Raw genomic sequence first — 72,089 nt, forward strand, 5'->3', positions numbered from 1 at the left:
CCGGCCAAGCTAGCTTGGGAACCAAGCTAGGGCCGGCCTAGGTATGAGATTGGGTGGCCGGCCCTAGCTTGAACCCAAGCTAGTAGGGCCGGCCAAAATAAATTAAAAAAGAAATTTAATTTTAAATTTTATTATTATGTGGAATATATATTTTAAAGAGAATTAAAATTAAAATATCTCTCTTGTAAAAGATCTACAAAGATTAAAAAGAGATTAGATCTCTTTCCTTATTTGTAGATTGGAGAGATGTTTTATTTTTCTTTAAAATTATTCACATGTTGATAAAATTAAAATTATAGAAATTTCCTTTATCAACCATGAAGAGATTTTAAAGAGAAATTTTATTTTTTAAATTTCCGAAAACAAATTAGGAAGTTTTAATTGTTGATTAAAACTTGTCCTCTTTGTTTTCCAATAATGTGGCCGACCACTTGAAATTAATTGGGAAATTTTATTTTATTTCTCTCAATTAAATCATGTCAAGGAAATTAAGGAAAATTTATTGTAATTAAATTTCCTAATTTGCCTAGGCCAAGGAATATAAAAGAAGGGGTGAGGTGCCTTCAAGAGAGACAACATCTATTATTCCTCTCCTCTTTTGTTCCTTGGTGTGGCCGGCCAACCTCTTCCTCTCTTCCTCTTGTGGTGGCCGAACCCTACCCTTCTATTGGAGCTCTTGTGGTGGCAGATACTACTCGGAGAAGAAGAAGAAGAAGGAGAAAGCTAGCATCTCTTGGAGCTTGGTTAGTATTTTGTTTTTCTTCCTTGGTGAAGCTTCCTCTTTGTTGGCCGAACCTAGCTAGGAGGAGAAGAAGGTGATTGGTGGTTTCTCATCTCGGAAGATCGTTGCCCACACAACGTCCGAGGTTAGAAGAGGAATACGATAGAAGATCAAGAGGTTTTTCTACAAGGTATAACTAGTAAATTTTATTTCCGCATCATGCTAGTTATTTATGGAAATAATACCAAATACAAGAGGCTTACGTTCTAGAATTTCGAATATGTTTTTTCGAAGTTGTGTTCTTTTGTTTCTTTCTTTTCCTTGTGATTTGATTGTTCTCTTTGGTTAACCTAAAGTTATTTTAGGAAATTAAATATTAGCTTTCTATTAAAGGTTTTGTCTAGTCGGTGGTGGTTGCTCTCATATCCAAGAAGGTCATGTGCCTCGCCACGTCAGTACTGGGAACCTTTTATGGAAATTAATATTTAATGGAATTAATAACTTAAGGAGACTTGGGTCGAACGTGTTAAGTTCCGCAGGAGATCCAAGTCAAAACCTAAAAGAACAAATAGATTAAGTTTTGGATCAAACGTGTTAAGTTCCGCAGGCGATCCAAAATTTAATTTAAAAGAACACATGGTAGCTAGGAAAAGGTTCAGACCTTTGTACAAAATTTTTGTACAGTGGAACCTATAGGTTTTCCGAGTAGCAACCAACAGGTAATCCCTATTTTAAAGTTTAATCCAAATTCAGACTCCTACATGCTTGTTAGCGAAAATGACAATTATGTACTCATGCATAATTATAGATTTAGGTATACTGATAGGAATAGGGTTAACACGGTAGATAATCGTAGGAAATCATGTACTAAGGTTAGACCTAATAAGACCCAAACCACTTTCCCTAAGGGAAGGAAAGTGGGTGAAAATCTAGGCATTAATTCCAAGAAAGGGAGACACGTGCCTAGGAAAGGTAGGTCTAGGAATGTCCATGATGGGCATGGTGATTCTAGGGTTAAAACCTAGAATTGAAAAAATCAAGTTTTAAGGGAAAAGCTTGATAGGTTAGAGAAAGTCCTAGATAGGTTCATTATTAGACCTAAAGGACTTGACATGTATTTGGGTGATCAAAAATCCAAAAAAGTCAAATTAGGTTCCTCCAAGGCCAAGAAGAAATCATATACTAGGGTAGCAAATGATATTGGCAAGGGAGAGTCATCCAAGACCAATAAGAAGGAATATGCTAGGGTGACATATAATTATGACAAGGATGAGGTGTCCAAGGTTAAGGACATGAAGAAATTAACCAAAGACAAGGTGTCTAAGGTTAAAAAGGTAAAATGTATAGGTCAAGCGTCACCCAAGGTGCACCGACGTGGCCTAGCCATAGTGGATGAATCACCTAGGGAGGTGGCTAAGGCTAAGAGATCTAGGGGAGCTCAAAGAGTCTTTGGGACATATGGTAAATGGATCTCAAGTGGGTATTACTTTGGAGTATAGAAGAGTCATGGAATGTGTCAAAAGATTTTGGAGACGGACTTAAATCTCAAACTTAGGGAATTAGCACAATTAGGTTGAATTTCATGCATGAAAATATGATTTGGGTTAATATTACATGAAAATTAGTTTTTAATGTATAGATGTCATATAAACTAATGCTAGGGATACATTATGGTTTAGTATGGACAGATACATCAATAGGAAGTCAAAACTAAGACTTTAGGTTAAGGTTCAATTGAATCATTTAGCTAATTTTAGATTTTTTTTGTCAATCTTGGGATAAGTGATAAATATATATTTTCATATATTTTTTCCAAGTAGAAAAGGGTAAGATAGACCTCTCCACAAAATTTGAAAATTTTTGGAAGTCTGTGAAATTTCTAGTACATTTTTGAAGTTAGGTCAGAAAGATTGATTTTTGCTAAAATAGAGTATCAGTCTACTGGTGCAGATATCAGTCGACTGGTAGCAGTATTTTCAAGTACAGAATGTCTTTGTAAGTTTGTTTTGATGAGGGCAGACAACTGGGGTCAATGGCAGTCGACTAATGCAGGCTAGAAGTGTAATACCCCGATTCTGAGATTCTGGTTAAGTATGGCTTAAAAGGTTAGATGGTACCATCCATATCACCAAGGTGCACCTTCCTTTTCGGAAGCTCAAACTTAAGAACTCCAAAGTTAAGCGTTCTTGGCTTGGAGAAATCTAAGGATGGGTGACCTCTTGGGAAGTTTTCTAGGGTGTGTGCGAGTGAGGACAAAACACGCTGAAAGGACCTCCGGTGGTTTGTCGAGCTAGTCGTCAACCCGATGGACAATTCTGGTAGCGTTCCCGATTCGGTCCGGGTGGGGCCCGCCCGGGCCGGGGCGTTACAGATGGTATCAGAGCTACCTTGCGACCGTGAGTGCGCCAATGGCAGGAGCACCCAGGGCACCACCTAGCGAGGGAGATTTTGGGATTTGTCTGTGGTATGATTTCTGGTTACACAACGAAGGCGTTGTATCTTTAAGTGGGGGTGATTGTAATACCCCGATTCTGAGATTCTTGTTAAGTATGGCTTTAAAGGTTAGATGGTACCATCCATATCACCAAGGTGCACCTTCCTTTTCGGAAGCCCAAACTTAAGAATTCCAAAGTTAAGCGTGCTTGGTTTGGAGAAATCTTAGGATGGGTAACCTCCTCGGAAGTTTTCCAGGGTGTGTGCGAGTGAGGACAAAGCAGGCTGAAAGGACCTCCGGTGGTCTGTGGAGCTAGTCGTCAACCCGATGGGCAATTCTGGTGGTGTTCCCGGTTCGGTCCGGGTGGGGCCCGCCCGGGCCGGGGCGTTATAGGAAGTGTTTTCCAGCCATAGAAAATGATCGAAAGGATGGTGAACATGTATGTAATCTTATGAGAGATTAATACATGATGTTTATGGTCATTAGAGGTTAAAGAGTCTAATAATTGAGATATTATTGGAGCTCTTTTTGATGTATGACAAGGAGGAGAAGTTTAGGTAAATGGGAAACTTACACACCTTTGCAACAAATCCTAACTCAATAGAGAGCTTAGGTGAAGGGGGAGCGATTGGTTATTTATTGGCAAAGGGGGAGAAGTTTACCTTGCAAGAAATCCTAGCTAAGAGGAAGCTTAATTGAAGGAAGAGCATAGGGTTAAGTTCCATGACTTATGCATGTGCAGTTTGCATGTTTATTTGCATTGTTATTATATTTATATTTCCTTAACTTAAACGGGTTGCCAAACATCAAAAAGGGAGAGATTATTGGAGCAATCTATGTGACCCTAGGTTTTGATGTTTAGGCAAAGGTTTAAGTTAGGTTTATTATTGTATTTTATATGCATTATGAGTGTGCAGGATACAGGTACAACAAGGAGAGTCTAAGTGTAATCTTGGCAAAGGAGGAAAGTCCAAGGGTGAGTCTTGGCGGTGTAAGTTCAAGCATGTAGCCTTGGTAACGTAAGTTCAAGTGTGATTTGGAAATGGATGAAGTCCCGGATGTGTGACCTCTTGGCAAACGAAGACCCGACAATAAGGACAAGGCCGAAGGAAGCTCCAGAAGGTAAGACGTGAAGGATGGGGAGACATCCGAGGGACGCGAGGCTAATGGAGGAGGCTAGAAGACTAGGTTTAGGTTGGTCGAGCGAGGACGAGTGCTGAGTGAATGCACTCGGGGGTTAAATCTTAAGGTTAGGATTTGACCAGTTGATTGGAGTAGGGCACAGAATATTTCTATGCCCAACGGCTGTGAAAACAGGTGAGTGGTATTGTAGCAGTCAACAGGCACTGTAGCAATCAATCAGTACTGTAGCAATTAACCAATTATTGTAGCAGTTACTGTAGTAGTCGACTGGTGCACTGTAGTAGTCGACTGGTGCACTGTAGCAGTCGACTGGTATCGAATCGTTGGCCTGTAACAGTCAAATTCTACTTAAGACCAGTCGACTGGTGCTTTTACCAGTCTACTGGTGGTGGTAAAATAGCTTGGTGTTTTCCTCCTGAGCTCTATTTAATAGAGTTCGGGGTGCTTGGGCAAGGTTGACGAAATAGAAATGGTTAACCCTTATTAGAAGTCTACCAAAGCCCTCTTGTGTGTTCAAGTGTACTTAAGTAAAGTTGTGGTGAGGTTTCTCCACCCACAAAGGAAGTCATCCACCGACGGATCGGAATCGTCCACCTTATGGATAGTTATGGAGTAGGAGTAAGTGATCTCCAAACTACATTACATAAACGTGTTAGGTTTGTTTGTATTTCTTGTCTTCTAGGGTCTAGCTTTTTCTTGTTAGTTTTGTTTTATATTTCCGCTACGTACTAATAAGTGTAGGAAGCGATGATTTGGATGACAAGCTATTCACCCCTCCCTCCTTCTAGTGGACGTCAAGGTCTTAACAGATTACCTATAGAAGCAATCAAAAATCATGAAGAGTAGTAATTAATTGGACTATAAATCAAATAAAATTGATTATGTTTTAATCTTTACTTTTTATTCTACTACTAATATACTTTGATTCAATTCTACGAACATAACAAAAGAAGTTTTCAAATGAACGCATATTCACAACCCCCTCTATAGTGTTTTTGGGTCCTACATCTATCACTTGAAATAATTTATATTTATTTGATTACAAATCTAATTAACCTTACTAAATAAGACTAGATAAACATTGAACCATATGAGTGATCAGCGTATTTAGATCATTAACAACATCAAACTTAGAATCAAGGTCTCTAGCCTACACCTACCAATAATTTTTTTATCCCAATCCATTTGGGGAATGAATGAACAAAAATGTAATCTAGTTGAACGAACTGTATTTAATTTATATAATTATGCATTAAATCTATTCATCTATTCAAAATTTTATCAAGTTTAATTTAAATTTTTTTATCAAGCTTAATAATGATAATATTGTCTTTATAAATTAATTAAATAGCATATCTAATAAAACAAATATATATTGTTTTTTCAATTTTAAAATATAATATATAATAAAAATATATAAAATGACTTTGACTGGCCGTTCGGATACTAGCTTACCGAGTATCTTGCCTCAGTGCTCCGATACCGGATCCCGAACACCCTAATTCAATTCTCGAACACTAATGTTCTCTGAGCATTAGGCTTAGTGCTCAAATATTGGCTCCCCCGAGTACCTAGCTTAGTGCTCAGATATTAGCTTCTCCGATCATCCTAACTTAGTGCTCAGATATCCCTGACTTAGTACTCAGATATTGACTTCTCGAGCATCATAGCTTCTTACTCAGAGATTGACATTCCCAAGCATCAATGCAATCGAGTTTTGGGCTTCGACTCCAGGTAACCTATATAGAGATTCCAGTTGTTGGATCTGGTTCCCTGGTGCCTTCAAAGGAATATGTGGTGTTTTATTGATGAAGAAGTAGCTAATGATTGTCGGATCTAATTCCTTGATCGCTTTTAGAGGAACACATGACAACTTGTGATTGGAGAAGTCTCTAATAATTATCAGATCCGGTTCCCTTACTGGCCTTTAAGAGGAGGGTGAAGGAGTGCACGACGTCTAACGTGATGCTCTTCGGCCGATTATATAAGCTCCATCGAAGGTCAGGTAAATGTATGATTTTTTTCTTGCACATGGAGATGACTCTTCTCCTAAAAGTTCTTCTCCTTTTCGATTTCTTCTTCTAGTTTTGCATCTTTGATACGAGCATGAGAGAGGTCGCACTAACCAAATTAGCCAACGCCTAACCAGTGTTACTTTTTTGTCACCAGATCTCATGAGTTTGAGAGGCAATCTAGTTTTAGTTTTATAGAGAGGAAGAACCAAGCAAGTAAAAAACATACATCATCCTAAAATATTATATCTATTTTATATTTAAATAAAAATAAAATTTAATATAAATTTAGATAGGTTGTAAATAATATTATATATAAATGTGAACGAGTAAAAACTTTATTCAAGAATGTTTATCTTATTTATTTATATATTTTATATCATTAAAGAAATATAAATAAGATTAATCAAATTGAATGCCAAATTTATTGGCCAATGTATATCCACTAGTCCACGTTGGAGAGACAAAATGATATGTCAATAAATATCCACTAGTTCATGTCCAAAGCTAAGAAATTTCTCCAATGAAATAATAATAATAAAATCCTATTTCACAAATTTTGTTTGCTCAAAATAAAATTATTCCCGGACTTGGAGCTCAAAAATTATAGTAATGCAAAGATAAATAAGAAATTACCTTATTTATTTATTTTTATGTTCATTACTCAGCTAATCTTCATACGTCATGGAGAAAGAACAAGTTTACCAAATCTTGAAAATTGATGTGTTATGTGTAGAATTGACTTTAAAATTAGATAATGAGACCACCGTCACACTGATTCTCTAGTGAAGCATAACCAACTATATCATTTTATTTTATTTTATTTTATTTTAAAAAAACATATATTTAGAAAGACTAAAGAAACAATTTAGCGGTTCAACATTAATTTAATCGCTAATTTAGAGATGAAATTTAAATTTCATTGCTAATAAATTTCATTTCTAATTCGATCATTAATAGACATTTTTTTTAGTGTGTATAATTAGTTTGTTGAATTTGGTTTGATAGGTACAAAATAGACGAGTTGATGCATTGCACCTTTGATGTTAATGGTTTTGAGTTGTCTATTCCATATAATAAAGAGCTTGTGGCTCTCATCTACATCCATTCGATGAGGAAAAAAAGATAAGTTTTCCTACGTAATAGAGACCAATCCAAGCTACCACATTTAAGTACAAGATAACTATCCTCATTTTTAATAATAAATTTATAATATTTTAATTTGATTTTATTGTTTCAAAATGTTCTTTATCAACCTCAATGTGTGTCAACTAGTAGTGTAAATAAATCCTAGGATCACTCGTGCCTGGTTCGATTTAGTCTAATTCAATCTTATTTGAATTATGTTTAACATTGTTCACAAGCCGAGTTGAACAAAGATAACTCAACACATACACAATTCCAGTCAGGCACAACATAGACCTTGAGCATGACTTAATTACATGTCGAACCCAATCTAGGTAATGAGCCTAACCGTGACTTAAAAATATATTTTTTTAAAATAACAAAAATTAGAAATTTTAAAATGAAATAAAATTATAAAATTAACAAATATATATTGCTTTTAATCATTTTTAAAACTATATTATTTTTTGAAGAGACAAAAGAGTTATTTAGTTACAACTTAAATGGTTATTAATTCAAGACAAAAGAAAACATTAAAAATCTCCTTCGTTGAAGGCGGGGAAGTCTCTTATACTCTTTGAACATTCAGGAATAAGGTAGGAAATGAATACTTAAGTTGTTGATTATTTCCTAGGTCCAAGGGTCTTTTTATAGTCCTTGGAAAATTTTATCCGAGACTAGAAGGCGCCACCAACAAGGTAGAAGGCGCCTCCAACAAGACAAGCGAAGATAAGATTTTATCTTTGCTATCGGTTAATTTTGCCTAATCTAAGGCGCCTTCAAAGGATTGAAGGCGCCTTCCACCAGAAAGGCGTGAGGGCGCCTTCAACAACTGCTGCAGAGTTCCACACTTTTTCATTGGCTCTTTTGCTACTCCGCTCACTTTGGTGATTTCAACCATTCGGAATTGAGCTCACATGGGCCCATCTTCCGGCCTTCTCCTCGAGGAAGCTTCTACTCCAACTTCTCATCCTTCAAAAATGTGGCGCGCTCCCTTCTCGTCCGCCAACGTACTCTTCTGTAGCAGCACATCCTTCGGACGCACCGAGCCCATCGACTCTCTCTCATGTCGTCCTTCTCGCTAGTTATGTTTTTCGCTCAACTTCTATGCTCCTAGGTTCCTGCACACTTAGACACGGGATATCAAAATATAACAGGATCTAACATGACTTCATTAATCACATCAAAACAACCACGAAGTACTTACAATAGATACAACTATGATTTTTTTAGAATAATCGATAAAATATAGATGAATTGATATGATTATATCGATATGCAAAAGAGCAAAAATAAATGGATTGATGTGTTATGATATAAAAAGGATAAAAAAGAGAAAATTATAGTAAAAATTGAAGAGAGAGAAGAGGAGAGAACGATGAAGAACAGAATTGAGGTGACTAGAAAAATGATACAGATAGTAGAAATTAGATTATAAATAATAAGAAGTTGAAATTACTAATAAAGTTAAAATTATTTTTAGTATGAACATCATTAAATCAATTGAAAGTGGGTTATACTAAGTAAACAAGGTAACATTATATCACCCGAGTCATTTTCGTACCTGATTTAGATGACTGAGATGAATCAGTATCTCCAAAAATAATTCAGATGTCCGGAGTCACTTTGGAATGCCTCAATTTAGCTCAGTCATGGAAATAAATCAGAGATATATATATATATATAAACAAATAAAAAAGATAAAGATGAAAAACAGATGACCATATCTAAATTAATTTAGACGCCCGAATATATATAAGAGTCGCAGAACGCCGTATCATTACTCTATAAAATTTTATACATAAAGAAACAAAAAAGATAAAGATAAAAAAAAAGGCGACCTTTTTGTCTTAATCCAATGTATCTCTCTTAATATGGGGTCCACTGTATTAAATTCTCAGCTAAATTTTCTCCCACATTTTCACCGTGTCTCCATCTCGAGCGGGCCCCTTTCAACACAATTCCAACCAATGAACTGTCTCGTCTTTTATTTATACCTTCCCCCTCCTATCAAACGCTGCATACCCACCCGCACACGGACGAATCAGTGGATCCTCGAACTTTATAGGATCGAGATCAAGATCTTTGATCCATTCCAAGAATCTGATGAATCAAGGAAACAATTGTGCAGCTTGTGCTCGTGAACTCGCGGGTAGAAGAGAAGATAGCCGTGAAAAGAATCAAAACCCGAGGTAAACAAGTCGGAACCATTCACTTCGCTGTTCTTGCTATCTTTGGTTCACAAGAAGAGATCGAATGAAGAGGCTCAGAAGCTCCGATTCGTTTGAAGGTCTGTAATCCCCTAAAGATTGATTTTTTTTATTTTTATTTTGGGGGTTAGTGGCTTCAAATTTAGGGATTATTAATTTGATCACAACTGCTTCAGCGGAAGAAAGGGGCAAGTTTGAGGAGTGCGAGGAGGATCTTGCCGGCATCAATGAGGCGGAACCGGCGTTGGGGGAGAAGAAACGGCGGCTTAGCGCTGAGCAGGTGAAGGCCCTGGAGAAGAACTTCGAGGTGGAGAACAAGCTGGAGCCGGACAGGAAGGAAAGGCTAGCGCAGGACCTAGGCCTGCAACCGCGCCAGGTGGGCGTGTGGTTTCAGAACCGCCGCGCGCGGTGGAAGACGAAGCAGATGGAGCGCGACTACGCCGCCCTCAGCGCCCGCCACGACGCCCTCAAGCTCGACTGCAACGCCCTCCACCGCGTCAAGGAGGCGCTCCTCGCAGAGGTGAGCAAGCATGCAGACGAGTTATTCGATAGATTGTCGTAACGAGTTCCGCTACGCGTCTCATGACTCATCCCTGTTTTAATGGGTTGGACTCAGATAAGAGAGCTCAAAGGCAAGATTGCGGAACGCTCTGAGATGAAAGCAGTGGAGGAAGAAGGAATGCCTGCTTTGATCTACACCAAGGACGGGGCCTCCGACAGCGACACGAGCGCGGTGTTGAACGATGAAGCAGGCCCATATGCTGTCGCCGTGGTGTTGGACGACCAACAGCGACACTGTTTGATGGAATTCAAGTCTCAGAACACTTCTTCAATGCGCTTGGGGAATGAGGAGGAGAATAACTGCTGCTACTTGGAGGAGGAATTCATGGGGGAGGAGCTCTGCAGCAGCTTCTTCTCCGAGGAGCCAGCTGCGAGCCTCCCCTGGTATTGCTCCCAAGGATGGGAGTAATTAAGAAGTCTGACTTCAAGTCGTCGTCTTTTGTAAAGGTGATAAATATTAGCTTCCTGCTTTGGTTGCGGAGACGATTTGGGCAAAGGGAAACTTGATCGCTAGCAATTGCATGATGGAAGGCTACATAAAGCGTCTTGTAATCAATGTTTAATATATTCTTCAAAATTTATAGGCTTAAATAAGAGGCAGGCTTCTTATGAGTATGATAGGTTGTGTTTGGGGAAAAGTTTAAGATAATTAGTTGTGAGAAGAAACAAAATGGCAAAAATTAAAATAGCAAATAGCATTTTTTTTTTTAACTTTTTGTTTAGGGTCATCTTTTGATTTATCTTTTTTAAAGAAAAACAATTGAATTATCCAATCTCTTCTGGACCTTTATCCCCTACCATAGGCTTGGATCCCTATCCTTCCTCTTTAATATATGATTATCATCTTGCATAGAAATGATCGTCTAGATCTATAAAAATTTATTATCGACCATGAAAGTAAATCCTGAAATATAAACAATTTATGGTTCTACAACTAAGGGGATCTCCAATGATTAAATCCCTAAATGAGATTTTTTATAACCCCAATGTGTCGTATAAATGTCATATCAATAATAAAAAATTTACTATTTTTTCTATAATAAAAAAATCTCCCTATAACATTTTTATCGGGCATTCCAGATTAGAAACCCTATTGTATTTTTGGATTATTAATTCTGGTGCAGCTAATCATAAGGCTAGCTCATCAAATATTTGTTAGATATCTATCCCATGTTTAGGTAGAGATAAAGAATGAATAGCTGATGGTTCTTTTTATTTTGTGCCTGGTAAAGCATATGTGATCGCTATTTGCGACAATATAGTTTGCATTACAAGTTTCAATGAAATTGCAACGGTGTGGTTCATTTGTCATAGAAAATCATCCATGAAAATTAGCTATAACAATTTGTAATGGCTTTGAGATAAATCATCAACTCATCATAATTGGTTAGGGCATTTGTGACAACCTAAGTTACTATCACAAATGTTGAAGGTTTTCATGTGATAATTTTAGCATTTGTAGAGTCTATTGTGACAAAATTGCTTTATATTGATTTAAACTCTTGCATATTGGTAGAAAATCCTCCAAATCTAAGACAGGTTCTTTGATGCAAGTAGGTAGTAGAAGTGAAGTGTAAATTGAGAAAGACAGGGAAGGTCACAAGTTGAAATTCCACCGTTTACTTTGCATTAAATTACTTGCAGACGTCAGTTAAATCAATCAAGTAAAACTGCGTTCTAATGCAGAGATAATAGCCACCGTTTGAACCTCGAACTACAACAAAATCAGAATGCAACAAGAAGGTTGAACAAATTAGTCATCCTATCAATCTGAGATAGTTTCCGTGTATTAGAGTATAGATCCAGAAAAACCATACAAAGATGTGTGCACATTCCCAAGTGTCTATCAACAGGCTTATCAGCACCGTTTGATTTCGAAATCAACGAAAGGAAGTACCAAACGATCGAAGAAAGAAAGGAACACAAGAAGCTAGCTCGTGAAACACAGAAGACTCGAGAAAGAGAAGAAAGTTTTCTTACCGTATCTTTTGCCACTTGACTCAATTCCATTCAAGGGAAACAAGAACCCACAGAAGGAGAGAGAGCAAAAACAACAACAGGACGAGGAAACCTAGCTCTATTTTTTCAAGGAAATCCGATTTCCTGCTCCGATGCTCCCTGGATCTCCGCAAGTTCACAGGTACCTAGATGAGCTCGAGATGATGCAAAGAATAGATATTGAAAAAGCAAATCGAGGCCAGAGCGTGAAAGAAATGATCACCAGGAAATCGACAGCATTATCGTGCTGAGGAGGTACGGAGGAGATCGGGTAGAGTGGACGCGGCGGCGATCGGAGGGAGGAGAGCAAGAGGGCGGCCCGAGCGCATGCGATGGCGGCGGCCTGCGATTTGAGCGAGGCCATTTCGTTCCTCGGCAATCCCTTTTTCTGTCCTTCCCTTTGTGAGTGACACGCCCGCCCAAATTTAATGGGTCACTTCAATGGACCAAGCGTATCAAACATTCAAGAAAGCAAGGCCTACTACTATCAGCCCAGGAGAGTAAATCCTTAATTGTTTTCGTTAAATTTAAAATGATTTTAACACGTTCTAATTAATTGACGCATGCTTCGTCTTCTAAACGGCTAGGTATAATCTTCTCTCCCATGCTTGCTTTTAGAACACTACCACCTGCACACATCTGCATAACGTTGATGCTCTTAGGGCTGGATTAACTATGTGTTATGTGGAACATTATGGATTAACTATGATTTAATGTAAGGTTCACATATAAATTTATTTAGAACAAAAGTTGGCATGATAGCACATAATCAACTTATTTAACAACGGTACTCGAAGTTTGGCCATGGATTATGATTAAATCAAAACCTTCAACCCATGTTAAAAAATTGCTTCTTCCATCTCCCTCTACTTTTCAAGATTTTACCCTTTTTCCCCTCATCATTCAGTTCCTCGAAGGAAAATTGTTGCATTAGGGCTGTTTAAATATAGATATTGGAATTTGATGATGAACTATCGACCAATTTTGTAGAAGTTAAGATCAAAATCGAAATAAAACAAAAAATAATAAATTTATATCTGAAACACACCTTATAATTTGCACTGTAGTTAGATATTAATCCAAGGAAATGATCTTACCATCTAGCAAATATAGAAGTTCACAATGGAATTGATTAGTTCCTGTGCATGATTCTGCAACAAAATGAGCATTCCATGTCAAATTCTGGTACATGTAACTTGATTGCAAGTAGGGTAAGTCTATACTGCAACACGAGATTATGCTACAAATAAATATTATAAGTAAGAAAAACGAAATTACAGATTGATCAAATAGCAACTTTCCTGTCATTTCTTTAAAAGAACAGAAAGTGCTATTTCGATCGCTTCAGTAATCAGGATGTCATTACCTCTTATCAGCTCGACCAACAAGAAATTTCAATTGCAACTTCCAAGAAGTATTGAAGCACGCACAAGGCTTCATCTCACCTAAGGATTTTCTATCGTTTCTTTACGAGAACATAAAGTGCTACTCGATCACTACGGTAATCAGGATGCCATTGTGTCTTATCAACTCGACCAATGAGAAACTCTTTCATTGCAACCTCAAAGAAGTACTCGAGCACAGCATCTGCCAATTAGAGATATAAGCAATCTGTTGTTGCATGTTTTAGAGAGCTTAGAGCTAACAGTTGCTACCATTTCGGAGTTCCCCGGCCAAAAAAACTGTTGTCTGAAACCCACAAATTTGTTTTAGTGTCAACAATAGATCTTCAACTGCTCCTTCACTGTACACAACATCTGATCCGAGAACTGAAATAAAAATTATTACTGATAAGATTTTGCTTCAGTAAAAGATCAACTTTCTAGAAGCTAGAGCTTGCCAAGGCTCTATATGATGAGAGATGGAACATTGAGCATCAAGTTCACTCTATAACTTACGTTGAGATGAGATTGGATACATGGATGTCATTTTGCCATGGAACTTATATAGCTAAGGTTAATGACCATAAGATTTTTAATATTCTTTTAGCCTGAAAGTTGATACCTATGAAATGCACATAACATGTCAAATAAGAACATGATATAAGTACTCTTAGTTTCACACCTGGGGCCTTGATTTAAAAAAAAAAAATGTAGATCTGCTACATTAGCAACCCCCCTAGTGTCGGCTCCACGGATATGGAGGGAGGTACATGCAGGTACATAGGCGTCAAGCGCATGGAGGAGTAAACCAGGTCGTTAGCTCCTGAGAATCGACCCCTGACCATTACGCCAGAGATGTCATGCGCTCACCGTCTGTGCTACGCCCTGGGGGCAGGTGCCTTAATTTTAAAACTCTAATTATAAGTTGCTTTGACAATATCTTAATCTATGCTCCTCAAACTGGGGTACAAGCATCCAACACAAGTGTAGATCCATGTTCCTTGATCAATAAGGGTAGCATTTGTATCTTATGGATGATGCGTAGGGAAAAGTGCATCAACTTTAGCGACGTCCACAAACCTTGCCTCTATTCGTATCCACGTCGAGTTCTTCAAGACAACTCCGGTGAGCAACAAGGTTCGCCTCCGATTGGTACTAACCAAGCATGGAGGCGATGTGATCCAAGAGAAGGAAGAAGAAGAGAAAGCTTGAGGGAAAAAAACTTCTTCCTTGGCTTTTGGTGGGCAACCGCGGAGAGAGGAGAGAGAGGGAGGCTAGGTTTCCAAAAACCTAAATTCACGAATAATGAATTGGTTGTTAATTTTCTCCCTTCTACATCAATATATAGGTTCTCTTAATGAGTTGGATTAAAAAGTCTAAACTCGGCCCAATTTCTTAACCAAAATTTGGCCCAATAACCTCTTGATTTGGTTCACAAACAAACCAACTTGGTTTAAATCAAACCAATTTGGTTTATTACTAAACCAAACAGGATCTAACTCTTCCATAAGAGATGTAGCTCATCCACGCTTTCGTTCTTACAAAATATCTTCCATATTTGCCCTACATCTGATCTAACCAAACATCTTATCTCTTGATCTGAAAATTGAATTCTCAAACTTGTTTTATGTCTTTTAGATACTCGTAGTGTGTGTGACTCAATAGGCTTCCGATTTATTTTGGTCGTCCATAATTAACTATTTAATTGTGGATCGATCATGAGTGACACCTAGTAGTACATCATGATCCCCAATTAACCAAAAAATCATAGTTGATTCCAGAACTAGTTCTGAACCCTTCAGCGGCTACAGTGAGTCGTGCCTTGTTCCTTTCACTCATCTTATACTCACTTGATTCAAGACATGGTCTATGTGTCCGTCTTCACTAAACTGATTACGTCACACCTAGCCCAAGTAATATTAACTCGTCCTGTGGATTCAAATTACTCTTACATGTGTCTAAGAGTCTCATACTCTTAGCATGTGATGCTTTGCAAAGACTTTGAGTAACAATCCTGACAAGTGGTCATAGGATATATGTTTCCTCGCAAGGAGTGTTGAATCCTCTATGGGTTATCCAAACACTTTAAGGCACTTCGACTTATATCCAATCATCTCGAATTCACATCTTCAAGGAGATGGTTTGCTTAAGATGTCAAAGTATAAGCCTCCATGACCAAGGTGACTTGAATACCTCAAGTGGAAACTTACACTAGAGCTGCGGTAAGAACTTCACAGGCATATCCATATATGTAGAGAATCATATGAACTCTTACAGCAGATCACTCCAATGAACTAGTTACCATAACTAACATCCACATTTAACTCTCGACAACCCAATGTCTCCAGCTAGTGAGTAACAGTTACTTAGCTAGACAAAGGAGTATAACCCGTGCTAGTCTCACAAAATTGATGATATCCGAATATATCAATTCATTAACTAGGGAATATTTCAATACTTTCATAATTAGACATGTAGAGATGCTCAATAGTTGTAATCCAATTACAAGTTCTCTTATGCTATGAATCATATTACAGACATTCAGTAAATGAGTTTAAGATCATTCAAATGGACTCAAATAATGAATCTTTATTTATCGAAATAAATAGTACAAACCTTAAGGTGATTGCCTTACGACATCTCTTAAACATAATATACAGGATCCGGAGAAAGAGTCAGACAACAAAGATCTATTGTACGCAGCCTTACACTGCATTGCAAGAGACTGTTTCTATGACTCGAATCCATGACCACAACTTTACCATTGTGTCCAACATAAAACATAAAATACATAGCATATAACAATCTATATGACTAACATTGTCAAACATGTCATATTGAAGCTGCAAAGATTGAACACATGCAAAACAAATGTTTAAATCAACACCTATAAGATACCAAACCAAGAACATATATTCTGAAAGTGTTCCAAGAACAGTCCAATGAGTGAAAAAGTGACAAGACCAGTTTAACTTTGCATGTCTTAGAAATGATAAAATTAAATGATTCAAGTTGTCATGTTCTCTCATTTCCTTTTTTTCCTCTCCTTTTAAGTAGACCAAACAAAATAAATATTTCCCCTCTCTCTTTCTTTCCATTTTCCCTCACCCAATACTCTTCCTTTCTTTTTCATCTTCCTCCCTTCAAAAAGACATAGCGTCTTTGAAACTGTTAAGCAACATGTAATGGGATACTGTGAAGCAAGCAAGAGCTGTTTCATGGCTTTAAATTGAAAAAAAAAATACAATGGTTATCATCTCAATGTCTTTCAATCAATTTTGTGCAACATTGCAAAGCGCCTCATAAGATTTAAATTGATAATTTGGGATTTCTTGCTTATGGACTATTGGTGAGACATTTTATTACTTGGTTAAAAGTTACAAAGGTTATAATGAAAAGAAAGGATGAGCTCTAGAAAAAATCGATTGAGTTAATCAACGCAGGACAGCAACAAGAAAAGGAAGACAGATAAAATGAGCAGGGTATTGAGGCTACTGAGGAAGACCAATAAGAGGATGAACAGAAAAATCAAATTGTGGCTTATTTTTCATATTTTTAGTAACTGATTTCATACTATAGACACTGCATCTTTTTTTTTTGAGCAAACTATAGGTTTTTGTACTCAATTATGATTTAGACATCCACATCAGTTTCTCTATAATATCTCTAAAATTTGAGGCAAATCATCCACTTATTAAATTTAGACAATCATTTTTAACTACACACTACATCAACTATCATAAAATTTCCATTATCTTTATTTTTTATTGTTTTCTTCTCTCTCTTCCACATTTTTTATTATTTTTTCTCTCTCCCTATGTAATATCTACTTTTCATTACCCAATTCATTCCATTTATTTTTTCTCTCTCCCAAATTAAATGATATTTTAATGTTTAGGGAATGAATTTCATTCCCTAAATCTAGAAAAGTATTATTCATGAAATCTAAATTTAGAGAATAGATAGGATAGCCGATACAAAGATTTTTTTTTATATAACATGTAAAATTTAAGATAAATTCTATGTGTAGGGAAGCTGATATGGATGCTCTTTTACATGAATGCTCAAGTGTGTTTATTTTGTTTTTATATCTTCCCTTTCCATTTGAAATTACATATTCTAATTTGATTTGACTTTTGTGATATTTTTCTCTATCAATTATCAGTAAGAATCTTAGCACATAGAGAATCTTAAGATGGAAGGTTCTTCACACTATGCATAATCCCTAGAGACGTTGTTGACTCCTTAGATGGACGAATCATTGAGGACATCATTAACTATGTCTATGAAGAGTTCCTCCACTCTAATAACTTATTTGTCTATTTTAATATAAAAGGAAATTTTTATTAAATTGATAGGAGATTATATAAATATTTAATGTTAAATTGTAAATGATTAATGTTTAATGCAATTATAATGTCTTTGTATAGATTATTAAAGATAAATTGTTAACTTGTCTATGTCTATAGGATTATTGGGAACAAATTGTTAATTTAACTCTAATAACCTATATTGACAATCGCGGGATGCCTCCACGGTGCTGGAAGTGTCGCAGGATGCCTCCACCGAGGTCGAAAGCATTGCGAGACACCTCCACAAGCACTAGAAGTGTCGCGCGACACCTCCTCCGACGCCGAAAGCGTCGCGCGAAGCCTCCGTTGGCACCGGAAGCGTTGTGCGACGCCTCCGCCAACGCTGAAGCTGTCGTGAAACTCCTCCACAGGCACTGGAAGCATTGCGCGACGCCTCTGGCGCCGCCTCGCGTCGATCGCACGTTGTACAGAAAAAGAAAAAACATATTTAATTAATTTAAATAATTCCAAGCGAGATGTGATATTTCGAATAGACTTTCATAAATCCAATTAAATTATCCCTATAAAATATATAAAAAATATATTTAAAATTAAATAAAAAATTATTAATTGATATTATAAAAATTCTTTTTTTACTGTTTTAAATTTTATTTAAAATTCTAAAAAAAATTTAAAAAAAAACTAAAAAATTCTAATAAATCATATTTATATTCTGATAATTTATTATTATTATTTTGTATTTTTTTTACTGTTTAATTGATATTTTGATTTTTTTACTATTTTAAATATATATCATTTCAACTAACAATTAATTAAATGAATAAACAATTAATTTATATAATTATAATGTATCAATTTTAATTTGAGTTATTAATATATTTTTAAAGAAAACTATATCTAATTATTTTTTCTAACCACATTAAGTTGTTCAAATAACTTATATAAAATCAATATACAACTTATTTTTAAATTATACACAATAAATATATTTATCTAATAATTACTATATATAAATAAAAAAAATACCGAAACTGTATCGGCACGGCACAATACCAAAACCGTATCGTTTCGGTCTGAGACCAAAACTTCGGCACGGGTTGATATTTTACACCATGCCCCTAACGCTTTTAGGGAGACTAGCTTTTAGGGATTTTTTTTTAAAAAAAAAATATGTCCAAATATGTTTTAGAGGAAAATTATTTAGGGCAAATAAGTATGACGCTAAATCTAATTTTTGTTGCGGTGACAAAAAAATATGATGGCTTCCATTTGATTTGGTTCAATCCAGTTTGGATTGAACCACATTCGATTTCCACATATAGAGGATTGTGTATGTTAGATGCAATGCGATATGCTACTGAATGCCTAAGTAGTCACTTATGGAGCCACTTTGCTGCTCTTTTAAAGCATGTACCTTGCAACTTTGGTTTGAACCATAATAAATTTCTACATATAGAGGATTGTGTATGTTATATACAATGTGATATGCTACTGAAAAATCCTAAGTGGTCACATATGCAGCAGCTTCAGCTGCTGTTTTAAAGCATGTATCTTACACCTTTGCTAATTGTTTCAATAACTTTTTTTCCCTATTTTTTTATTTTTTTACCAAACGGCATCCAGCATCAGAAAAGCAACTTAAAGAAAACATTTATAAGGGAAAAAGAGAAACTAATTTAAGATTCATATTTAAGCATTTAGTAAAGAAAAGCAAGCTAGAAGTTCATCTCTTTGTGAAGAATCAAAGAGGAACAATAACCACACTAGATGTTTATGCCAATTTCCTTACAAGGAGTGCAAACTAGTACCTAGGGCCTTATCCTTGTATATTAGATCCTTCATATTTATATATGACTGTAGTATAGAGTAAATTCTTCCATTTTTGTTCCAATTTAAGACATGGTAGATCTGGAAATTGACCGTGAAAAAGGAAACATAATTTGGTTTCAACGAAAGAGCAAGGCATAGTTTCTTTAGCACATAAAGTAGACTCCCTGCTCTCTATTTTCAAGTCATGTAAGCATCAGCAATAATTACTTTGCCTGATTGAATGAACGAAAATTAAAAAACCCAAAGGAAACCATCCGTACTCCTCAAAAACCATTGGTTCAAGGAAGATTGTTATCCTATTCCACAAATAGGCATAGCCTCTTAGGGTTTTAGAGGCGTCCTACCATATCCATGATTCCACATATACCAAAATTATGTGCAAATGCATCTCACAAATTGTATTGAAGCTATTGCTATATAATTCATTACGGTAAATAAAATAGAAAATTAATCATTCAAACCAGTAGATGAGGAAACGAATGCACACATATCTTACCAATATCAGGCAAGGGATCAAGCAGCTCCTGATCCAGATCATCACCCCATACAAGCTCAGTGACTAGCGTTGAACCACGCCTATTTCCTTTCTCCACATTCTGATCTACATTTTTCTTCAAAAGCTTCAGCCGATCAGGTAAGTCAGTCAGAACGGCATCTGCGCCCAAGAGAGCTGCTATACAGCTAAAGAGCACACGAAAGAGCATTGGATAAGCTTCAACAATATGCTTTCATAAAGCGACCATATTAACTCAGATGCAGGTATTAAATTCAATGCATAGGTTTAGAAAGATAAGTGAATCAAAGTTACCCAACTAAGCCGCAGCCAGCACCGAGTTCAATGATTCTTTTTCCATGGAGACGTAGGGTTCCCGAATCCACAGAATGCTCCAAGAACTTGCCGAGAACAATTCCGCTGTCCCACATCACGGCCCCGGTAACTCCAGGCATGCTCTGGAAATATAAGAAATGGTTTTGCGCATGAGAACTAAGGACTTCGAGCAAAAAGAAATTTAAAGGATTTCACTTTACCATGGAGGAAGGGGACTGGTGGATGGTAAGGTGTTGGCCGCAGGCGTCGATTGCGAGGGTTTGCGACGAGTGTCTAACGAAGAGATTCTGCCGCCGCGACGCCGGTTGCTGCAACGCCCACAGAAGTAGTATCTCCTCCGTCGCCGTCTCAACCAACTCCACGGCGTTTTCATACGCTCCTAAACGCGACATGGGCATGGTCGCGGCCGCCGCCGCCGCTGCGTTTTGCTCCGTCGATGCATCTTCCATGGCTGTGTGGTCCGAGAAGGTTTCCCTTTGAGGAATTTATTTATATAACTAGTTCTTCTATAATAGAAAATAATTTGTCTATAGAAAAATATTATTTTGAAAATTTTAAAATTATTTTTTATTATTTATATAAAATTAATACCTTTCAAAAATATTTTCCAATATTTAATATATAAATAAATAAATAAATAATCTTTTGTCAATAACATGGGTTATATTATTAGTCGGCAAAAATGGATATAATAATGTGTAATTGACATTAAAAATTGATTATTTTTTTTCCTTGACTTTCAACCTTATCAATCTTGTTAACAAATACAATTATCTTAATAAATGCATCAATTGATTTCTCATTTATCTTAAAAAAAATTTTACAATCATGATATAACAAACTTTTAATTAAAATACATATTAGTTAATAAATGATTATGCTACTATTCAGTCATTTATCTTTCTTCACCTAATCTTTAGACATGAGAAGTATCTGGAGTGAGCAAAATCAAATTTTACTAAATAAATTAGATTATTTTTTATTGATATGCAATTAAATGTTTGTATTTGACCCAATTGATAAATTAATTTAATTTTTATTCTCATCAATATTCTTCAATTTTAATTTATCATTTAATATAAAATATAGTATGTTGACAAATATATTATAAAAATATTCAATTAAAATATTTAAATAGGATGTTGGAATTCCATCTCAATTTTGTAGACACTTCTCTACATTCAATCAATTCGTAGCATATATGTGTTGGATCAATGATGCCGCTAAAGGGATGAATAGACATTCATAATTTTTCTTGCTTTTGTTCTTGCTTATTTTTACAATTTGTTAATATGTAACAAAAACAAATAAAGTAACAAATATAAAAATATAAGATACAAACAAATCAATTTAGTAGTTTGGAACCCCTCATTATTCCATAATTTATGTTTCATTAATAGATCACTCTTAAAATCACAGTTATCTTTTTTTTTCTCTTCATACTATGAAAGGTAGAGAAACTTTTTATATTTTTTGTTTTTTTAGTAAATATAAATAATACACAAATATAAGTAACTAACAAAATAGTATAACAAATAAAGATACATAAAAAAAAAACTTTATTTTGCTAATTGTTGTTGATTCTATCTGAAGTCATGAAGTTGGAAAGTTGAGGATGTGACAGTCTCACTGATTGAATGAAGACTTCACTCCTATCTACAAAACAAAACCAAACTACGGAAGGAGTCCCTGGCGTTGGTCTTCCAACGTTAGAAGTAGAAGAAGGAAAAATAAGAGTATTAGGGACAGAGGTGAATCTTATCTTTCTTCATACCTGACATACTCTTTTATACCTTTCTTAGTGACCCTTCATCTTTCCTTGTTTTAATGATATTAATTACCGATAGAAAATATCTTTATCTTGACTTCTTTTCATTAATGATAGATAGAGTGTTCTCTTTTCTTCTTTTTTTCTTTCCCTTATTAATTATTCATCTTTTCCTCTTTTATTATTTTATCGGTGCATTATATGTACAATGCCAACGCCATACCTCGAGACGGACGAGTGACTTGTTTCAGCTCGATCTCCTAGCCCGCTCAGCTTGCTCTTCTGTCGACTGGGTTGACCAGACACTGGTTTCCCAGATGATCGACCGGACAATGATCCCTCCGATCGATCGATGAGTCGCTTCCCGCTCGGGTGCGACTGAGCCTTGCTTAAGCTCTGGCGTTGATCGCCTTGACTTTGACGTATGTCGTAGCAATTAGCTCGTGCCAGGTAGGCTCCTCCTTATCGCCGCAGCACAAGCCTCCCCTTCAAGTCTAGTCGAAGGAGGCTGCAAGTCCGACTGACTGGACAAGATGTGTCTTCGGTGACTCTGAGGCCTATTCGGCCCAAATGCTACAGTGTCCGATCGAACTGTGCTCAGTCTGTAATCATTGATCAACCCATAAACCAACGCCGCTTAGCTTCATTTTATCGTTGTCAGGTTCAGCCTTGTGACCCGTTCTTTGCGTCGATCGGGACGCTAAGCAGCAACACTTGACACATGTTTTCCTTTTCCTTACGCGTCCTCAGGCGAGTTCGGTCTTGGCTGACGTCATCCAGATTTCTTAAAGACTGTGTAAATCCCTGATAGTTATGGCTGAACACACGACCATATCTTTTTAATTAAGTTCATTAAATGCTATCCGATGGCTGAAGGACACGTGTCCCTCACTGCCGCCGCACGCTCGATGTGACAGGAGGATATTCTCTTGCAATGAGGTGTGCACCTTTTCAAAATCAATGATGGGATCTTCTTCTAGGTTTTCGTAACTTTAGATCGGATGACTGAGGTCAACCGACCGCGAGATTTATAAACCTCGCATGCGTCGTCATCTTCCTCATTCTGCGCCTCCGTGTTTAAACTTTCTAGCGACCAATTTACCACGAGTCTGCAGTTCCCGATCAACCCTTTCTTCTCTATCGTTTGTAAATATTTTCGTATTTCTCTCCATCAACTAGTACCAAACTCCTTTCGGCTACTGTTGTGGGCCATCGTTTTGTTTCGCCTGCACGACATTCCCCTTACTCCTCGGCTCTTTCACTATTTCTATTATCCTAAATTGTTCGAGCCAGGGGACTTTTCTCTTCCAAGCCTGAGTGGGTCTAGTCTTCTTTGACAAGATGTTGTCCTCCAACAAGCATTAGAAGGACTACTACTTTTTTGTTCTCTTTCTTGAGCGGCCGAACTTCCCAACCAGGTGGCAATTAGAGGTGTCGAATCCTCTAGAGCTCAAGAAATACAAGAGCCGCCAGAACTACCTTCATGTAGCTTCCAGCTTGGCCGGTCAGAAATACCATATACACAAGTTGTTGCTGGAGGGTGTCCTCTACGTGTTCGGCCTGAGCTCGATCTGCACAAGGCTTCCGCCCAGTCTAGGTATGCTCCTTCTTAGTCTAACTTGTTAATCTAACTGATTTCTCTTTTTCTTTTGCGGCTCAAGTCATGTTACGCGCATGTCTGGCCGACAAAGCCAATCAGGCTGCACAATTGGCTCGGCTTGATAAACAGGTCAGCTCCTTCAAGTCCAAGCTCAATTTGGCCAACACCAAGAAGCTCTGGGCCATCGAGAACTTGGAGATCAAAAATAAGAAGTTTCGGGTGTTGACCCAAAACCTAAAGGAGGCTGAGGCCACATTGAAGGCCGAGCGGGATGGACAATCGGTTGAGCAGATCGTCGTGAAGACCCAACTCAACGCCAAAGATGAAGAGTTGGCCAAGTTGAAGGAAGAGTTGAAGGCATCCCGAGCCACCTTAGAGACTTATCAGGGAGCTGAGTCAAGCAAGTTTAATCTCATGAAAGCAGACCTACATCCGCTCAGACGTTTTTAATGACAAGGTCGCCGATCGGGCACTCCGTCTATTCGATCTTGCTATCGACGTGACTCTTAATTAATTGAAGGAAGATGGCTATCTCCCCACCACTCTGACAAGCAAGATTATTAGCCGAGACAAGCTGACTGAATTGCTGCCCGATGATGTTTTTGATTATCTTGAGTGAGCTTGCTCGTGCGAGTTTTGCTTCTATAATTTTTTGAAGTATCAATGAATGATCGTTCGTCTGGCGAACCATTTTTTCTTTGTCCCTTTCTTGCCATTTGGCATTTTCGGTTTCAACTTGTATTCAGTTCACACGCGGCCACGCAAACTAGAGCGAAACTGAGTTGTTTATGCTCCCAAGTGTGGTTTCGTCATCTTCTGATCGGTAACGGGTTATCTGATTTTATAAACGATCTGATTTTGGGTCCTTCAGTTTTCTCCTTACTGCAGCCAACAACGTGGATCTTCTGATCGGCTCGGTTGGAATCTTTGCTGGTCGGACCACCTGCGATCATACCTATCTCCCCCTCGAGCGGCATTACTCTGGTTCTCTTCTTCCCGTGCTGACGGTTCATTCCACTCGGCGAAGCATCGGGCGGGACTTGGATTGTTCCCACACTGAGACCGATGGTGGTGTGGTTCGGGCGTTGTCCTCTCTCCTTCCCTTCGGACGGTTGATCAACGCCTTTGTTGCTGATCAAGTGATGGTGATCGACGGTGGTATCCCCGCGAGGTCGTCTTACTTGCTGCCAGGTCGTAGCAGTCCCAAATGTTGTGCGTTGCCGACTGGTGGAAGGAGCAGAACATCGGCGTCCACCTTTTTTCCTTTTGCGGCCTTTGGACGAACGACAACCACATGCTGCACGGTATGTGTCTTGGGCTCATGTGGCAGGCTCCTCCTGAGCGAGGCCCCTTGGGAGGTTGATGGTTGCTTGGCTGCCGCCGTTCAAATACTCCTGTGGGCTCGGCATGAGTCTACTTGTTCCTTGTCGTCTGGGCTTCTTTCACGTTGATGTATTCGTTGGCCTTCTTTTGTAGGTGGCCAAACTCCCTTGGCGGCCTCTAGATGAGCGACCGGAAGAATTCTCCTTCAGTGAGCCCTTGAGTGAAGGCGTTCACTAACACATCTGAGGAGAATGCCGGGATATCCATCGCCACTTGATTGAAGCATTGAATATAGACCCTTAATGCTTCTCGGGACCCCTACTTCAGTGAGAATAGATTGACACTCATCTTCTGATGGTGGTGACTGCTAGCGAAGTGATGTAAGAAGGTCGTTCGGAAGTCTTTGAAGCTATGGATCGAGCTACTCGGCAACCATTTGAACCAACCTTACGCCGATCCGGATAGCGTGGTGAGGAAGATTCAGCATTTCACCCCATCAGTGTACTAGTGAAGTGTGGCCGCGTTCAAACTTGGCCAAGTGGTCATCGGGGTCGGTCGCCCCATTATATTCCCCGATCGTTAGTGGAGCGTAATGCTTCGACGGAGGGTCATTTAGAATCCCTTCCGAAAACTGTCGATTGACCAGCTCGGGCGAATCATCCTCTCTGGGTGCCCTCCTTTTCCTTATGTCTCGAGCCGGTGCCTCATCTGAGGAAGATCCCTAGTCTCTATCCGCTCGACCTCTTTCTTCTACCAGGGTCCAAAACATCGTTCGGTGTAGGGGCCGACGCATAAGGTGCTTCTCCATAGGTGTCGATCGGCCTTTTGTTTGGGTCCCGACTAGAAAGATGTTCCATTCAGTCCCCTCGCTCAGCTTGGCGACCTGTCGTGGAAGTTGCAGGCTCCCGCGCTTGCCGATCGGCCAGCGCCATGTTGTTGCTATTGCTCCAATATCTTCATCACTCAAACCTGTATTAATGCATCTAGATCCTCTTGCATTAGCGACACTATTGTGAGTCGTCCAGAGTCTTCCATCTTCTTGTTCGGATGCAGGCTATGTTCCCACAGACAACCCCAAAATGATCTTGTCTGAAGTCGTGAAGCTGGAAAGCTGGAGATGTGGCAGTCTCGCTGACTGGATGAAGACTTCGCTCCTATCTGCAAAACAAAATCAAACCAGGGAAAGAGTCCCTGCCATTGGCCCTCCGATGCTCAAGTTAGAAGCAGGAGAAGAAAAGGTGAGAGTACTAGGGACAGAGGTCAATCTTACCTTTCTTCATACCTGACATACTCTTTTATACCTTTCTTAGTGCCCCTCCATCTTCCCCTGTTTTAATGATATTAATTACCAATAGAAAGTATCTTTGTCTTGACTTCTTCTCATTTAATGATAGATGGAGTGCTCTCTTTTGTGTTTCTCTTTCTCTTATTAATTATCCGTCTTTTCCTCTTTTATTTTTTTATCGGTTCATTATGTATACAATGCCAACGTCATATCTCGAGCCGGACGGGTGACTTGTTCGGCTCGGGCTCCTGGCCCGCTCAGCTTGCTCTCATGTTGATTAGATTGACCAGACACTGATTTACTCAGATGACGGACCAGACAATGATTTCTCTGATCGGTCGATGAGCCGCTTCCCACTCGAGTGCGGATGAGTCTTGCTTAAGCCGTGGTATTGACCGCCTTGACTTTGACCTATACCGTGACAATTGACTCGTGTTATGTAGACTCTTCCTTATCGCCACATCATTTGTTGTTCTGGATTACTTGCCAAAAAAAACAATCATAAATGTTTCTAAAATCTCATAGTCTTGCTTATTTTATAACTGTTTGTTATTTTCTAAAATGTGCTCTATGATCAATTATTTCTTACAAACATTTCTGTCTAAGTTAACTATGACTAATATAATTTTAACCTGTTAAATTTTTATCTCATCAATCTTATCTACTTCGAGTATCATCTCTAACGTATTTATTTTGCACACTATAAGGTTTGAACTCCTAATCACAAAGTAAGAGTTTTTCATTCAAATCAGATGTGTTATTCAATCGTGATTAAATCTTTGTGATCATGTCTTCAAACCTTATTGCGAACAAAGGGTTTCTGAGTTGGTTGAGGCAGTTAACTATTTTAAATATCAATCAACTGATGAAGAGTATTAATCAAGAGATTTAAAGTTCGAATCTTAGCTATAGTGAGAAGCGGGCCTAAGAATACTGGTATTAATCGATGATGTTCCTGTTCGAAAGTGGAGAAGATGACAAGCTTAGGATGTGATTGGAAGTTTGACGGGGCTGAGACTCCACATGATCATATAACACAAAAGTGTCAAGGCCGGGAAGGGATTCTTGACGTTGGTTCTTCGACACTCAAGTCAGTTTCCCGTGATGTAGAGAATAGCAAAAAAGTTATAGCAAAGAGAGTGTAGAATAATAAAGTTGTGTATGCCTTTACCTGTAGATGAGAACCCCCTTTTATAGTATCACTGTAGCGTATGTACACACATCTCAGAATGTGCACATATTTTTCCAAATGTCTTCTGAAAAAATAAGTCAAAAAGTGTTTCTGACACCTTTCTTTAAGTGAGCATGCATATCTCTGATGCGACAAGCTAGAAACTTCTAAAGTACGATTTGTCTGGGGAACATGCTTTGTTGTCAGTGGCACAAACCTCCAAAACAGTTCAAGGAGACAAAAGGGTGGGTCCCGTTGTAGGCCGACCGAAGTCCGCTCGGCTGGGACACCTCCGCTCGGTCGTGTTGAACATCACAATCTTCCTTCACTTATCTTTTTCGTGGTCGGAGGGCTACATCTCTCCCGAACGGACATGTCGTCAGGTCGGCCAGGACGAAGTCCGGGGATGTAGTATTCGTCTATCTCTTAACTTTATGTTGTTCGCTTAGCCTTGCTTGCCCATTCGGACATGCCGTCCGCCCAGCCATAACTGACTCATTCGATCGATCTGTGGCCAGTGTCTCTTTTCCTTCATTGACTTTAACTTATCGTGGGACTCTTTTTCATCACTGTATCAGGAGGATACTTGGATTAAAAAAAACATAAATACAAAATAAATTGAAATCCATAGTCATCGTCCCCAAATGATCCAACATTTCAAACCCCCAATATTAAAGGATTTAGGGTTAGTACTAGTATCATGATTTTTTTTTTTTAAAAAAATAATGTGTTGTTAAATTTTTAAAGTTAAAATTTCACCAACGTAAAGAGTTGTATTATCGGAGTGGTAGTATGCTTATGACATTAATGATGATCCTGAAAAATTATAAGGATTAAAATGAGATGATTATAAAAATAATAATTAAATATTATATCTTAAAAATTAAAAGTTAAGAGAATAGTAAAAACATGAAAGAGAATATGAGTTAAGAGAGATTAAGAGAATAGCACATAAAATATAAGATGATAGAATATGAAAAGGAAAATTAATCAGATTAGATAATATTGAATTTAAGACGATGAATTTGATGTTATACAATTTTTTTTATTAATTATTAAGATAAATTAGAAAGTATTCAGAAACTCAATATCTCTTGGTTGCAAATTCTATTTGAAAGAAAAATCTCTATAAATATACTGAAATTTGAAATCAAACTATAAATATCTGGATGATAATTAAACGCCATTCTAATGTACTATAGCCCCGGACACCAGGTGAGAGAATATGAGTTGCTTAGACATGTGATGAAGGGTGGGATTAGGGCAGGTTATTACAAAAAATTTAACTTGATAATTTTAGACCAAAATACCTCCAAACTTGTGACATTTCTTTTTTTTTTATTAAAAAAAAAAATCAAGGAACATTGTGGTCAAACTGCGTGAAATTAACAATTGGGACCGATGAAAGCTTGTATTTGGTCCAACACATGGGTCTTGCTCGACTTAGGTTTGCATCATGCTTGTCCCACCCTGAGCCTAATGTGCTCGGCCTGAACTCCTACCGAACACTCCGACCAAATCTCTTGTTCGGGTGTACAATTCACATTGTGCTAAGCCGCGATCTGACCCGCCTGACAACACTACGATGCCTAAATTAATTCAGCCGGAGTCATTTCTATAATAGATCATGTTTGTTTAATTTAAATTATCAATTCTAGCTATTTGCCTATTATATTAATTATCATGTGATTATAATTAAAACAAATATGTAATGACATTATCAATGATATGCTTATCGTGGGACATAGTGTTCATCTAATCGATTAATTTGTATCATTCTATTGGTATCATTCAAGTAGTAGCGTCATTTCTTAGGGGCTGACGCATAATACCACGCCTTAAGCCCAATATAATAATCATTACATAATAAATGTTTTTTTTTAAATAATGTAATTATCTTGGGTAAATAAAGTTCAATTTTGGACTAAATTGAAAAGTATCCTTATTAAGTGCCGTAGCGACAAGTCGAACTTGACTTTTATTTAACCATAATAACAGAAACAGTCTCTATCTGCGAATCATCACCCAGATCTTCACCAGAGTGGCTCCCGCTTTCGGATTCAATATTTTTTGGGTGCTGGAACGGGTCACGATTATCCGTGGGATGCATAAACAACATCATTAATGCGCAATCGTTTGGTCGCTTACGCTGCTTCCGCTTTCGGACGGGAAACCATGCGGGGTGGTAAGCGCATGAGAAAGCCTCCCACTCACAGTTGCCGGGATCAGGTACAAGACCCCGTAGCTTTCGTTTGCGTCAACCGCTCACATTTAATGATTTGATAGAATCAAATGAACGGTTGAGATGAGAATGAGAGATATGTACGGATGGATGGTATTCCTTTAGGTTCATTTTTAGATCGTCCATTGTACAGATTAGCGCCGACGGGTGTCGAGATCCGCTGATCTCTCGTCAATAAAAGCAGGCGATTTCCTCTTCCCTCCTTCGTTTAAAACAACTAACAAGAAGTACGACGCGGTCTCTGGAATTTGGGCGGCGGCGTTAGGATTGAAGCAGAATCCCAAGTCGACAGCATTACGAGCAAGGGATTCGATTGCGGTCAGGTGATACCTCTTTGCGATTGTTTGCTTCTCCTGTTTATTGATGTTTTTTTTTTTATGGAGAGATTTCATCGGGTTTAAGGTGGAATTATTATGCTCCAATCATCCCCCATAGGGGCTCGATTTGATATTTCAATTTGAGGTTGTTTTGAGCCCAAAAATCAAGTTTGGAGCTTTTATGACAGAATACGTTGGTTTTTGCGGTGTCAGCAATTTGAATTCCAAAATTGGAGTTTTCTTTTTCCCCTCTTAATATCAGGTGGTGGATGGTAGGTCTTCTCTGCTATTTAAGCGAGCGCTGAAGGTTTAACTTATTTGCGTGCACAGTACTTGGGGGTTGCTATTATCTGTTAGTTAGTTTCTGCTAGTTGATAAAATGAATTAAGAAATTAATTGCCATAAATAAAGAACTGATGCTTTGTTATTATTTCCTGGGGGAAAGAACACGTTTTATTGTTATTACCATATTTTACTATAAATAACTGGCAAATATTGGTGAAACAGGGGCTTGCTATGAGTTTGATACTATGCCATATATATGCGTTTCAAATATGGATGTTGCCCAGAAGCTCCTTATTTTTGTTTTCAAGACATTTCATGGATGTGCAATTCATCTCACTTATGTAGATGCTTAGAGATCGAGTTCCCTGGACAGCAGTTATATTCTTATCCATGCGTCGAGTGCCCTTTCTCTATTTGATATTTTTTTTGTGTTCGCAAGCTAGTGGTTTAGATTATATTTGATCTAAAGATAGAGAATGAGAGTTGTAAAGAAGCATCTATTAAACATAGTACAAATTGCAGGAGAAACTTTTATTGGCTATAATGTAAAATTCGTTTTCCATCGTGCATGTTTTAGTTTGATATTTCAAGTTATAAGTTACATGCATTTTTGTCCAGAGATAACTTATTTTACATGATTACGGTTCAAAGGAATATGCTTTATTTGTCAATGTATTGTTACACAAGGTATCAAAGATAAAATTGCTGGCATTGTTGCATAAGTTACTAGAAAATACAAAATAAATGCTAATATATGGGATTAATATGTGTATCTCCAACAGATTCAATGGAAACATAAGAGAAGGCTATGATGACATGGACATGTTCAAAGTTTTCTAGTTAGACAAGTAATCAATTAGAGTTGAAGGCATGATGAACAAGAGGAATCAAATAAAATTCTGTTTGATTTTAATAAAAATGATTTAAATTTTTTGGATTTATTAGTGATTGATATTGGATGGAAAAGCATTGAGGCTTGTTAAAATACATCTTAAGGTGATCAAGAAGTGAGGAGAGGATAGAACAAGCATGCTTAAATATCAAGGATCTCCTACCTAAGTGGGTTAACATTATGGGCTGAATTGGATTGAGAATCGGACTAATACATGATATCAAAGCTAGTCCATCAGCTCTAGCGATGTTAGGCTTTAGGGGGCACACCAAACTACATGCTAAAGGGAGTACAGAATAAGAAGGAAAGATGCAACTTCACACTTTATTCCCAAATTTCTTAGTGAAGGTTTCTTCAGAATTCTTAAAAATCAAGACTCAAGGGGTTTCCTGCTTGAGTGCCTTTTCATTCAGGGTTGGATTGCTCTTCTTCTTAGACTTTCGCAAGACTCATGGCTTGTTGCTTTGTAGTTAAGCTCCATGTTGATTTCCCTTTTTGAACTTTGTCTTGCAGATTATTATTTCTCAACTTGAATCCTTGAAGTTGCTCAGCTACTTCTGACACAGTATGACTAGCGTTTCATCATCCAATAACATTGCTTTGGTTGCTTTAAAAAAGCAGAGCAGACATTTCAAATTGCAACTGCCATCGTTCAGATTTAATCATTTAAAAAGTAGGAGATTTGAAGGAACACTGAAACATGCATCCTACGTGAAGGATGTCAGTGCTATCTTAACCAAATCTGAAATTGATTTTAAAGATCCAAATTGGAAGCAACGGATACAAGAGGATTTTTCTAAACAATTCAGTTTGCCACATTTGAATGATATTTTGGATTTGAAGCCAAGACCGACTACATTCACCCCCAAGAGCAGGTACTTTTGCCATAATCCCCGATATCATCATATTTCAATTTTTTCTACTTACTGTTAACTGGATAATATCAAGCACAGACTTCTACAATGGAGATACTATTTCTCCACGATATGTATCTTAAAATATGGACGATCCCTTTCATTGTCATCTTTTTCTTCTAAGAGTTCAGAGCTAAAATATAATTACCATGTTCAAATTTGGGTTGCTGACCGTGTGCAAGCTTAAACTGCAACAAAAAAAATTCCAACTTCACTAGTTTTAGGGGCCAATAATTTTTTCCAATTTTTGAGGAAAATTTTAGGTTGAGATTTTTTTTCTCCCTAAAAAGTAAAAGTAAATAAATAACTGTAGAAAGACAATAAGTCTCATCTTTACTAAGGATTGGTTGACATAAAATAAGCCAAATTGATGATGGTAATGAGCATGTTAAACTGTTCAATTTATACTTATTTTGTGACCCTCTACTGTAGATTTTCATATAAATCGGCTTTATTTTAATTTGACAGAGGTCCTCTAGACGTGGGTAATGGTGAATTGAAGGATAAGAGTGACGGCTATGTGCATGATGATGATAGAGCACTTTTGAAGGTTTTACTTCTAGCAGTTCTAGATACTTTACATTCCTATAACTTGTGTTTCATGTTTTTCCTCCATCTAATGTTTCCTTTCCTGACCAAAGTAACTTCATTACTTCATAAGAAAGTATTTTGTAAAATTATGCTCATCAATTTAAAACACAAAATCATTGCTAAAAGAGAAAGTAGTTTTCTGCTTTATAAACTTTCTTATAATTGAAAGTAAGTCAGAAGTATTTATTCCTATAAGATGATATTTTTTTTAACTTTGCCTATGCTTTTATATTTTAGGTTCTGAAGTTTGCTTCACCAAGCTCTGCAGGTGCTGAGTGCATTGATCCTGATTGTAGCTGGGTGGAGCAATGGTATTGTCTCAGATGATATATTTTTTTTTGTACTACCTTGAATAATTGATGTTTCTCTGATAACACATTGTGTAATAGTAGATTTATATGTTTATCTTCACACTATATTGATTATGTGTACAATAGTATTCCACTATTTGCATTGAAATTGATATTTCTACTTGACGTACGAGGCCTAAAAAGGGAAATCAACAATTACATCAAGGCCATAGTTCCATTCTGTAATGTCTTGGTGGTTTTCTTCATATGCTCCATTTTTAAACTTCTTATTTTAATTTAGGGTGCAGCGAGCTGGGCCTAGGAAAGAGATATATTATGAACCTGTAGAGGTAAAAGCTGCAATTGTCACTTGTGGAGGACTTTGTCCAGGTCTTAATGATGTCATTAGACAGGTAAGCCATCTTACTCATTCTAGTTCCTAGGTTGGTAGATTCTGCATATGCTCAATATCATAATTGACTTTTAGATGCCTTTTATTTCTAATGTTTTTTCTTTTGGTTTCCATTGCATTTTGTTTGATTGTCCTGCTAGGAATTTTGTGGGCATAGATCATCTAACAGAAAAAAAATCAAAAAAAAAAAAAACAGAAATCATATATTGAAAAGTTATCCAAATGGATGTGATGGAAAAATTTTAAATGAAAAATTTTCCTACTCTTGAAGATTGAAATAGTAAAATGCCATTTACCAAATTGTGAAGTTACATGCGGGGGAATTATTCTAACGCCGACAACTCTAGGAAGCCTCCTACTATCTGTATATAGATAGTTTTAAAAGTATAATTAAAATCACACCACTATGGAGTGTATATTTACATATGGATCCTTAATACTCCCCTCAAACTGACTTAAATATATCTAGAAACTCTTCTTGGTACAATGTATTCACCACTAGGTTTCCTATATATCTTGGTTAGAAAATTTGTTAACTGATCAATAGAATTGATAAATCATTGCGCTTTCTCCCTAAAGAAGTGACAACCAATCTCTATATTTCATTGTGCAAAGTATATTAGCACAATGAAATATACAAAGTACATGTAAACCTCCTTAATAGATTCACCCCTACTCTATTTCGGTCCACAAGAACAGCTTAAGAAGTTAAGAAATCTGGGAAGACAATATGTTAATTACCTCAACTTCATCTTCTATATCTCACAATGCTACTTCTCCTGACTTGTCTAGATTTATGAAAGTTACTACAAAAATTTAATGGATAGTATTATCCTTCTAAAGCCACCTCGATTTATGTATGATTCATGAATTAAGGCTAGATTGGGCACCTCACTACCCACACTGTCAAGATTTCTAAGTCATCTATGGTTATATGGGAGCAAATTGATGCTCAGTTACTTTCTCTCGTATCTATTGCAGTCTATTGATCTCATCCTTATAACTATCTTTTGTTTCTATTCTTACTACAAGACTTAGACGAGGGCTCCTCATATAAGAGACATTTTCGGAGCTTGACATGATTGGTAGTCTGTATTCTATACCAATTACATCAAGGTGACACTGAAATGACCACTCGCATAGATCGTTTTCATGCTCGCCCTATTGATTTTAGAATATATTCTCTATTAGTTTAGATGTTCGAGACTTGTAGGATCTATTTAATAAGCTATTTACTATCTTCTCTATGCAATCTAACCTAAGTTAAGAGCTAGAGAAGTCTCAAATTCTAGGTTGTTCTTCTATTCCTCCTCTATTCAATGTGTAATGTGTATGCTAAGAGCAAGCTAGTTAAGACCAAGAACCTACCGTGAAACAGGGAAGGGTCAGTAGTAGGAACTAAAATTCTATATGAGAAATATGGGTTACAATTTTTCATGTATTTATTTCCGTTCCTTTTTGTATACTTTTGTATTTTTTCAGTCTATTAAAACTATCTACATAACTAACATCAAAATAGCACATCATACATTATATAATTTAGTAGCTTTATTGCTCAAAAAATATTATAACACAATGAGACATGTCTATTAAAAATTAAGTATTCAATTTTAAATAATTCTAATTTATTAAATAAAACATCCAATGAAGTTCAATCTAATAAGCATAATCATGTATCAAAACAATGACAATTAAGATTATCAATATACTGATTGTTGCTACTTTTCACTTCCTCTTGTTCATTTGATCCATTGCCTTCTCTTTAATTCCAAAGCATTGTTCAGTTGCTTTATCTCTTTCATTCAATACCTTTTGAGTAAGTGATATGCTATCTTCATCTTCATTATTGTCAAGTACACCAAGCCAATTTATTTTGTCGATCTCTTCATTTTCCCATTCATCATCCAAGGTTTTTTCCTTGAAAGTAACATCATTGTATGTCTATCCCTTAATTTGTCTGCCTTTTTATTTTTTGTAGTGACCAACTTAGAACTAACAGATTAACACCGCTCTAGACAGCCTTTCTTATTGGCATTCAAATTCAAGAGCTTGAAAAATACTTGAGTTTGCTGCACCATGTTTGCAACCAGTTGATTGTCATTTGAACTAATAGATTCTAGATCTTGGGATACTCGGATGGCTGGATGAGATACTGCATGTATATTTGGTTATTATGTTTGTTAAAGATATTTGTGTGTGATAATAGGATAGTTTCTTTTAGCCTTGCAGATTCCGTATTACAAGATGTCTTTGGTAGTCCAAATCTTTGCTATTATTATGAAACACAGTACTTTTCTACTTGGAACAAAGATTTTTCTGATTTGATCAAGAAGCAAAAAATACTGTAAATTTTTGCACCTGCCACTGTTCTGTTATCTTCTTGCTATTGATGGCTGTAGATGCAAATTAGCTCTCATGCATTTTATAACTTCAATTGAGGCAACTCCATTTTTCTTTTCCTTGCAGATAGTGCTCACCCTTGAAAAATATGGGGTCAAAAACATTGTTGGAATCCAGTATGGATTTCGTGGATTTTGTGATCAGAGTTTACGAGAATTACCAGTAGGAATACCTTTTCTGACTTCCAAATTAAGTATACTTGCTTTATTAGCTAAGTGTTAATAAAGTGCTTTTCACAGCTTTCCCATCAAGTGGTTCAAAACATTAATCTTGCTGGTGGAAGTCTGCTAGGAGTATCTCGTGGAGGGCCTAGTGTAAGCGCCATTGTAGATAGCATCAAGGTATAATTTGTTAATTACTCTATTACTTAGCTAACATGCTGCACAATAGATGATTTTTTATGTCTTTATTATTTTTTATTTTATAAATTAAAATTATTTGTGTCAACTGATCACTTTAGGCTAAGGCAATTGATATGGTTTTTGTGCTGGGCGGAAATGGAACACATGCAGGGGCATATGCAATACATAATGAGGTATTTGGCTACCTCTTCAAGTGATCTAATTGCATGTAATGTTTATAGGTCACGAATTATGATATGGTAGTTATCTTCTCTGCAATTCTATGGGCATTGTGCCAAGCATTTCTCAGAATTTTCTAGTTCACAATTTTTTTCTTGTTTATTGGCTGTACGTTTGATTTGCTGCTCTCTTTTACTAGTGCCGCAAGAGAAAAATGAAAGTGACAATAATTGGTGTCCCCAAAACCATTGATAATGACATTCAGCTTATGGACAAGACATTTGGTTTTGATACTGCTGTAGAAGAAGCTCAAAGAGCAATTAACTCTGCATACATTGAGGTCAGTAACTTATGTGCTGTGTCTATTTTCTCATGACTCATATACCAAGAAATTATATTTTCTAATTTTGTTGCTGTTTTCATTGTAATGTTTAGGCTCACAGCGCATACCATGGCATTGGGATAGTAAAACTGATGGGAAGAAGCTGCGGGTTCATAGCCATGCATGCATCACTTTCCAGTGGTCAAATAGATATTTGCTTAATTCCTGAGGTACACAAAATTCATTTAATATGTCTTACTAATTTCTTCATCAAGTTCTTGAAGTATTGTGTATGCATGAAGGTACCTTTTAAACTTGAGGGACCAAATGGAGTACTACAACACCTCGAGCATTTAATAAGAACAAATGGAAGTGCTGTAATTTGCGTCGCTGAAGGAGCAGGGCAAGTAAGATCATGCCACCAATTACTTTTCATTTCATGTGTTTTCCTCAAGATAAACACTGTTAAGTAGTAACTTTCAATATTCTGTACAGATCTCTTAGTAGTTCTTTAGGTTTTTGAGAAGGTACATTGCACGTTTAGAGTAATCACTAACAAATTCACCTGTTCTGGTTGATACTGATATAATTAAGAAACTCACAATTTTAGATTATATGTGCAGCAAGTGATGATGTCAAAATGGTATCCTAGTTAAGCCATCGGAAAAAGTGTGGCTACAACTGCTTCGCGAATATTGTCTACATTTTTGTGTCTCTAGTTGTTTGAATAAGCCGTGTAGATATGTAGAGAATTGCAACATTGATGATAAACAAAGATTAATAAAAACATAAGCTGTTTCTGTATGATTTACTAGTACTTAATTTTTTGCTCCAGGAATTTTTAAGCAAATCAAATGCAACAGATGCATCAGGAAATGCAATGCTTGGAGATATTGGAGTTTACATGCAACAACAGGTTCATATCTTATTTACAGTATATTTTTTGTTCAAACTAATCTCACTAGTATATGACTCAATCTTGTTCGTGATTTAGGATCATAGCACATAAGCATACTCACAATAGTGGATATAAAAACATGAATTTCTGAAATTAGTTCATAGCATATTAGTAAACTAAACTATGCCTATAATTAAAGCAGTGGTGGAATTTAGCACTTTTTATTCTCCATGTTATTATCTATCTACTAAGCATTCAATTTTCTCTTCTATTATAGTCATTCCAGAGGACCCAAGAAATTTCTGCTTCTCCACCTTTCTCCTCCTCTTATAGAAGGAAAAGCACTGTCACATTGTTGCTCATCAAACATTTTGGCAAAAAAAAATTAAAAAAATAACATATGTTGTGTGTTTTTGTTTTTAACATAGTTCTACCATAAGTTGTACCTTTTCATTTCCTTATTGTTGATCTCTCTCCATCATATAAGACTTTCCTTGTGATAGTATCATTTACCTTGAAACTGCACCATGTATTTCTGTTAATTATACCATCAACTCTTGTTAGTTCCATATCTAAATTTTTCATTGGGATATTGAAATTGTAAGATGTATAATTATTTTAGTGCGTACTTACCTATCCCATACTAACTATCCTATTACACATATATGATTTTTTCAGATAAAAATGCATTTCAAGAATATAGGTCTTCCAGCAGATATTAAGTACATAGACCCAACATATATGGTACGTGCATGCCGTGCTAATGCATCTGATGCTATCCTATGCACTCTGCTAGGTCAAAACGCTGTAAGTAACACTTTATAAAGTTGTCATATCAATATTTAAATGTACAATACATCTTATCTGAATGCATATTTTGAGGTATATCATAGTTTATGTAATTTCAAAGAAAGTAAAACATTATAAGCATGATTGCATGATGCCCTCTATGGATGCTAATTTTGGCTTACAACTAAAAAAAGAATTTCAGTTTTATTGTAAAATTTTTAATATAGGATTAAGGTGGACCTCAAAGTTCAGTAAAAACATGGTTGGAAAACTTTTCACCTTATCTTTATCAATTTATCTGCAAAGCTACCTGAATTGGACATAACATAAAAATATATTGAACCATAACCCTATGAATGAATCTGTCTCTCGGCTAAAGAAACACAATACTAGCTTGTTGTTAATCCGTACACATGTACAACCATAGTAATCTATAAATTATTTGGTGTCATATACATAAAATCTACCTTTTAACTTGTATGATAGTACTATCTCTTTTCACATAGATTATGTTGAAATTTTCTTTCATCTACTTCTCCACACGTTTAATCAAATTTGTTAGAACTAATAGTTTTGTCCTACATAATTCAATTAATAGCCATTACGTGGGTGCCCTATATATCATATGAGTATAATAGTTTTTCCAATCAAAATAATAGTCTTTTCCTTTCAACTTGATATAAGAGCATATTCTCTCCTATGATATAATTCCACTTTTTCAATCACCTAAGAAGAGGTTTATGTATAAGAGCGACAATTCATATCATGCCATGTCAATCTTTCAAAATATTATCACTTTATCAATCTACATCTTGATATTTTCTTCTTTTGTATGTTTCAAAAATAAATGGAGTTCTAACTCTCTATATTTTGCAATTATTCAGTATTTATCTCTCCTCATTCACAAGTCTAAAACTATAATATTTTAGTTTGAGAGTAATCAAGGATCAAAAGTACAACTCATGAATATTTATATTATATAAAGATAATATCAACTCATACCTTTGTTAGTGTTTTTTAGACCTTTTTCTATTTGATGTAAAAATTTTGATACCAAACACCATGGAGTATTAAAGCTAACAGTTATACTCTCTGATATTTGGACTCGTTTTTCACCGTTCCATACTTCTGTTGCATACAAACACTCAAAACATTAGCACCACAAGTGAACACCCAATACCCCTATTGATCCCATGTATTTTTTTTTTTAGAAACAATCATGTCATGGTTTTAAAAAGCTTGTGAAAGTGGTATTTAGCTGATCGGTCATTATTAAATGCCAAAAATATTTTTATTAATAAAAATTGACAAATATGTAATAATTGTGTGTGTACACACATAAAGTAAACGTTATTACTTGCAAAATAAGTGTATAAGTTAATACTTACAAGCTCTCTAACTTAGAATTTTAAGTCAATTTAGTTCATTAAATTTGGTTGAAATGAACCAAATAAAATCTTATTCTGCACATGCAGTCCACGTATGTTAATCGGGTGCATATGCAACTCAAGCATAGGCTTTTAAGACCATCAGTCATGTAGATTTACATCCATGCCAGATATTTGTACTAGATTTTGAGTAACATAGGATATTTTTATTTGTGGACATTAGTAGAGTTAATGATTTAATCTGTAAATTGGTTATGCAATCATTTTTGGTTATTTTTAAGTTCTGCTGAGAAAAATAATACAATTTTATTGCCCTTTTTAAACCTCTAATTTATTTTTGGTTATCTTTAATCATATATCCACATCCATGCATTCTTTGAATTAACTTATTATGTCTTATTCATCACCTGGTCCATATATAATTGTCTGCTTTTGCTTAAATGTGGCTGATTTCTGATTAGCCTATCTTAATAACTTGTTTTTAGGTTCATGGAGCTTTTGCTGGATTCAGTGGCATCACAACCGGCGTATGCAACACACATCATGTCTACCTTCCCATTCCAGAAGTAATAAGATTTCCTAAGAGTGTTAATCCCAACAGCAGAATGTGGCATCGATGCCTGACATCAACTGGTCAACCTGATTTCCAGTGAAAGTGACTGGGAGTATCATCGGCTTATTTAGATGCCCCTCCAAACCTCATTTTTCTTCTTACAGACACCAGAGTTAACCGCCATGCGGTTAGAAGATTGAAGACTCAACATAGTCATCTCAATTGATCATGTGAAATTATTGATTTTGTGTTAATAAGAATGGAAGAAAACAAACTTAGTTGAGTTCTTAAAGATCTATAGAGAGTGTTGATGTAATTAAAAAGGCCTGATGAATTCATTGTAACTACAATTTCCTTTCTACTAAATTCAAATTTTCTTTATAGGAAGAAGTTACCATCAATTTTGGCTGAGTTGTATTGTTGTAATGAGCAATCATATCCATAATGAATGAACCACACTTAGTTTTCCTGTACCCTTTTTGCTTTGGTTAAAGCAAGTCATGTTTGCCTCAATTCGAATTGACAGTGGTTTTGTCGGGCCATGAACATTCCAGCATCTTTCTTCACGATACCCCAACTTTCCTTTTTCTTGAAAGTGAACAAGATATCACCCAATTCCATTCTCTTTTGCCCTTTAAACAAAGGAGGGCTATCGTGGATGAGAAGTTTTGCCACAAAAGAAGTGAAATTTAATGTGTGAATTACAGATCACATTTCAATGTTTGCTTTAACACTTTGAATGGTATTATGCTTGAAGCGAATGAAAGGAATAAGAACGTTTCTTTCCTTCCAAGATACATTGTTCGTCAGTATCTTTTCTTTATTATCCTCTTCTTCTTCACCTGTTGATCTGTTGATTCATACCTCTGTTTCCTCAATTTCTTTATAGATTCCTGTCAGAACCTTCTAATGATTGAAGTGAATCCCAGAGCTTTGGGTTCCTAAGCAGCTCATCAGCTTTTGTGCTTTAGACCACAACATAGAGAACTAAGCATATATCTACAGAGGCAGAATGGGCAAGCAATGAGAAGGACCATATTGCTGAGACCCTTCGTTTTTCCTAACTAAGCAATGGCCTTCATATCTTGTGGCTTCATTGTCTTCCTCTGTGCTACTCTTTTAGCCTACGATTTATCAGTGGCGCGCGGAATTGGTAAAGAAGAGAATGTCCTCAACTTGAGTTTAGACAGCAATTTTTTTTTCAGAAAGCTCCATGTATCGAAGGAGGATGGCGAGTTGGACACCAAGAAGAGAACAAACTCTGTTGTTTCAACCTACACCGATGACCAAATGAGCAAGAGAAGAGTCCGAGGTGGATCGGATCCCATCCATAACAGGAACACCGAGGTGAAGGAACTGCCATAGGATCATGTTGCAGGTTGGAGGGAAAGCATCATGTAACTGGAATTTTAAACTCGTATTTGTTGTTTCTTTCCTGTTTTTGCCATCTAGTTTTTTACTTGTATAGAGGTCAAAATAGAAGAGTGAGCAGCTGGACCTCCTCGTCTCTGTTTCTTGCTATGATCACAAACACAAAACAGTTGCAGCATTGATAAATGATACAGGAAATCCACAAATTTTATATAAGTTGAATCTAAAATATTACATAAAGTGTGATCTAATCTGATTAAGATATCATCACACCACATATATATATGAAGCCTAAGATATTAATTAACTCATTTGTCTCAGGGTTTAGGTTTACAACTCTAAAGAGAGACTGCCTCTCTTTCCTCTCTAATGGTGGATTTTCCCTATGAAATTCTGACCCACGCCTTCCTTTTTTAGCAAATAGCATTCCAAAGTCCGATTCTGTCTCACTGAAAATTTGTAAAGAAAAAAAAAATTAATAACAGAAATTAAGAAGATCATGTACAAACTTTGGTAGATGAGTTCATCTGTGGTGGCCAGATGATGATATGATTGATTAGGTGAGTATTTTGGCGAGGGAGCAGCAAGGCAACAGTGAGCCAATTTTGCCGAGGTAAGAGGTTCAGTGAACCAATTTGGTGAAAGACGTGAAAGAACACACCAAAGAATTAAAGTTTAGAACAATGATAAAGAGTTGCAAATCAAAAATTGTTCAATGAGGCACAAAGGGCAGTCCGATCGATGATGCATGACAAGGTGAGTGAAGCGACTCGGAATTTAATAAGGTTAGCAATCCAATGAGCTAAGTACTAGATAAGGTGAGCTTGAAGGGGGAGATCACAGGTCAATTGTGTATGATGGCAAGCCCTAGACATAGGCGATCAAAAGTATGAAGTTGACTATAAAGGTCACAATGAAGTTGGTCACGTTGTGAGGTTGACGATGACAATGTTGATTAGACTCACTTAACTTCTATTTATAGGAGCTATTGCAAGGGGAAATTTTTTTCCGGCCCCTAGCTATTTAATGGTTAATTATTAAATAATCTTATGATGTATCTCTCTTCAGATAATTTAGAGATGAATTATGAGGAACGTTTAACATGAGTGTAATCATTTTCTAGCTATAATATAGGAGCTATTGTAGTAATTTTAGCATAAGTTCATACGTTGATCTCGGACATCCCATAGGACCGGCCAAAGAGATAAATGAGCAAATATTTCCATCTTATATAGTAATTATTTCATGAGTGATACGATCAAAATGAATAAGTGCAAGGGGATATATAGCTGAAAATTACTTAGTAAAAACACACTCAAATTTAACTATTAGCGTAAAGTGTACTATGTAATAAGATACAAATATGCTCATATTAAATATGTAATCAATTTCGGTCGTAGAACAATATGAAATAATTACAACTCAAGATTCAAATGAATCTAGATATTATCATTTAGGATTCACTTTTCACGATGCTGAAAACGACACTTACCAGTGATATCTTTAACCAACTGAAAGTTTAGAATTCAAATATTGAATCATTGATCGAAAAAAATATAGATTCGTTATATTAATGATTTCTTAATATTGATATGTTAAAGATGTCATGCGCACACCGTCTATGTTATTTAAATCATTAATTGAAAGTGCTATTAGTTGATTGTGATTATTATGATACCTGGATGATTGAACTAGTAAAAGGATGAAAAAAAATGAATAATTGGTGATAAAATTTTCGTTCTTTCTTTTGCGAGTCCAAAACCAAACAAACCTAATTAGATTATCTGTTCATTTAAATATTTTATATTTTTTAAAAAATTAGCCAGGTAGATAAATTTTAAGATCTCAAATGTAAATTAAATAAAATAAAGTTACAATGTGATGATGTCGTGCTAAGCTAAAGATGATAGAAATTATAATCCCTGAGCTTCATAAATTCTAGAAAACCGAATAAGAATTCTAAATAGGAAATAGAATTTCCGAACATGGATCTAATTTCATTGAAACATGGCATAACAAAAGAAAATGCCTAAACCTTAAACGATAATCAACCTGTAGCCGAATTACCATTGTTGTAAAACGTTGTCTCCTTATACGTGAGATCCTACAGAAGAAGAAGAAGAAGAACAAGAAGAAGAAGAAGAGTCTTCTAGAGGAATTAAGGTAACGACACCAAAAACTCTACGTCAATGGGGAGCGAAGGGTTACATCAAGATATCCTAATCTAACGAGGGTCGCTCCTTATATAGTGGATATGATCTGTTATCAGTTCATACATGATAGCAAATCATGCTAAAGGGTTCTATACATTTAACCCACATCCAATAATCGGAAACTCAGTAAACCTTAGTTAGATCACTTAAACGGATTTGGTTTGTGTACATATATAAATTACAATTAAGTTCACCTTGAAGAGATAAAATTCGATAATCTTCCACTTGGACTACATATGATGTCTATATGACATACAAGTAAACTTTAGTTGATATCAACTTTATAAATACATAATACCTTTGTAAACAATTTGCTTCATTAATTTCATTGGTATAAGACTAAAGAAGTCATAGTTACTATATATAACTATAATAAACCTCAGCATTAATAATAATACTATCATTAATGACTAAATAAAGATGTGAATATGTAGTATGAAAATTATATGAAATGTGATTAGTTTATGTCAATTTTCAATTGATTATAAAGTGACTCAAGAGGTTTTGATCATATTTACAAAATACTTTATGCTAAACTGTACTAGTAAATTATGAACTAAATCTTATGATTCCAAAATAAATCTATATCATATTTACACACACCAAATACTAAACAACAACAATAAATCATAACATTTTATTTTAGAGTATCAAACAAACAAATAAAATTCTCATTAATGTTTTAAACTTTAAGTATGTACAATAATTAAAATAAATATTTATCTTTATTAACAAAAATATAGAGTAATAAAGTAAATACATATTCCTACTAAATGAATTCTTCTTCTATAAAAATGACTCTTATATCCACAACATGCGCATGAAATATCTTAGGTACCAAGCCCTTGGTGAGTGAATTTGTCAACATGGAATCTGTGTTGATGTGCTCTAGCATCACCTGACTACTTTAAACTCTTTCTTTAACCACCAGAAACTTGATGTTAATGTACTTTGACTTCGATAAACTACGATTGTTCTTGACATAAAGTTCTGAGACTTTATTATTATAGTTGATTCTCGATAGTTTGTCAATGTCATCAACAATCTACAACGATATGATGAAATCACTACAACAAAACTACTAAAAGACAATGGTAAAAAAACTATTGTAAAAGGTAAAAAAAAATCATTATAAATCAATGCGTTGAGAAAGATGGGGCCTCAAAAGACAAGGGTTAAAATCTGTCGTTTTTTTTCTTAAAACGACAACGATTTTTAACTATTGTTGAAGAGCTTCTTATCTAAAGTGAAATGACAACGGATTATAACTGTTGTCTTTAAGCACTCTATCTTTCTCAACATGTTGATTTACCATGATTATTTTGAATTTTAGACAACAGTTTTTAACCATTGTCTTTTAGTATTTTTTTGAATAAAATTATCAATTTAATTGTTGTATTTTTAACTGTTGTTATTTCTCAACACACATTAGAGAACAATAAATGATTGTCTATAATAATAATTTACTAGTATTGTGTTGTTAATATACATCATACAACAACATCAAAAAATTATATATATATATATATATATATATAAATAAAGTACACTTGTAACAATATGAAGTACAAGCTCATATCATCCATTTTAAATGATGACTCTTTATAAACATATATACAATATTTACAAAACAACTACACATCAAATGCCATTATACCAAAAGAGTTATGAATATATAACCAAAACACTTATAGATTATAACACTCAACCAAAACACTTATAGCTTACCACAAAGGAGATCCTCTAAATTATAGATTTCTACACATCAGATGCTCTTGAGATGCACAATTTGATTGTAATGTGAGATGCAGCTCTCCACATACATCCGTAGCTTATTCTCTTGCAACGGCTCTTGCTCTGTCGCTCGGAGCTCACACATTAGCCGATGGTGCTCTTCCAGCCACCTCGTGTATTCCATATCAAACATGGCTTCATCTACATAACATCGATCATTAATGGCACAATATTAATTAATTCACCATACTTGAGATTATTCCACTAACATCTATGGGATGACCTTGGTTCCTAAGAAGACCTCCACCCACCTCCAAGTAATTCACCCTGCATATATACCTTAATTAATTAATCTCGGAAATACTTTTGTAGCCCATGCAAAAATAGCTGCTACCTATGCTTTTGCCTTGTGAAGTTCGTGCTCAATCTGAGTGAGTGTAATTCTAATTGTTGAATATAAGTACGTAGAAGTAATAAAAAATGGGCAATCCTTTATCAAATAACGATCTAAAGGATTTCATCATATACATACATATAAATGGTTGATCACAAACCTTCTTTCTAAATATGCTTTTTATAGCTGCCTCTCTAATTTAATGTTGGTAAACTTCTTCCAGTGAAAGAACGAATTACCAAACAAAAAGTTACGGTGGATGCAAAAGAGGAACATAAGTTCAAACTCCATTGGCTAGGGCAGCGTAAGAATTCAACAGCATCTATATTCCAACGTAAAGAAGTCCAATCACAGCATATTCCTATTTTCATTGCCATTGCATATCTACCGCTTGGAATACTTAACCTTATCTGCAGGTATTCATGTGCATATGCTATGATGTGGCGATAAGGGGGCCCACCAAGCGTGGGTCAAAGGCAGCGATGACAGCCAACGTAGAAGTCAACGTCGAGATGGTCAACGACGATCAACAGTAGTTAGCAGTTCCACCAAAGATGGTCGAGCAGAAATGGACTCCAACTGTCGATCGGGCATGATCTGTCTGATCGACCGTGTGACTTGTTTGAGCGGATCGTCCGTTTAGCCAGGAATACTACGTCAAGAACATCAGATGTTCATTACTGATCGGAGGAATGCTAAGGCGACCAAAGCGCTCTTGTCTAGTAGGGCGAAGACAATCTACTGAATCAAGTCACTGCGGGGGAGAGCAGTAGAGGTTAACTGAGCGGAGGACTCCCGTCCGAGCGGCTATCCCCTCTCGGCCGAATAGTGGGACCACTCTTATATCTCTTAATATCTCTGTGGGAGGTAATGTCGCTGACAATAGGTCATGGTCAATAGGCGGATCGTATGACGAAAACTTCTAATATCTTGTAAGGGATTTACATGCCCTGTTAAGGTATGATGTCAAAGATATTTTTCTGACATGTCATTTTATAGGACAGTTTGGAGAAAGTTCCCATGCATTGAGGATCGTGCACGTCGCCTACGGGGGCACTATATAAGGGGGTCCATGCACCAGCGAAGGTACGCGTTATTCACTATTCACACCTGTGCTTACTGTTGCTCCGATTTCTTCCATTCTGGTGACTGACTTGAGCATCAGAGGACCAACACGGGAACTCCTTCCCTGGCCTGATATTGACGTTTCTTGTGTTATAGAGTGGAGCAGAGTCTACACGCAATCAACCTAGAAGCCACACCCCCAGCTAACCTTCTTTATTATTTTTGGATAGGATCATATTAGCGTCGTCCGTGGGAAAGTGAAGATGGAGGATGTTGGATGACTCACGATGGTGACACTGATAAAGGAGGAATTAGATATGCTGATACAAAGCCCGAGTAGTAAAAATGGCGAAGAAACAACAACAGCAAGCGCTGGCCGAGCGCTAGGTACATGAGCTTGTGGATCAGCAGCGGGGCAACAGGCGACATATAGAGACTGAGCGGAGCATGTCTTCGTTCAGGAGCAGAATAAGAAACCGATTGACACCTATAGGGGCACGCCCAATGCACCAATCCCATTCCATTGGGCAGTATTTCACACCCCCTTCAGAGGAATAGGGCCGAGCGGATAGAGAGCCAGGGTTACCTCGGACGACGTACCCATTCGGGACGCGCAGAAAGGAAAAACACCAAGAAACGATGATTCATCCGAACAGATCAACCGACAGTTCTCTCAGGGAATTCTGGATGACCTCCTACCCCGACATTACACCCCATTGACGATCGGGGAATACAATGGAATGACAGATCTGGATGACCACCTGACCAAGTTCGATAATGCGACCACACTCTATCAGTACACCGACAGAGTGAAGTGTTGGGTCTTCATCACCTCCCTTTCAAGATCAACACAACGCTGGTTCAGGCAAATACTGATTGGATCAATTCACAGCTTCAAAGACTTCTGAGCGGCGTTCTTGCATCACTTCATTAGCAGTCGCCTCTACCAGAGGACAAATGCCAATTTGTTCACTGTGAAGCAGGGGCCTAAAAAGGCACTGAAGGCTTTCATCAAGCGGTTCAACTAGGTAGCCATGGACATCCCATCAGTTTTCTCAGCGATATTGGTAAGTGCCTTCTCCCAGGGACTTATAGAAGGAGAATTCTTCCGCTAACTCATCCGGAGGCCGCCAAGAGATTTCGACCACCTACTTAGGCGTGCCACTGAATACATAAACGTGGAGGAGGCCCAAGCGGTGTGAAGGAAGGAAGCGCCTACCAACTATATTGCTCTCCCAGAACGATGGTCAACCACCAATCATCAGCCACCGAAAGGCCCTCGATCAGGAGTAGCACAGCTACACCAGGAGCAAAGAACGTATGTCGTGCAACATGTAGCAGCAGGTCAACGCAAAACTGTAAAAGATAAGACTTGGACGTTATTATTTTGCTCATTCCATCAATCGGCGACGCACAACACTCGAGACTGCTATGACTTGAGCCCGATTTCCAGTCGACCGGCTCCTCTAGGACCCAGTCGTCGCTCACCAACTCTCGATCGACAACATCGACACCAGTCGAGCGGGTAAAGAGAAGAAGAGAGACAGGCGAACCAGCGGTATCAACGTCAGCCTCAATGGAGAAATAACACAAGTCCTGCCCGAGTTGTTGCTGAACGGACCAAACCCTCAGCTCGAGATGAGGAAAACTAAAGCAACACCGCTCGAAGTGAAATCAGAATGATCGTCGGTGGGCCAACCGATGGTGATTCCAACTGAGCAAGGAAGTCGCATGCCCAGCTTATCATCACAATCCTCATCTGAATGTAATGAGGATCAATCTGGGCTGAAAATTCAATTTCACTGAATCGTCGTCAGAAGAATCCGAGTCCAAGGAAATTGTCGAAACAACTCTTATAGTCGAATACCTACCTGAAGACAAAGAAAGCTCGTCCGAGATAAGTATCAATGAAGGGAGAGAGTCTTCGGAAGAAAGCAGCGATGAATGAGGAGCATCTATTGACGAAAATGATATGGTAAGTCAGGTATGTAAACTTCCTCCAATTCAATTGTTTGAGTGCATTAAAAATGATAAGTAGATCTTTGTGTAAAACCATATCTAAGTATGTAAAATCAAAGAAAGAATATGCATGCTTAAAAAAAGAAATTGAGAAATTAATAGATGAAAATACAAAATTGAAAGATAAAATTGAAATGCTAGAAAAAGACAATTCATGCTCAAATCTTTCACATGCTCCAGAAAGAAATTTCAAATATTAGCGAAACCTTAACTGGTATTTTAGATATCATAAGGGCCAATTATAAAAGTAGAAAGATAATCTATTCCTATAAAATTTTTGATTAATCCGGTTGGAAGGAACTATATTGGGTTCCAAAATCATGTTTTAATTAAAAATCATTATGCAGGCTCTATTTCTAATTTGATTTTCTATTTTTTCTTAAAATTATCTAACATTTTTGTATAAATTCTGTTCAAAATTAAGTAGATATTAATTTGTCTAAGAAAGATAATTACATCTCTTATCTATTGAAAAATTTTCTATTTACTATATTATTTTTCATGAATTTTCTAATGAATTTTTTTTTAATTTAAAAATATTTCTCAGGGTTATCTTTGTAAACTTTATTTTTTCTGTAAAACGTTATCATTTTATCTTATCTAAGATAATTTTTTTTAAAAACTTTTGGACTGATGTATCATATTATATGAATTTTCTAAGCAAGATCATATTTTTCAATTTAAAAATATTTCATAGAGGTATTTTTTGAAATTTTTTATCATCTTCTTTATCCATGGAAATTTTTTCAAATTTTGTTAACATTATTGAATTTTATATAAATTATTTATTCAAACGCTATCTTTTAATATTAATTTTTTTTTGAAAAGTTAGGTATTAAAAATTTATTTTTCTACAATAGTATTTGCTGTAATATATTCTCAGAAAATTTTTCAAAATCTTTGAGCTTTAAAATTATTTTTAAGTATTTTTTTTAAATACATCTTAGTGAGAAAAAGAATTTATTACTACTAAATTCATTTCAATTTTTCATGAAAATAAAAGAATTTATAAAAATTTTCAGAATTTTCTAATAAATAAAAATATTTTTTATAATTATTTTGTTTAAAATGGTTTATAGTTTGAAAAAAATCTAGATTTTTAAAATTTAAAGTTCTTAATTTTTCTAGATAATAGTAGTTTTATCCCTTAGACTCTGTGTTAAATTTATTTCAAATTAGTTTCATGGAATATCCCTATTTTAAATGTGATCAAAGGGGGAGAATTAGAGATTAAGTCTAGGGGAGGGTACATTTTGATTTTTGTATTATTTTTTTCAAATTGCAACTTATGTACTTGCTATTTTTTTGTTAATTGGTTTCGGTTTACCCTAACTTAATTTAGGATTACTCACATTAAAATGAGGAGATTATAGGTACCCCGTGGTAGTTTTGATGTGATCAACCAAGTCAAGTTAGGTCCTATTATGAGTTAATGCCTTGTGTCTAAGTGTCTAGGAACTTAGGAGCACAGGAAGTCAAGCGAAAGATGTAGCTAGCGAGAAGGACGACACGAGAGAGAGTTGACGAGCTCAGTGTGTCCGAGGGATGAGGCTCCGCGGAAGAGTACGCTGGCGGATGAGAAAGAACCGTGCGGTATTTTCGAGGAACAAGAAGCTGAAGCGGAAGGTTGATCGAGAAGGCCGGAAAATGGGTTCGGGTGAGCCATATTCCGGATGGATGAAATCACCCAAGCGAGCGAAACCGGAGTGGTAGACCTAGACAAAAAGTCAACCAAGGGTTGACTCTGGTCCGGGCGCCCAGATCACTCGAGGCAGCCAAGGCACCCCGGGTGCGAAGCTTGGTTGCGGGCTGGTTCAGCTCGGTCCGGACACCTAGACCCAGTCCAGGAGCTCGAACTAGAAAGTTTATTAACAAGCCATATGTTGCGATCCGTTGCGACATGGATAAAATTCTATCTACACTCAGGCGTCGGAACCCTTTCAGATGCCTGGAGTAGGGCTATAAATACAACCCTAATCTTAGTATTTTAGAACAACACTTGTAAACATTCTATTTTCAGTTTAACTTTGTAATTGAGTGCTTTAACTGTTATAAGAGACTTCTCCGTCTGAAGGAGATTTATAGTGAACTTTCAACGTCTTGGATTAGTAATCCCCTGATTGCAAACCAAGTAAACCTCTATGCCTCTTTCTCTTGTTAATATGCTTGCTATTTTTTTGGTACAAGTATTTATGTTGATAAAGCTATAAGTCGAGAAAGGTGTTCGTTTTTGTTTTACAGTTATTCACCCCCCTCTAGCCGGCCGCAAGGGACTAACAGACAGTTGCCCGAAGTCCAATTGAGTTTGCAGACCTGACAATTGGCAAGAAGATCTAGTGGGTCAAGAGGCAAGTCAAGTAACTGCAACTAGTAGGTGAAGGTAAGTCACTGAAGGATAGTGATCCAATGAAGATGAGTCCCTTTGGGACTTAGGCATTGATCCAACCCAGCACCAACCTAGGAGTCTAAGGCTGAGATCTAACTAGATCTAGACTAGGTCTAAGCCATACTACATTCATGCATTTGTAGTTATTTTTCTAACTTTGTGTTATGGGAAGACTAACATTTTACAGGTTGGAAAATTGATTTGGTCGATCGATCGAACATCAGGGATCAGTCGATTGAATCCCAAAAGATTGTATCAGAATTCAACTCAAGATTGGATTTTGACCGAAGGGATTGGTTGACCTAATGGTGAGGTTCGATCCACCGAACGATGGATAACCAGCGAGCAGTTTGAACTAGATAAGTCGAGGGTGGATTGGAGGTTCGGTCGATTGAAGGACGATGATCGGTCGATTGATAAAAGTCAAGTCTCAAAAAGTGATCTCGAGATCAGTGGATTAGATTAGGTTCGAGTTGGCTTTAAAAGGCGATGTTCGAAGGTCAGAAAAACACAATTCAACAAAGGAATTCTGGACACTCATCTCGATGAATCTTTGCACTAATACTCACGCACAAGCTCTGCGTCAAGATCTTCACCAACGCACAAATTTGCCTCGACTAAATTCTAAGTGTTGGTAACATTTAATTTTTGTTCTTACTTATTGAATACACCAACTTTAGTTTGTATCAATTTTCTGTCCGAGATTTTTTGAAATTGAATTTGTGAATTTTCCAACAGTATAATCTAACGGATCGTGGCTCTTAAAGTAGAAGTCGACAAAGGTTCCAAACTAAGTAAATAACTGAATCACCTTCTTTAATTGATTTTAGGTTAAGTTGATTTTTCATTGCGTACTCGACTTTACGAAAGGTTTTAAAAGTGTTAAATAAAAAGTTTTATATATGTGATTCACCCTCCCCCCCTCTCCCTTCACGTGCCTTCGATCCTATAGAAGATAGTATATGTGATATGATAACCATACTACTACTGATTATACTAGTAGTGATCATAGAAGAATCACTAATATTTTTCTTAAAAGATATTTCCCTGACCTTGATGCTTCCACCAACCTCAATAAATTTGACGTTTCTTGTTTCGAAGAAATATCTATTAGAGGATCATAAAATTTATGTCCCCTTGACTTATCAGAGTAACCTATAAAATTATAGTTAACTGTTCTTTAGTCTAGTTTCCTTTCATTAGGCCTATAAGGACTAGCCTCAGCTAGACAACACTAGATGTATAAATGTCTAATTCTAGGCTTCTTATTCATCCACATCTCGAATAAGGTTTTATTTACTGCCTTACTAGATACTCTATTAAGTAGGTAAACTGTAGTCTTGAGTGCTTCACCCCACAAAAATATACCTAATGAAGCAAAAGTCATCATACTTTTTACCCAATCTTTTAGGGTTCAATTACATTGCTCAGCTACACCATTCTGATTGGAAGTATCAGACATGATATACTGAGATACAATTCCACACTCAGCAAGGTAATTCACAAATGATCTTGGTTTTTGTTCATCCATCATATCGACCGTAATATTCACCTCCATGATTGTATATGACGACCTTAATTTTCTTACCTAGTTGATTTTCAACTTCATCTTTGAAAATTTTGAACATGTCAAAAGTTTGGGACTTCTCGTGAATAAGGTATAGATAACTAAATCGAGAGTAGTCGTTTATGAAGCTAATCAAATATGTGTGTGCATTCCAAGATATTTTAGGAAATGATTCACAAATGTCCATATGCATTAGCTCCAAAATGTTACTACAACGACTAGCTCCCTTATTTCTTTTGTTGGTGGTATTCCTCTTAACACACACTATGCAGACATCAAAGTCTGACATGTCAAGGGAATCAAGAATTTCATGTAATATTACCTTTTTTAGGCGTTGTTTGAATATATGTTCCAAATGTCTATGCCAAAACATGGACAAATTCTCGTCAATCAATTTACATTTCATACCTATGTTATGTTAGGACCTTCGGATAGCGGCTAGAGAGGGGGGTGTGAATAGCCGACCTCAAATTATCGTTTCTTCCTACAATTTAGGTTAGCGCAGCGGAAATACAATGTAGAAACGAAAGTGGAGAAGATCAAACCTCAAACGCGACGATATAACGAGGTTCGGAGATGATACTCCTACTCCTCGGCGTGTCCATAAGGTGGACGAATCCTATCAATCCGTCGGTGGATGAGACCCCAGAAAACCGGCTAATAAATACTCCTTCTGGGTGGAGAAACCTCGCCACAATTTTTTTTGCAACAGCAATAAAGGAGTACAAGAAATAAAGCAAGAAACAATGGATAATATGAATGTAAATACACTCTACCAAGTTTGCTTGCCTTCTTCTCGTCGACTGGAGTCTGTTGATGAAGCAGCAACTTCACGGATGATGCCAACAGCAGCTGATCAACCAGTCGAGGGAAGCTCACACGAAGCTTCAGCAAGGAGGAGCTCAGCAAAGCTCAAATCGCAGTAAGGAGGAAGAGAAAGAACTAGAAGTCCCTGTAGAGGCCCTCAGCATCTGATTTATATCTGCACCTGCGAAGAAGAAGACAAAGAAGAATCCAGAAATCTAGTCGTTGAGTCACAACGGCTAAGCCTGGACCGATCAGGCTCCATCCTGATCGGTCCAGGAGGACCCTGATCGGTCTGTGGACCGATCAGGCCCTAGGCTGATCGGTCCCCAGACCGATCAACCAACTCTCTGTGAGAGTTGGCTTCGAAGCCTGATCGGTCTGTGGACCGATCAGGCTATAGGTGGATCGGTCCACAGACTGATCCCCCTACCTTTTTCTGCCTCCTGATCGTTTCCTGATCGGTCTGCAGACCGATCAGTTAACCCACAGAAACATTATGTTTGGTTGCTGATCGGTCACCAGACCGATCCAGACAATCAGAGTATCACTGGATCGGTCACCAGACCGATCCAATGCCTTAGAGCTTCCCAGCCCTAAACCCTAAAGCCTTCCTGGTCTAGAGAACGAGCTACTGAGCCCTCTCTGACTTAGTCCGGAGAACGAGCTACCGAGCCCTCTCCGACTTCCACGTCCGGTCCAGAGAACGAGCTACCGAGCCCTTTCTGACTTAGTCCGGAGAGCGAGCTACCGAACCCTCTCCGACTTCATCCGGTCCAGAGAATGAGCTCCGAGCCCTCTCTGACCTAGTCCGGAGAACGAGCTACCGAGCCCTCTCCGACTTCCACGTCCGGTCCAGAGAACGAGCTCCCGAGCCCTCTCTGACCTAGTCCGGAGAACGAGCTACCGAGCCCTCTCCGACTTTCACGTCCGGTCCAGAGAACGAGCTCCCGAGCCCTCTCTGACCTAGTCCGGAGAACGAGCTACCAAGCCCTCTCCGATTTTCACGTCCGGCTCCCGAGCCCTCTCTGACCTAGTCCGGAGAACGAGCTACCGAGCCCTCTCTGACTTCGTCCGGTCCAGAGAACGAGCTCCCGAGCCCTCTCTGACCTAGTCCGGAGAACGAGCTACCGAGCCCTCTCCGACTCCATCCAGTTCAGAGAACGAGCTACCGAGCCCTCTCTGACTTCCCATGCCAAGCTTCCATACTTGGACTTTTCCCCGTGCCAAGCTCCCTGCTTGGTCTTTTCCCGTGCCAAGCTCCCTGCTTGGACTTTTCCGTGCCAAGTCTCCATACTTGGACTTTACCGAATCAAGTCAACTCAAGTCGGGTCAACCAGGTCAACCTTGACCGAAGGTTGCACCCACAATCTCCCAAGTTTGTATTCTTGTCAAACATTAAGATACAACTTTTATATTTTCGTCAAACATCAAAATACAACTCGAGTCAGGTCAACTCGAGTCGGGTCAACCAGGTCAACCTTGACCTAAGGTTGCACCAACATGTTATACATAATCACGTTATCAACTATAATAGTTATATGTTTAATTTATAAAGCTTATCAACCAAGGAACCATTGTCAATCAACAATGAATTTAAGAAAACACGAAATATTCTATTTCAAATGAACAAGAATAACCTAATTTATTTAAATAAGAAATTGAAATTAAGTTCTATTTAAAAGATGGTACAATAAATGCATTTTTAAAATCCAAATAGACATTAGTTCTTAAACAAAGCCTAACAATATATATGGACTCAACTTTAACATTCTTTCCATTCTCCGTATAGATGTATCTTTCACCATCAAGCAAAAGGCGCCTCAGTCTCTCCTCCTCTTGCATGCAATGAGCTATAAACTCATTCAATGTCCACTTTCCTTTTGAGTATTATATGAAATTTTATAAGTAGTGAACCGTGCAGGCAGAGACATTAAGATAAAATGCATTAACATAGACTCAGACATTTCAAGTTTTAGTGCTTTTAGACTTGTGGCGATATTGAACATTTCCATAATGTACTCCCTGATGTTTCCTTTACCATTATACTATATAGTTACCAACTTTGAAAGACGTGTGGTAGTCTTGACCATTTTGTTTGCCATGAAACAGTCTGTTAACTAGCTCAGGAAACTCCTAACATCTTCTCTCTCAATAATAGAGCATTTAATTGGTGCCAGAATAGAAAGTATCATAATACTTAGACTCATATGATTCGATCGTTCTAACTTATCAAATTCAATCCACTGCTTTATAGTGCTTGCATTAATCAGGGATTTGCAGGGCAATTATGTCTCAATGCATAGTCTAAGTCCATGAAGCAACCCAAGACTAGGATAACATACTCTTTCCATTCAGCAAAGTTAGAATCAGTTAGTGTGGGGATGTTATTAATACTGATAGTTATTGATTGCAATGAAACTATAAGAGTGAAAAACTATTATAAGCTCACAATTTAATTAAAGTAAGAACAAATATAAGTAGATAATAAAACATAAAATTATGCATAAAAATAAAATTTAAATTCATAAAAATTTGCTCTTTATGAGATACTAAATATAATATTATATTTTACTTTTTGGACTAAAATAAAATTTGTCAACGGTACTTTTTGATAAAACTCAAATTTAATTTAGTTGGTCACATAATATGTTTTCCTTTGAACTGACCTCTTGTGAGCATAACTAAACACTTTATATGAGTTATATATATTGGTTCATAGCTCACAACAGCCTTAATTAGCCACATAATATGTCTTCCTTCAGGTCAACATATTTTGAGCATGATATGAACAAAAATAAATATTGTTTGATAGTTGTAAGCTACCCTTAAATATATATCTGGCATAAAAGTAATTTTTCTTTGGATCAACATAGATATACATCTATTAACATAAAATGCACTAAACCTACCTAAAGTGTTTTCCTCTTGAGTGACACAATAGTTCAATTTAGTAGTATTTGTGTAGATAGATGTAGGAAAATCCTAAGAACTCATATCAAATAAATAAGTACTTGATCAACCTTAATAGCTCAAGTTTGGAGATATCAGTTAATTGGTATCATATAACATTTGATTGATATCAACCAATTGATTGCCTTAATTGACTTGAAAGCCCACTTTATTCGATTTTAGAACCATTGATCGATTGGTAATGTGTGTCAATCGATTGGTATCACCCAATCAATCATGCTAATCGATCACAGATCCTTTTGTGTTAGACATCACACTCATCAATCGATTATTGATTCATGGCAATCGATTGATGATCACCAATCGATCATCTTAATCGATCCAAGAGCCTTCTGTACTCTACTTTCAAATTGACAATTGATTACTGAAAATTAACAATCGATTAACATAAATTGTTAATCAATTGGTAGCTTTAATTGATTGATCTGAATCGATTTTGAGTCTAACCACAAGGCCATCAACCGAGTGGTGTAAACAGCTTCAATCAATTAGGCTGATCGATTCAGCAACCTTCTGTGTCCAACTCTTTAATCAGCAATTGATTGATGCTTAACACACAGTGGATTACTAAAAGTAATCGAATTAGGTAATCGATTAAAATTCCTATGTTTGATCTTGTCATCCCAAACGATTGATGAAATTCACTAATCAATTGGTGTCAATTGATCAATCAGGTTAATTGATTCTAGATGATCCAATTCGATGATTTTGGCTTGGCAATCAATTGTCTGAACAAGGTAATCGATTAAGCCATCGCAATTTGACCTAAAATTAGCTCAAACACGACGATTCTTCCCGAACACAGCGACAGATCACTACTGTTCTTCATGTTCTTCACAAAAATGGAAAAACTTAGGAAAAATATGCCGATCTTAGGTTTCTTGTACAAGTGTTTCGATGATCAAATACTAAAAGAAAACATAATTTAGCATGAAAATAATAGATCGATGAAAAACCTAACTTTATTATCATGAAACATGAAGAAACAGTAGGGGTCTGCTACCAATTGATTGAAATTATAATCCTTAAGCCTCATGAATTCAAGTAAATCGAATAAGAATTACAATTTCCAAACATCAATATATCTAGTTTCATTGAAGCATGACATAACAAAAGAAAATGAATAAACTATAAACGCCAATGAACCTAATTGCAACCGAATTACCATTGCGGTAAAATATCATCTCCTTATACATGAGATCTTGAGGAAGAAGAAAAAGAGCTTTTAGGAGAAACTAGGGTGAAGTGCTAAGAATTAATGAGGAACGAAGAGTTACGTCAAAATGTCCTAATCTAATGGGACCATTAGCTCCTTATATAGTGAATCTGATCTATTATTATCTCATACATGATAATATATCAGGTTAAAGAATTCTATATAATTAACCCATATTTAATAATCTGAATCTCAATAAATATTCTTAAATGAGTTTGATTTAAATTACAATTAAGCGCACAAAATATAGAGCAGAAGTAGTACTGGAGCATGTTTACTTGTGTTTAAAAGAGACAAAAAAAATTAGATAGAAAACCAATTCGATTTATCTGTCTAATTTTTTGTTTAAAAAAATTCAATTTTATTCCACAGAATTTCAATTACACTTTTTTTTTGAAAAAAATGAATTTTATCTCAATTTTCTAAACAGTTTAATCAGAAATAGCGTCAAATTGAACTTCTAAAAATCATCTTTATTTATTTTTTCCAATTTCAACCCTCAAAATATTTTAAACCTAAGTAATCTTAAAATTTTAATTTTACAACTCAAATTTTATTTTCATTTGGTATTCAAGTTTTTAAATTTTCATTAAACTATTTTTTAAAATTTAATATGTGGATAAAAATTAAAAGAGTGTACCTAATTATTTGAATTGTCAAAGGGCTTCTTATGTTTTTCATATCGAAAATATTTTTATTTCGATGTAAATGTAAGGGCTGTTATATAATAATTGCATTTATCGTAACACTACTATTAAAGTAAATTGTTTTTTTAGTTTAATTTAGTCAAAAAAAATATACATAAAATAATTTTAAATTTAAAAAATATTTTAATAAGTTGGTAAAAAAATTAGACTGAATTAATAAAAGTATCATAAAATAAAATTATTATAGTAGGCTATAATTAAAATTATTATAATAGCGACTAATTGACTATTACAATTATAGTAACCATTAATTAGTTTCTACAATAGTTACAACAGTCATCAATTAACAACTACAATTATAATAATAATTAATTAGTTGGTACATTATTATAATAACTAATTAATGACTATTATAGTACTGTAACAATTATTTAATTACTGTAATATTGTTATATCAATTATAAATGACCACTCTAATAAAGGTATAATGATTTTATTTTATTTTTTAAAAAAATAATTAACTTTAAGTAATTATAATTAAGTTAATAAAAAAATTTAATACAAAATTATATCATATATGTCATAACGTTGGAACAGAGGCATTCTTTTAAATATTTTTTTTAAAAAATATTTTTTTGCTATTTTCAAAAGGAAATACAATCACTGATTTGATATTTTAAATTTATTTTACATAAATATTAATATTATAGTTGTATTCTATATAGTTTTCTTATATATGAGAAGTGCAAGACGGACAATTTCACAGAAACATGACGCCTCACGGGAAGGACTCCGACGGCGGCCTTCCCACCGCCCTTTTGCACAACCTCACGAGAAATAAGCGCCGGGCGTTCTTGCTCTTATCATCCCTCCTCAACCTCGCTGCCTTAATCCCAGCCATTGCCGCCAAATGCTCCTCCCCCACCAGCACCTTCGGGGCAGACGCTATCCTCCACAACTCCTGCGCCGGCACCCGCTACCCTGCCCTCTGCCGCTCCGCCATCTCTTCATCCCCTTCGCTCCTTGCCTCCATCTCCTCCCACACCGACGTCATCCTCGCCTCCCTCAACCTCACCCACTCCGCTGTCCACCGCTCCATTCTCCACGTCCATAGCCTATCCGCCAGATCCAACTGTAGGAAAATAATTCGGACAGCATGGCCACGTTTTATTCTCGTTCATGATTTATTTAATTTTTATTTGATATTAATCTTTCCTATTTTAGTGGGATGAGTCATCCTATTCTTATGGTTAAATCTTATCACTTGAGTTGTATTTAAAGGGGTCGAAACTGTGAAACAAATCATATCTTAGAATTAAAGTTTCTCCAGTTTCTATTTTTTAGTTATTTATGCATTGCTTTCCACCTGTGCAGTTTTTCTCCCCTTGCTACTGTGTTTTTTTTAGTGCTACGTGTGGTGTTTTTTTTTTCCTTTTCCTGCACCCTTTGCTATTCATCGATTCTGTGCCAACACTTGGTATCAGAGCGTTGGTAGTATAAGACATCCAAGAATCTACGATTCTATAAAATGTCGAGCATCCCAGTAAAGGAGAACGGCGGAGTGCCATTTCCCTATCCGATGCTAAGTCCTCATAATTACACTGTGTGGGCGATAAAGACAGAGGCGATCCTTGATGCCCAGGGAGTCTGGGAGACGGTGGAGCCAGTGGAAGGAGCCCAGGTGGATGCAAAGAAGGACAAAAAGGCACGCGCATACATCTTGCAGTGTGTCCCCGAAGACATCCTTCTCCAAATTGCAACAAAGAAGATGGCGAAAGATGTCTAGGACAGCCTGAAGACGAGATATCTTGGTAGTGATCGGGTGAAGAAGGCACGTGTACAAACGTTGAAGAGCGAGTTTGACGCCCTCCGGATGAAAGAGACCGAGACGATTGATGAGTTTGCTGGCAAACTCAGCGCCCTAAGCAGCAAATTCTCCACCCTTGGAGCCACACTTGAAGATTCCTCGTTGGTAAAAAAATTGCTCGATTCTGTCCCTGATAAATTCTTCCCTATTGTTGCCGGCATTGAGCAGTTCTACGACCTTGAGTCTATACCATTTGAGGAGGCTATAGGGCGACTGAAGGCGTACGAGGAACGAACGCTTCGATTACGCAGCAACACCAACGGCACTGAAGGAGAGCTCCTACTTACTCATGCCGAATGGCAAATGCGACAAAAGGGGAGTAGCGTGGACACTTCGTCAGGAGGCAAGGAACGTGGGTCCAACAGCTCTAATCGTGGCAAAGGGCATGGGCGTGGGCGTGGGCGAGGGCGCGGTCGTGGTCGTGGTACACAGCGCCAAGATAGTGCAGGAGGCACTAGCGGCAACAACAGTGGCACTCGTGACAAGAGACACATAAAATGCTTCAATTGTGAGAAAATGGGGCATTATGCGTCTGAATGCTACAGCAAGCGTCGTGGAGATGAGGCTCACCTCACTTGCGCCACGGATGAAGAGCCAGCACTAATGATGACCATGTTCCACGAAGAATCTCAGCGGCAGGGTACCATTCTGCTCAGTGAAGAGAGGTTGCTACCGGAGGTGTACCGGGGCGTCAAGAAAGGTGAAGACAAAGACGTTTGGTACCTTGACAATGGTGCCAGCAATCACATGACTGGACATCGCGAGAAGTTTCAAGAACTAGATGAAACTATCACCGGGAGGGTGAGGTTTGGCGATGGATCAACCATTGAGATCATGGGCAAGGGGACGGTTGTGTTCGAATGCAAGAACGGCGATCAGAAGACCCTCCACGAGGTATACTACATTCCGAAACTTTGTAGTAATATCATAAGCCTTGGTCAGTTGACAGAAGCTGGGAACGAGGTGCACATGGAAGGAGATACCATGAAGGTGATTGATAGGAGCGGGAAGCTCTTGATGCTGGTAAAGCGAACGCAAAATCGCTTGTACAAGATAACCTTGAAGACATTCAAGCAAGTCTGCCTCCAAGCAAGTCTAGAAGACCCCACCTGGTTATGGCATGCAAGGCTCGGACATGTAAACTTTCATGACTTGAAGCTATTGGGGGAGAAGAAATTGGCGGTTGGTGTGCCACTATTGCCCCAGACGAACAAGCTTTGCGAGGTGTGTGTGATCTCCAAACAAGCAAGATCGTCATTCCCGCACCAAGCAAACTTTAGAGCGACGAAGCCGTTGGAACTTCTCCATGCTGATATCTGCGGGCCAATTTCACCAAGTACACTTGTTGGTAACAAGTATTTCTTTTTGATTGTTGATGATTGCACAAGGTGGATGTGGGTATTTGTCTTGATAGCAAAGAAAGATGCATTCCAAGCATTCAAGAAGTTCAAGTCCGTGACGGAGAACACGACTGAGTACAAGATCAAGACACTTCGGACAGACCGTGGCGGTGAGTTTCTATCCACGGAGTTCACTCGATTCTGTGAAAATGAAGGAATTGAGAGGCACCTTTTGGCTCCCTACACACCCCAACAGAATGGCGTTGTGGAGCGTCGTAACCGCACAGTGATGGCTATGGCAAGATCTCTCCTCAAGAGTACACATATGCCGACAAGGTTCTGGGGAGAGGCGGTTAGGCATGCTGTCTATCTGCTAAACCGTCTCCCAACTAAAGCGCTAGGAGAACGTACTCCATTTGAAGCTTGGATGGGGAGAAAGCCACATCTTGCCCACTTGAAGGTGTTTGGTTGTATTGCCTATGCAAAAAATACAACCCCTCAACTTAAGAAACTTGACGACAGAAGCTCACCTATGGTATACTTAGGAGTCGAAGAAGGCTGCAAAGCTCATCGTCTATTTGATCCAAGGCATAACAAGCTACAAGTAAGTAGAGATGTAATATTTCAAGAAAATAGTGAATGGACATGGAACGCAGGTGCTGATAAAGAAGACTTACCTGAGTTTGTGGTGGTGAATGCATTCAACACCGACGAGGTGATTGTTACTGCAGACATTGAGGCAGCGGCGGAAGATGTCACACCATCATCAAGTCTAGCTACCCCATCTTCGACAAGAGCATCAAGTCCGTCTACACCATCATCGAGCACCCAAGCAACTACCTCACCCGAGTCTCATGAAGGGCCAGTCCGTTATAGGTCCATTAATATTGCCGATATCTATGCCAACACTGAGGAAATAATTGGTATTGATGAAGAGGAGAATGAGGTAATGCTGATGATGTCAGAAGAGCCGACCTGTTACCAAGAAGCTGCAACCGAGGCTTGCTGGTACGAAGCAATGGAGGAAGAACTGAAGACCATTGAGATGAACAAGACCTGGACCCTAACTGAGCTCCCATTAGGCCACAAACCTATCGGCCTAAAATGGGTGTTCAAACTGAAGAAAGATTCAGCTGGAAAAGTGGCCAAGCATAAAGCAAGATTAGTTGCTAAAGGCTATGTGCAAAAACAAGGCATCGACTTTGAAGAGGTATTCGCATCTGTCGTTAGACTTGATACTATTCGAGTCATTCTTGCACTTGCAGCAAATCAAGGCTGGGAGGTACACCATCTAGACGTGAAGTCGGCATTTCTGAACGGAGAGCTGGAAGAAGAAATATATGTCACTCAACCAGAAGGGTTTGAAATACAAAATCAGAAACACAAGGTGTACAGGTTATCCAAGGCTCTCTATGGACTGCGGCAGGCTCCACGAGCTTGGAACATGCGGCTGAACAGGAGTTTGAGAGAGCTCGGCTTCAAAAAATGCAATCAAGAACATGCAGTATATACAAGAGGTAAAAGAGAAGCTAGTATACTTGTTGGAGTGTATGTTGACGATCTCATCGTGACAGGAAGGAGCACAGAAGGAATAAACAAGTTCAAACAACAAATGATGACAGAATTTGAGATGAGTGATTTGGGTCTTCTCTCCTACTACTTAGGAATTGAAGTGGAACAACAGAAGAGCCGAATTTTACTTAGACAATCAGCCTATGCCAAGAAAATTCTATCTCAATTCCAGATGGCAGACTGTAATGCCACAAAGCAGCCGATGGAACCCAAGACACAACTGCATAAAGACCTGGAAGGGACTCCAATTGATGCCACGGAGTACAGGCGCGTCATTGGCTGTCTAAGATATCTATTACACACACGGCCAGACCTATCATATTCTGTCGGCATGGTGAGCAGATACATGGAAAAGCCTACAAGCATGCATCATAAGGTGGTCAAACAGATCCTCAGGTATTTGAAAGGTACAATCTATTTTGGACTTGCTTACACAAAGGGACCCCAGGAAATTAGTATATTCGGCTACTCGGACAGCGATTTAGCCGGCGATCTCGACGGGAGGAAAAGCACAAGTGGAATGACTTTCTATTTTAATGAAAGTTTGGTGTCCTGGAATTCACAGAAACAGAAGACAGTGGCGCTTTCATCTTGAGCGGCAGAATTCATGGCAGCCACAACTGCGGCCTGCCATGCTTTGTGGTTGAGGAGTCTTACTAGCGAATTAACCGGTGAAAAGTCAAAGCCGGTAACGTTGTTTGTTGACAACAAATCTGCTATAGCACTCATGAAGAATCCAGTATTCCATGGTCGAAGCAAGCATATAGATACAAGATTTCATTTTATCAGAGAATGTGTTGAGAATGGACAGATTGTGGTTGAGTTCATTAATACTGGAGAACAGCGAGCTGATGTATTGACTAAAGCACTGCCAGGAGTGAAGTTAGCTGTCATGCGACAACTACTCGGCGTTCGTGATTTAGAGCCATGTCAGAATTAGGGGGAGTAAATGTAGGAAAATAATTCGGACAGCATGGCCACGCTTTATTCTCGTTCATGATTTATTTAATTTTTATTTGATAGTAATCTTTCCTATTTTAGTGGGATGAGTCATCCTATTCTTATGGTTAAATCTTATCACTTGAGTTGCATTTAAAGGGGTCGAAACTGTGAAACAAATCAGATCTTAGAATTAAAGTTTCTCCAGTTTTTATTTTTTAGTTATTTATGCATTGCTTTCCACCTGTGCAGTTTTTCTCCCCTTGTTACTGTGTTTTTTTTTAGTGCTACGTGTGGTGTTTTTTTTTTTTCCTTTTCCTGCATCCTTTGCTATTCATCGATTCTGTGCCAACACCAACCTCACCCCTCGCGATCGCACTGCGCTCGGCGACTGCCTCGACATGTTCGACGACTCGCTCGACGACCTCCGAGACGCCGCCACCCACCTCCGCTACCTCGCCGTCGCAGCAGCCCCTTCCGCCTCCTCCTCCTCCAATATACCCGACTCCCTCTTGGTCGACCTGGAGATCCTGGTGTCCGCCGCCATGACGAACCAGGAGTCCTGCCTCGACGGCTTCTCCCACAGCCAGAACAACCGCCGCCTTCGCCAGAGCCTCGTCGCCGAGCTCACCCACGTGACGCACATGTGTAGCAACGCGCTCAGAATGATCAAGAACCTCTCCGTCAATGGCGGTGGCTGGAGGCGGAGGACGATGGGGCGGAACAGGGAGGCGTGGCCAGAATGGATGAGAAAGGCCGACAGGCGGCGGATGGAGTCAGAGGAAGTAGCGGCTGACGCGGTGGTGGCAGGGGACGGAAGCAGAGACTATAGAACGGTGCAGGAGGCGGTAATTGCGGCGCCGGAGAAAAGCAAGAGGCGGCACGTGATAAGAATCAAAGCGGGGACGTACGTGGAGAATGTGGAGGTGCCAAAGAAGAAGAAGAATTTGATGTTTGTCGGTGATGGGAGGAAGACGACGGTGATAACCGGAAACAGAAATGTGAAGGACGGCTGTACAACTTTCCGGTCGGCCACGTTAGGTGAGTCGCTACTAATTCACTTCGCTCGGGCCGGGTAATTTAATTTCTATAACCGAAATAGATATAACAAATTTTTAATATATATATAATTGGTGGAGGAAACTCGTGTATTTGAACATGATTAAGGACGACTCGTTTGTTTCCTCCAGACATTTCGCATCCACATATAATAGGTAAATTGGACTATGATGTTAGGCAATAGTTAAAAAGAGACCTGTCCAATTTCAAAGCATCCTCGAGTGAGTCGTCAAACTATTTTGTGAAATTATTTGGAAATATTTTAAAGGGTAAGTTTGAAATTATTTTAAAAAATTAATTTTTGTTTTGCCTCAGCTGTGGTGGGGAATGGCTTTTTGGCCCTTGGATTGCGTATCGAGAACACGGCCGGCCCGTCGAAGGACCAGGCGGTGGCGCTCCGCGTCGTTGCAGACCTCTCCGCCTTCTACGACTGCGACATCGTCGGCCATCAGGACACGTTCTACGTGCACTCGCACCGCCAGTTCTTCCACAGCTGCCTCGTCCAGGGCACCGTCGACTTTATCTTCGGCAGCGCAGCCGCCAACTACAAAAAAATTCAGCATTAGAGACGAAAAATTCCGTCGCTATTCCGTCGCTAAACTAGTTTAGCGACTGATTAGCGACGAAATCATTGCGTCGATACAAATTGTGTCGCTGGCTGTATTTAAAGACGGAATATAAATTTCGTCGCTAATTAGAGACGGAATATATATTCCGTCTCTAACTTTAGCGACGGAATATATATTCCGTCTCTAAAATATTAGAGACGGGAATTTAATCATCAGTCGCTAACAATAAAATCCTCTCTCTGATTTGATTAAAATTACGTCTCTAATTAGAGACGGAACGTAAATATTCCGTCTCTAATTAGAGACAGAACTTAAAAATTCCGTCGATAGACATCGACATTTCAAACAATTTCAGGGCAATCAGCGACGGAAAATTAAAGTTTCGTCGCTAGATATCGTTATAACAGTATTTTTCATGGTGAAATTAGAGACGGAATTTTAAAATTCCGTCTCTAATACCTGGAGATTTCAGCAGCACATTTCTGTTCCTGCAGTCATCCTTGTTTACATTTTATAATAATCTAAACCATCACATACAAACAACACAAAACTCACCAAATAACAATACATTCATACAAAAAACTTTATCCAAGCACAAAACAATAATCCAAGCACAAAACTTAAACTAAACATCCAATCAAAAAACATAGATAAATATCTAAACATCTCCAACCATAAACACCTGATTGTATAGTACTACAACATCTGAAATTTAAAATCACAATACAACACCATCTAGCAAAGAAAATCCAATCCTAAGCTAGCAAGTAGTAATCAATCCTGCAAAAATATTAATACGATAGATTACTAATAAAACAAAGAATAAACTAATTCACAATTATGAGTAACATATTAAATTTAATATTATGAATTTATTTTACATACCTGAAAGCTAGTTTGGTTATATGATGATTGTGTTGTATAGGCATCAACGTTCCTGAAAAGATATAATACAATGTTAGACATAGTTTCATTAGTGAAAAAAAAACTTAAAAAGTTAAACATCAAGATACCTATCACAATCTATGGATCAGGAGGATTATTAGGGTCTTGAGTCTCCTGAGAGGCAAAACGATGCGGCGTTGCACTCATTTGATCCAAGAAGGCCTGCATATCCCGCCTAATTTTCTCAAGATCCAATCGGGATTGCCGCTCTACTCGAAATTCAGCCTCTAAGGTCGAGAGTCGAGTCTTCAAATCTGGGTTTTCCTGTTCTAAGACGTCTACTCTAGCAGATGATTCAAATGCACTCAATGATGTGCTGGGACGACCCCTGGCCCTAGGAGCCATCGCTTGATCATATACAACTCTCGCCTGAGCCCCAAGACCATATAGGGTGGAGGTCTTTTTCCTTTCACCAACCACATCATAATAAATTTCATTTATCTGGTCAGTGGATAGAGTCTGCTCCTCACCTCCCTCTAAACTAGGCTGAGACGCCTGTGCAACCCTAGCAGCAATTTCTTCCTATTTACATTAAAAAAAGTATTGTCAGATATTTACTAAAATGATAGATAATCATTGTTAATAGTTATATATATTCAAGTGTAGAATCTTACGTCTAATGCCGATGATCGACGATCTATAAAGTTGCCATCTTTTGACTTGTGTGTCTTGGTAAATATCTCCCAACAAGTAGGAGGTCGCTGTAGATCATGTTCCTGAATATTAAAGAATGTAAATAATTCCATTGATATAGTCTAGGTACAAAACTCTTATAGAATTTTAAAATTGGAAACTAACCAAGTCTAAGGCATGTTCGACGATCGATCGGGATCCTGCGGTATGTTTTGTCGCTCCGGTACTAGGGCCAGCCAGCTCACTCATTCTATTGGCTCGAGCTTTCATTGCATTTTCCTGCCATCTGTCTGCAGCCCAAATGGCTCGCCATGCATCCCAAATGTTCTCAGGTACATAGGATGGTTTTATTCCCTTTTGTCTTGCTTTATATAGCATGTCTTTGTATAGTTTGGCACAAGCTGCGTTCCAGGTAGCATAAAATTCTGCCTCGTGCTCTGTCTCCCAAGTATATCTTTTCTGCAATAATACATTCACAAATTATTATAAAAAACATAACAAAATCATGATAATTAAATTGGCTTACCAAAAACTCATCGTAATAAAATTGCTTCATATTTGGGTCTACCCGCTTCCATGTAGTACCAGCGGGACTAAATCGCTCTTTAAATTTCGAGGTGATGTATGCAGCTACTCTATGACCATCTGGGGTAAAACTGCATTTAACAAATAAAATAAACCAAATATGTTAAAAAAATAGATGCAGCGAATAAGACTAATAACACCAATACTTACCAACCCCCGATTATCCGTAGAACAATCTGGCCACCAGCATCAGACATGTCTATATCTGTAGAATTACATTATAACACATACGCATGCACACTAGGTTTAATCAAACAAATAATAATGACTAATAGAGTAAGACAAGTGATATAACTATGAATATTTAGATCTAAAATTTAACTGAACAATGCTTAATCTGGATATATAACAATTTTAATTATTAACATTTTGGAGATCCTCCTCACTAGACTCTGTATGTTCAATAAGCTCCTCACTGCTGGATATTTCTCCATCATCTATCTCCTCATAAGGTACATTAACATCTACAAGTAATTGAGATGTTGATTGAATCTGAGAATCTACTGAATATATCTCTACTGTATCATTTTGAAATGCATCGTGGTTTTGGTACACGATAGAGTTGGGCATTTCTATGGTAGAGCGTGGCTTTGTTCGGCAAACTGCTAACCATTCACTAGCTTTTCTCCTTTTTGTGGGATATTCAAGATAGAAAATCTGCCCCGCTTGTATCGCAAAAATGAAAGGTTCATACTTGTTGAAGCTTTTGTTTGCATTTACCTCAACTAAATTATAGTTTGGATGTATTCTGGTACCTGTTCTTGGAGTCGGATCATACCAAGAACATTTAAATAACACACATCTTTTGATGGGTAAAGCAGGATAGTAAATAACACACATCATACCAATAAGGCTCTCCATGACAGTACCAGTTGTAGTAATTTGGAACAAATCCTTTTTTACATAGATGTACTTTGACAGTATCCTCGTCATGAAAAGCTTTATTTCTACATTTGGAATTATTACACGGACAACGTAACATGACACCATCCATACATTCTGGATGACTCTTCGCAAAGTTCACAAACTCTTCAACTCCAGCATAATAGTCATCTCGGATAAATCTATTTTCTAATCTATTGTACATCCAATCTTTGTTCAAGTACATTGAAACTTGTAGGTAAAAGAAGGAACCCCCGAATGGGAAAAGATTGCAAACGAGGCTGCAAGGACAATTCCTGGAAGGGAAAATGGAGGGAATTGTGACATCAAAAATCTAAGTACAGGCTCAAAAGTGTATCTTCCAGTATTAGTGGAAGGAGCAAATACAAGTACAGGTGATATGCACTTTTCGCAAGGAGATGGTGAAATCACATTTTGTGGAGCAATACAAATGAGTGGATTCCTATAACTCAAGTAACTATTCAAACTCTCAGTTGCATTCTTGTTTATATGATTCTACATATACATGATTTCAATAAGCATCAAATATGAAGTCATAAAAGAAAATTTAACCAAAAGCAAGAAATATGGTAGAAATGAGTACAGTTGTTGAACATAACCATTGAGCAAAACTGGCATGTGATGAATTCCAAAAAAGCTTGAAGAATAAATTTCCCATTGGCACAATGGCACATTAAGAATACTCAAAGGCAAGCATGTAAGGAGATAATCATTAGTATCTTCATAGCTTAGTCAACTTAGAGTGTTAAGAGTGTTTACTCTTATCAGTAAACAAATATTTTCATATCGATGAGTGCTGGCCGTAATGCTTTTGTGATATGCATTTGTAAGTGTTCCAATACATTTGAAAACAACCATGGTGAAAAAAAACAATGAATGTGTGAAGAATATGAATTAGTAACTACTTCAAATTTATACTGAGACTAAAACATTGTTAGTATCTTTAAAGGCGGACATTGTTTTTACTGACTTGTAATATGTAGGTGTGAGATCATAAGAGGTGGCACAACAAAAAAAAGTAAAAGAAGGAATTGTGGTACTAGATTAATAACTTAGTAAGTATGCAATTAATAGAATAGAGGTACTAAGTATGCAATTAATAGAATAGAGGACCAACCAAAATCATACCATGAATACAAAATATTAAGTATATAATTAAGAAGTTGTCCTTAACTACTAAGTCCATGCTAAGAGTCTAAAGTAGGTATGTTTCACAAGAAATCAATTATTCTAACCTAAAACTACAAGTAAGAACCTAGTAAGAGGCATAAAAGTTCTCCAAATCTCCATTTGGCAATCAACATACAAAGAAAGCAATTCTCCAAATCAAAATTCTCTAAACATGCTTAAAGAGAGACATTCAAATTAAATGAGATATAAAAATTACCAGAGGAGTAAACTAGCTTAAAGAAACTGGCTTAAAACTAAACCTAGCAAAATCAAATGAGGAGATTACCGATCACACTTCTAGCAAGGACTTGGGAAGGAGACGAGCTGCTGCGGAGAGGAGATGAAAGCACCGCTGCGTTCTGTGGAGAGGAGAAGGAGACGAGTGAGAAGAGAAACCAAGGTGGCACCGATGAGAAGAGAAGACGCGCAGAGGAGAGGAGAAGGAGGTGAGGGCGTAGCTTGCTGCGAACTAACCGAGAGGGAATTGAGAAGGAGACGAGCCGCTGCGGAGAGGAGATGAAAGTAGCGGAGAGAAGGAGAAACGCGAGGAATCGCCGACGAGAACACAACGCGCCAGAGAGGAGCGCGAGGGTTCTGTTATGTGCCCTAAATCGCGACATTAGCGACGAAACTATAAGTTCCGTCGCTAATTCTTCGTTGTCTAATATAATTTCATCCCTGATTAGAGACGGAATCAAAATATCTGTCTCTATTTATAGACAGATAATTTATTTCCGTCGCTAATATTTACAGATTCATTTTTTTCCAAATTTAAAACGGCCAAAATTCTCTAATTAGAGACGGAATTATACTTCCGTCTCTAATTAGAGACGGAACTATAACTCCGTCTCTAATTCCGTCGCTAAATGCTATTTTTTTTGTTGTGCGCCGTCTTCCAGGACTGAGACATCCAAGCGCGCAGACCAGACCCCGGTCAAAAGAACATGATCACGGCCTCCGGGCGCAATGACCCAGACTTTCCCACCGGAATCATCATCCACCATTCCCGCATTGCCGCCGCACCCGACCTCGCCCCCGTCGCCGCCTCCTTCAAGACCTACCTCTGCCGCCCCTGGAAGATGTACTCCAGGACTGTTGTTCTAGAGTCGGAGATCAGCGACGTGATCGAGGTCGAGGGTTGGCACGAGTGGAACGGGTCCTTCGCGCTTGACACGTTATACTTCGGGGAGTTCCGGAACACCGGTCCCGGCGCCGTCACCGGAGGCCGAGTAAAGTGGCAGGGGCACAGAGTGATCAGCAACGTCAGCGAGGCGGAGGAGTTCACTCCGGGGAACTTTATCGCTGGCGCCGACTGGCTGAAGGCCACGGGCTTCCCCTTCTCTCTGGGATTGAGCACGAATCAATAATCATTATATGCTGCATGCAAGCATTTAAACTCCTTCATGTTGCCATGCACACTATGATCAATTAATTGAGGTATTATTATCTAATTATTATATTGTAGGATCAATTGTGGTTTCGTGTGGATTTAGAAAACTAGTTGATAGGGAGGTGAATAATGACATGATCTCGATCAATATCGATATCATATAATGTCTTCTCGATGTAATTTGTTGTACCCGGGGTCATGATATCACG

At 37.5% G+C, this 72,089-nt stretch overlaps 3 protein-coding genes, 1 long non-coding RNA gene and 1 pseudogene across 5 annotated transcripts; 3 read left to right on the forward strand and 2 right to left on the reverse strand.

Annotated features, from left to right (window-relative positions):
- Positions 1-9,442: 9,442 nt before the first annotated feature.
- Positions 9,443-10,821, forward strand: LOC121986220 (homeobox-leucine zipper protein HOX13-like). Its single transcript, XM_042540086.1, has 3 exons — positions 9,443-9,725; positions 9,822-10,165; positions 10,262-10,821. The coding sequence occupies exons 1-3, from the start codon at positions 9,692-9,694 to the stop codon at positions 10,613-10,615; spliced, it is 732 nt and encodes a 243-aa protein (XP_042396020.1). The 5' UTR covers positions 9,443-9,691; the 3' UTR covers positions 10,616-10,821.
- Positions 10,822-13,238: 2,417 nt separating this feature from the next.
- Positions 13,239-21,029, reverse strand: LOC121986208 (protein N-lysine methyltransferase METTL21A-like). 2 transcript variants are annotated; one of them, XR_006113357.1, is made up of 6 exons: positions 20,759-21,029; positions 20,538-20,680; positions 20,226-20,410; positions 13,860-13,973; positions 13,571-13,791; positions 13,239-13,355 (listed from the first exon to the last, which is right to left on the reverse strand). XR_006113357.1 is itself a non-coding variant. In XM_042540070.1 (5 exons), exons 1-5 carry the CDS (start codon positions 21,005-21,007, stop codon positions 13,661-13,663), a joined length of 822 nt encoding a protein of 273 aa, XP_042396004.1. In that variant the 5' UTR covers positions 21,008-21,029; the 3' UTR covers positions 13,362-13,660. The 2 variants fall into 2 exon arrangements, 1 of the variants encoding a protein (XP_042396004.1); XM_042540070.1 differs by lacking the exon at positions 13,239-13,355 and having other exon boundaries at positions 13,362-13,791.
- A 9,077-nt stretch (positions 21,030-30,106) lies between these two features.
- Positions 30,107-40,992, forward strand: LOC121986238 (ATP-dependent 6-phosphofructokinase 5, chloroplastic-like). The gene is made up of 14 exons (XM_042540103.1): positions 30,107-30,270; positions 31,955-32,316; positions 32,824-32,905; positions 33,184-33,257; positions 33,538-33,649; positions 36,115-36,210; positions 36,288-36,389; positions 36,509-36,583; positions 36,769-36,909; positions 37,005-37,121; positions 37,194-37,298; positions 37,727-37,807; positions 38,468-38,596; positions 40,452-40,992. Exons 2-14 carry the CDS (start codon positions 32,009-32,011, stop codon positions 40,617-40,619), a joined length of 1,590 nt encoding a protein of 529 aa, XP_042396037.1. The 5' UTR covers positions 30,107-30,270; positions 31,955-32,008; the 3' UTR covers positions 40,620-40,992.
- An 18,686-nt stretch (positions 40,993-59,678) lies between these two features.
- Positions 59,679-71,857, forward strand: LOC122043732 (annotated as a pseudogene).
- On the reverse strand, positions 67,522-68,016 carry LOC121986248. The gene is made up of 3 exons (XR_006113366.1): positions 67,998-68,016; positions 67,814-67,915; positions 67,522-67,721 (listed from the first exon to the last, which is right to left on the reverse strand). It is a non-coding gene; the product is annotated as an uncharacterized LOC121986248 (long non-coding RNA).
- Positions 71,858-72,089: the final 232 nt, after the last annotated feature.

Source organism: Zingiber officinale, chromosome 1B, assembly GCF_018446385.1.
Source record: "Zingiber officinale cultivar Zhangliang chromosome 1B, Zo_v1.1, whole genome shotgun sequence".
Classification (NCBI taxonomy): domain Eukaryota; kingdom Viridiplantae; phylum Streptophyta; class Magnoliopsida; order Zingiberales; family Zingiberaceae; genus Zingiber; species Zingiber officinale.

What these genes read in the sequence shown, in the direction of transcription:
- LOC121986220 (XM_042540086.1), top strand. Translation starts at nt 9,692, where the DNA reads ATGAAGAGGCTCAGAAGCTCCGATTCGTTTGAAG. An exon ending in AAGCTCCGATTCGTTTGAAG is followed by an intron (nt 9,726 to 9,821) that starts GTCTGTAATCCC and finishes CAACTGCTTCAG; the next exon opens with CGGAAGAAAGGGGCAAGTTT. An exon ending in AGGAGGCGCTCCTCGCAGAG is followed by an intron (nt 10,166 to 10,261) that starts GTGAGCAAGCAT and finishes GGTTGGACTCAG; the next exon opens with ATAAGAGAGCTCAAAGGCAA.
- LOC121986208 (XM_042540070.1), bottom strand. Translation starts at nt 21,007, where the DNA reads ATGGAAGATGCATCGACGGAGCAAAACGCAGCGGCGGCGGCGGCCGCG. An exon ending in GCTGGCTGCGGCTTAGTTGG is followed by an intron (nt 20,411 to 20,537) that starts GTAACTTTGATT and finishes TGTGCTCTTTAG; the next exon opens with CTGTATAGCAGCTCTCTTGG. An exon ending in GGCCGGGGAACTCCGAAATG is followed by an intron (nt 13,792 to 13,859) that starts GTAGCAACTGTT and finishes TCTAATTGGCAG; the next exon opens with ATGCTGTGCTCGAGTACTTC.
- LOC121986238 (XM_042540103.1), top strand. Translation starts at nt 32,009, where the DNA reads ATGACTAGCGTTTCATCATCCAATAACATTGCTTTGGTTGCTTTAAAA. An exon ending in CATATGCAATACATAATGAG is followed by an intron (nt 36,584 to 36,768) that starts GTATTTGGCTAC and finishes CTCTTTTACTAG; the next exon opens with TGCCGCAAGAGAAAAATGAA. An exon ending in GAGTTTACATGCAACAACAG is followed by an intron (nt 37,808 to 38,467) that starts GTTCATATCTTA and finishes TGATTTTTTCAG; the next exon opens with ATAAAAATGCATTTCAAGAA.